The 72,089-nt window shown below is 37.0% G+C and overlaps 4 protein-coding genes across 8 annotated transcripts in view; 1 reads left to right on the forward strand and 3 right to left on the reverse strand.

Annotated features, from left to right (window-relative positions):
• Positions 1-5,119: 5,119 nt before the first annotated feature.
• LOC140339961 (scavenger receptor cysteine-rich domain-containing protein DMBT1-like) lies at positions 5,120-17,410 on the reverse strand. Its single transcript, XM_072424890.1, has 10 exons — positions 16,639-17,410; positions 16,208-16,243; positions 14,075-14,110; positions 12,901-12,927; positions 12,186-12,497; positions 11,304-11,321; positions 10,313-10,451; positions 9,234-9,448; positions 7,013-7,220; positions 5,120-5,522 (listed from the first exon to the last, which is right to left on the reverse strand). Exons 1-10 carry the CDS (start codon positions 16,730-16,732, stop codon positions 5,120-5,122), a joined length of 1,488 nt encoding a protein of 495 aa, XP_072280991.1. The 5' UTR covers positions 16,733-17,410.
• A 9,823-nt stretch (positions 17,411-27,233) lies between these two features.
• Positions 27,234-33,647, forward strand: SPADH (spermadhesin family member). Of its 2 annotated transcripts, none has more exons than XM_072424146.1 (4): positions 27,234-27,360; positions 31,454-31,471; positions 33,151-33,283; positions 33,359-33,647. In XM_072424146.1, exons 1-4 carry the CDS (start codon positions 27,336-27,338, stop codon positions 33,555-33,557), a joined length of 375 nt encoding a protein of 124 aa, XP_072280247.1. In that variant the 5' UTR covers positions 27,234-27,335; the 3' UTR covers positions 33,558-33,647. The 2 variants fall into 2 exon arrangements, with proteins under 2 accessions (XP_072280247.1, XP_072280246.1); XM_072424145.1 differs by lacking the exon at positions 27,234-27,360 and adding an exon at positions 30,717-31,013.
• Positions 33,648-36,271: 2,624 nt separating this feature from the next.
• HTRA1 (HtrA serine peptidase 1) lies at positions 36,272-57,442 on the reverse strand. Of its 2 annotated transcripts, none has more exons than XM_072424075.1 (10): positions 57,298-57,442; positions 56,521-56,997; positions 52,731-52,830; positions 51,860-52,067; positions 43,418-43,612; positions 43,296-43,328; positions 41,056-41,170; positions 39,032-39,089; positions 38,473-38,568; positions 36,272-36,699 (listed from the first exon to the last, which is right to left on the reverse strand). In XM_072424075.1, the coding sequence occupies exons 2-10, from the start codon at positions 56,966-56,968 to the stop codon at positions 36,531-36,533; spliced, it is 1,422 nt and encodes a 473-aa protein (XP_072280176.1). In that variant the 5' UTR covers positions 56,969-56,997; positions 57,298-57,442; the 3' UTR covers positions 36,272-36,530. The 2 variants fall into 2 exon arrangements, with proteins under 2 accessions (XP_072280176.1, XP_072280178.1); XM_072424077.1 differs by having other exon boundaries at positions 57,319-57,424.
• Positions 57,443-71,039: 13,597 nt separating this feature from the next.
• Positions 71,040-72,089, reverse strand: part of PLEKHA1 (pleckstrin homology domain containing A1) — a 35,115-nt gene continuing 34,065 nt past the window's right edge. For all 3 annotated transcript variants that reach the window (XM_072425097.1, XM_072425098.1, XM_072425096.1), the window contains one exon: positions 71,040-72,089. This exon is cut by the window's right edge and continues 1,207 nt beyond it. The gene's annotated coding sequence lies outside the window, so the exon portion shown is untranslated.

The raw sequence follows: 72,089 nt of genomic DNA on the forward strand, positions 1-72,089 counted from the left end.
ACTCTTTGGTGCTTTGTACCATTTTATCTTAAATATGAAAACTTTAGACAGTGACTTTCTTCTCATTGCGTATGTGATGCAACAGTGTGTTATACAAGATGCTTGTTCTTTACCTTGGAGTACAGTACGCATGACACCACAGGATGCTACTGCATATGATTCTTAATGTTTACTTAGTTACCGTAAGTTATTTTCAGATTCTGATATAAGGATCACCTTTGTGAAACCATGTGCACACCTATGCCTGTGTTCATTTTATAAGGTCGTATGATAAATTCTCATTCTCAGATTCCCATTTCTCCATTCATTTTTCATTTTTCTGTTCAGAGCATAGCCTGAGACAGCTGTCCTCAGCTGCCCCCTTGCACAATTGGTTGAACAAATCTAAGCAATGATGAGTTCAGTTTGGAAAACAGCATTTAGTTTGCAAAAGAAATCAAACAAAAAAAGATACTGAAACACGGTTTATTTTACTAACAATATTTTTTAAATAGACATCAGATGATGTCAAGACTGTGTTTCAGAGTCAGTCCAAAAAATTTTAATGTGACTAATATTGGACATTTTCTTTCATCTACCATTTTTATAAATGACATTGTTTTGTAATGATCTAAAAAATGCAGGAAATATGTTTAGGAATATTTATAATTAAGTCTTACCATAAATTGTATTTATTTGAACTTTTTAAAATTGAGGTCATTTTCCTTACTGTGGTGATCCTGCTTTTATATTATGTATACTGTATTTATATACTACATCACACTGATGATATTACATGGAAAATGAAAAGCTTATTGTATCTAACATGCCACATATTTAGGTTGCTAAAAAAAAGTCTCTTAGGTTTATGTTGTTTATACAGTACATTTTAGTGGCTTTTAGGAGGAAATTAAAGGATGTTATAATTTTAGCAAAATATACAATCTTTTGATTATAAATGATTGTAAATAAATTATTTAAATTTTGAGTATAACTATCTAATTTATTTCCATATGGAGTGATGAGTAATAATTGCTGATTGTATTGATAAACTCACCATTATCTTGAATTAGAGGCTCCTCTAGTGGCATAAGAAAATATAAAAGTTCAAACAAAGGAACTGCATTAAAAAATTAGCAGAGATTTAGGAAAAAAATATAACATTTAGATAAAAAGAAAACCCATTTAATATTAATGTAGGTTCTGTTCAAATAAATTATGATTTTATTCAATCAAAATTGACTTTATATAAACATAAAAAAACAAATTGCCTTAAAAGTCCATGAATGTGAAAAATATATTTATTAGTTTCCTGGCACAGTTGACTTTTTCTGATAGTTACATAATGTCATATCACGTTTTTGGACTCGAAAACATATTAGATGTGAACTCATTTGTAAATTGCGGGTATTCTCAATATATATATACTTAAATACTGAAGCAAATCAAAAGCATGACAACCAAGCAATCAGCATCTGCAGGAGGGATGGTCATCATTGGCGGTTTCTGTTCATGGCCATGTAAGTGAATATTGTTTAGAACTACTTGGGATAATTTACCAAAGGAATAAAGTATGCTTACTTTGCAAACTGACTGTTCACCTAGCTTAATAAATAAAATGAAGCTGTGTTCACATCAACCAGTCATGTAAGAGCAATAGTGGTCTTTTGGTATTTACCAAAAATACACATGATTTTGGTGTTGTATTCCAAGGAAAGACAGGTTTGCAACATTTACTACAATCTACTTTCAAAGTTAAAAGAATGTTTTCAAGTTAAACATTTACTCTGCTTTAGTAAACCAGACCCATTGTTCCATCACCAAAATTTTGACCTAAGATACGTTCAAATATTATTCAAAACAGAAATATATATATATATACATATATAATACAATATTTTCATATTTTAATATAATATAATATTTCTTGATTATGAATTTGTATCTATATATTTAGTATAAACCTAAATTTCATCCTTCAGTTATCTGTAGAACAAACTCAGCTGAATCTGAGGGCCAAATGAAAAAGAAAAGTTTAATTATTTTTCCCCCAGGAAGACCTCTTTGCCATATCTGAGCCCTGTGAGATCCCTTGTTAACAGAACATGTGACCTCTACTATGTATTGATGTTTGAGGGTCAATCACCAGGCCTGAATTAAATAACTACTTTCTATGTTTCGAAACAATGTAGCTATAAGCATAAATAAACTAAAAATGAAAAAATCACACTTACATTTAATCCCGCAGATCTGTCGATCCATCAGGAGTTTTTTTTTTCTGGTTTCCAGTGGTATCTCAGGGTGCGAGATTGGGTGATGTAGATGGGGAAAAAAGAGTGTCAGCATTTTGTTTTCTCCCTTTAAAGAAAAGGATCCTTCTACTCATGAGGTCCTCTTTAAACAGAAGGGGATTTTGCCAAGAGTAGGACATCAAGTGGGCATGACTAGGTATGTGTACATTAGTTGCGCTATCTACTAACACTGTCCTAGAATGAGCAAAATAATAATGTAATAATAATAATAATGTCTTTGTATCTTTAACAATCAACTTCTATTTGCTTCAATTAAGTCCATTTTTCCTCTGCAATCCAAGTCCAGTGGCACTGACTGGACAGCGGGTGCCACCATCTTCTTTTCACTACTTCTGGGTTCTTCTCCATGTCATCCAATCTCACACTGTGAAAGCAGGCACAAGACTGGGTGACCCTCCTGAAAATGTAAAAAATTGTGCCGATCTCACTGCGCATGTATAAGATCGGCACTTTTTTTTGCATTCCTGGAAAGCCCCTTATGATCTTGAGCATGGGCAAAAGAAGCAGCACACTGAGATTTGGGATGTATTTATCCCAGGAAGCTGTGGGCTACCCATACAGTCTTTACTGCCTTGGTTTTGAAGATGTAAGGAAAAAGGGTCCTCCCAGAAAATTAAAAAAAAAGTTTTTAGCCACCCTTTTATATAATGTAAAACATGTGGCGATAGGTCCATTTTAAGAATAATATTGATGCTACAAAAAAATCCAGTACTGCCCTGTGTTCTGTGCACTCTTTCAAACTCTTTTATCAGCTGTACCAAATTCTGCACTACCAAACACTTTACCCATAAAATATGGTGGTAAGGAAAGGTTTTCTGTCCTAAGAAACTTTCTATAGATACAGTATGGCAAGTGAGCCTAATTATAATAATAAAAAAATTAAATTACACAACTTTATTTTTATATGTTACCACTAAACTTTTCACAGTGCATTATTCATGTTAAAGTTTATTTTAAGTGAATATCCTGTAATGCAAAAGAAAAAGTATACAATGATAGAAATCTTTTTCTTATTGTGCATTTATTATTTGATTTATTAGATATGCGTGAAACAAACAAGAAACTACATCATTCTCTTTACCAGATTAAAACTAAAATAGATCAATTAAATGTAAATAAGTTAAGCTCTAAATTTTGCAGCTTTTCATTTTCAGGAACTAGCCATCTACTCATTTTTTTAGAAGAACAGGTCCAACAACGACATGTACCTTCTCGTGTTGGTGCTGGTGGTGGTGGTGGTGAGGTGCGGCAGCTCTCTTACGTCTTGGCACACAGTCCTGACTGCAATGTGAGCTTTGGCTGCCCCTGGGACACACAGTCAATGTACACTGAATGTAAATACTGGAATGTTTTTTTAGGAAGCTGAAGGCACTGAATCCAAAGCGGACCATGCTATTTATGGGGGCTGTATATATTCTATAATCAGGAACTCTGCTGCACCTGAAATGTAAAAGAAAAATAAATCAATATAAAAGAATATCAGAAAAATAAATGCAGTCTTTTACTGTCCTTTTGTTAAATATACTTGATAAAAAAACAATAAATCAAATTAAGATTGCATGGGACAATGTGCACCTAAAGACATATACAATACACTACAAGTCCAAATATTAAGTTTTTCCATTTGCTCCTCTTTCACTGGTTTCTTGTAACAGAGTTTTGTTATATCTGTTTGATAAATACAGAATTGCCTGTTAATTCTGCTATAAAATCATTGAGCTTGTTATGCACTCACTGATGCAAGTTCACCTTTGTAAACTACAAAACATCTCCCCTTTATGTAATGGAGCAGAGAAACGAGAGGTGTCCTAAAATTCATGAATAGAAGCCCAGGGTGACAATGCTGGTCCTAAATACAGTACAGTGTGTATAGAGTTGTTATAATTATACTGGTATTTCCCTGGGACAGGAAATGTGTTACTAGTAGGATCACCAGGTTAAAATAAATACCAAATGAAAAATAACACAGCCACCACATCTTAGCACTGGTAAGTGGCAATATATTACAATTATATTCTGGGGCTTTGTGCTTTAAGAGACCCTGGTGTGTAAACATATTAGTTCTATTCTGATCTCCTTGGAATACTACAATAAAATCTGATCATAATCATAATTTGTTTTTATTCTTTTATCATTAGTTTCAGGTATCCATATTGCACTCAGCAGCTGGCAGCTACACTGCACTTTTGTTATACTGCCTATTTTTCCACATGTGCCAAGGCCAGTGTCTGGGGTACCCAATTAATCTAACTGCATGTGTTTCTTAGGCCTTATGTCTGAACACCGCTTCATAGTGCAGATCTTTACCACTTATTTACAAAAGATGGTATTTTACCATTCTTATGAAGCAACATAAAAGGTGCTTCTTCTTGGCACAGCCATGTTTTAAATATTTTAGCTCTACTGTAGTGTAAAAAAACGAAGTCTATCTATAATAATCAACACAGCTCATAAGTATTCAATTATAATAGTTAGAAGGTTAGTGAAACCCAGATGTTATTTCAAGTACAGGTAGTCCCCGAATTAAGGACATCCAACATGCAGACGACTCCTAGATACGAATAGGGCTTCCCTGCCCGTTCGTGTGAAGGATGGAGGCTTGATGGGGGGAGGGGGGCGGTTTGCATGATTTGCAGAAGAAGTATTTTGCTTTTCTGCAACCTCTTACATACAAACTTACATACAAATTCAACTTAAGAACAGTCCCTATCTCGTATGTGACCTGGGGACTACCTATAATTACTATTAGGGAAGGAAGAAAAAATAAAACAGGTTTGGAAATAACTTCTTTGAAACATAAAGAATAAGAATAATTAGAATATGATAAATTACCCTTTGTACACAATATAGTAAACATTTCCAGTAAAGTTAAACTCAGGAGATGCAACACAAGTATCTACAAAAAGTTCCAATTCGGGATCATCAGTGATTATGGAAGCTTGCAGGAACAATTGCTGGTTGAGCTTCACATAGTATGGGTAGCTGATCACTGGTTCTCTAAAATTTGATGTCTGGAAGAACGTCAGGTTGGCAGAATACAGGCCATACTGCAGTACCGAGTTCCTAAGTGTATCATCAGCATAGTACATCCCTTCCACTACGGTGTCTTGATACAGCCGACATTTCACAGATAGATTTAATTTTTTCCTGTAAATCACTGTGAAGTCCTCTGTGTTGGTAGACAAGGTGTTGGAGTAACTGATCATCAACCGATCAACAGTCATTTTCAAACTAGAAAAATAAATATTGAAATGGTATATAATTATTATGGTCATAGATACACTCTCGCTCATGTTTTACCCCCCTAATGTACTCTAATTGTTGCATTACATTAAAAACATTAACTTAAAGCCCAAATTGTGATGCAATGATTACCAAGTCTTCTCTATTACTAGGGGGGGGGGGGGGGGGGGTTCTGGTGTATGGTTGACATGTCAAGGGGGCTATCATGATGATGCTACCAACTGGTGGTTCAGCAATACATAAACCCCGATTTCAGAATGTTGGTGAGTAATGTTAGCCAGACATCAGTGCTAGATCAACAATTTCCACTCCCCAAAGAGAAACATGCAATATCAGGCTTAGGTTATCAAAAAAGGGGTTAGATGAGGTTTTGACTCACTGGGCCTCATTTATTAAAGCTCTGCAAGACTGGAGAAGATACACTTTCATCAGTAAATCTGGGTGATCCAGCAAATATGGAATGCATTTATAAAATTAATTTGCTATTTGTTAGCCGCCTTGGAGAGCTTTATTAAATCAGACCCAATGTTCTAATGACAAGGGTCACCTAGATGAACAGACAGGTGGCAGCTAGGACTGCAGTGAAAACCTGGTGAAAGTTCTGAACCTTACATACATTATCCAAAACTTGGAAAAAAAAGATTTGAGTTTAGATACATTTTAACACAGCCCATATCTATCTTTTTATGATAGTGAATCTCATGATATAATTTTCAGGTATCAGAAAATCATTATTTAATACCTGTATCTACAGATCATGTAAACATGCCTGGATACAATTTGATGCTTATTGAAGTTCATTGACCCATTTAGTGAACCTTTAGAATGGTCTTCAATGGGAACCAGTTTCTAAGCTAAATATAAGGGTGTCGCAGTTGGGTGATGATGTTTAGGGGCAATACCACCTTTAAAAACTACCAGCCAATGTTTACACTGCCTGCTATATACAGTATATTATAATTCCCCCGTCCATTTGTAATGCACACAGAGTGAAGCATTGCCATTAGCTGGTAGTTGTTAAAGGTGGTATTGACAATTGCAAACAGTGGCAATCAGTACATTGATCAAAACACTGTAATTAACATAGTTCTGTTAAGGGCTGTTCTGAAACTCAACTTACTTATTATTATACCTTATCACTAATAGTGGGGTGCTTGACCCATTCTTTTCAATTTCTCCCACAATGCTCACTTTTGAAAAGTGATGACTGTGGCAAAAGTAGCAACCAGCAACAAACACCATTTATCTTCCTTGGGGCCCACAGTATTCATCACTATAAACGTAGTAACTGCTACCTGGCAATCTGTGGCTATTTTGCTGATCCCAACTTTAAAAATTCTGTGATAATAGTAAAACCACTGTTATATGGTGTTAGCTACTTGGCACTTTTCTGAACAGGGCAAGTCCAACAGAGTTGTCATTATTTCTTATACAAATCTTCCCATTAGATCTACTATATAAGGCCTCATCTTACATACAGGATGCAGATACAACATTTTAAACGTGCTACCTTTTTGACTGTTAAACATTGCTGATAAGGGATATGAAACTCCAGATAGCCCGATACAATGGTAGGACGGCATTGGGGATCCTTAAGAAAAATGTCCCTTTCAGAATATCCCAGAGAATTAAGATATCCAAGAGATACCCGTACATGCATGTAATTTGAATGACATGATACCGTTACTGTACAAAAGAGAAGAAAAGAATTTTAAAAAATCCCAATAAAAATAAATAAATAAAAAGAATAGGTATAGAAAAAATACAAGAACCTATGTTAATCTACAATTTAGTCTACAAATCTACATTCCCCTGTCCCTGTAGAATTCATTGAATCCTAATGCTTTTCCTCCATTTTTTCTCTAGAATTAAGCCACACACTATCCTACCCTTACATCCTGTGCAGGTTTCTTTCTACACACTTAAGTTCCTGGCATTTTAAAGTTTAATAGGTGGGCTTGCACTTACACTAAGGGGCAGTACTTCCAGTGGCCCCTCCACCCACTACTTACCATTCCAGGGATTCCCCCAATGCCCCTTTCTTTTTTTGGAGCCTATGAAACTACTTGATTTTGTAGTACATGTGACCTCTTCCATTACTCACAGAACACAGGACTCAAGCGATTAATCACCAGTCCCATGAAAAAATGGTCACAAGGACATATACAGAAGCTGAACCAAACTAGCAGGGACACAAACATTAAGCACCTGACACCTGGCTCTAATCATTCCCTACTCTATCCAAAAACTACATTTTTGTCTATATATACACACTCTGATTACAACAACTTTCTAATACATAGAAAGGTGTCTATACAGAAAGCAAACTTAGCAGGTACTGAGAAAAGAAAACTTTCTGGTATGGAGTATCCCTAGGCTTTTTAGTATTCATACATTTAAATAGCCCCACACTCTCCAGTCTATTTAACCCTATATTTCTTTTAAAACTTGCCAAAGGGATTTTGGGGGGCATTTTTGGAGGAAAACAAAGGAGGGAGAAGGAGTGGTAAAGTGCAAATTACACTACAGAGCCAGTGGTGAAGGAGCAACATTTTGGACGTCATGGACCACTAATTTCACAGACTCCAGACCGTGCATGCGTGGGGAGCCGTGAGTAACTTAAAGGGTAAGAAGCTTTCCCCAGAGTGGCGTCATGATGCCCACTCTCCCATCGTAGGTCTAACACACCCCGCCCACCGCACTGAGCCTGCGATCCATACGAGAAACATGGTCTGCAGCTCTTCCCGATGCACCCCCACAGTGGGGTCCCTCTCCTGACACCGGCCAGAGCCACGGCAACTGCTGGTGTAGATAACAGTACAAAGTCAGCTGTAAATGAGCCAAAGTGGAGGAATGGTACACTAAGGCCCTGATTTATTAAAGTTCACCAAGGCTGGAGAGAATACACTTTCATCAGTGAAGCTGGGTGATCCAGCAACCCTGGAGTGGATCTGGTCCAGGATTGAAAACATTTGCTATCAAATAGCTAATGGCTTTTAGGAAATCCATTCCAGGTTTGCTGGATCACCCACCTTCACTGATGAAAGTGTATCCTCTCCAGCCTTGGTGAACTTTAATAAATCAGGCCCTAAGGATCAAAGTACAGAGCCAAGGATGAAGGAATCACAAAGGAGGAATGGTGGAGTGCAGATAACAGGACAGAACCACAGAAGCCACACTGAAGGATTGATTCAGTATAGATGATAGTATAGAGCTAAGGATGAAGAAGCCACCATGATGGAGATGGACAGCATGAATACTAAAACAGAAGCAATGGGGGCATGTACCCCACTGGAGGAGTGATATAATGCAGGTGCAATTACATATTGATGGGGGATGGAGCAACACTAGAGGAGTGTACGGTTCAGATCACAGTACAGAAAAGGCATGAAGGTGTCATACTGAAGGAGTTTACAGAGCAAATGACAGTACAGATCTTTTAAAATATGTTAATTAGAAAACATTATTCTTAGGAGTCTGTTTATTAAACAGTTAATTTGACATTTACTAAAACATTCCCCGGACAATCAAATACCGACATTTAAACACATAGAACTGAAAGATTGTTCACCAGAGAATGTTTCAATGAATGTCAGATTCACTGATTTACAAATAACCCCTTGAACCATCATTTGACCATTTACAGATATGATTCACATTTTTTTTTACATGGCATTTAGGGTTTAACTTTTAAGGTACCATTATTCTTATTAGAGATGACGGAGTCATATGTGGCAAAGAATTCCAAATCTTGACCTGCAGTATTACTGGAATACACAATACTTATGCTGTTGGATGAGGAAATAAAACTCCGAGTGTTTGTTTCACACAGATTCCCAAGCAAGGCTGATCCACGTGGAGTGCCATCATAAACTGACACAGAGGACACTTGGCATGACTGTGAATTCCTCTTTCTAAACCATAAATGATGAGATAAATCATAACAAATGTATATAACATTAAACAAATATAATTGATGATCATAAACAACATCAATAGAAAAGCCCAACTTGGATTTGCTGGATCCCAAGCCCTCAGCAGTGCAAGGTTTTTCCTCTTCTATATGTGACTGGTGACATTGATACCTATTATTGGCTATACTGGGGCAAATTTGTTTGGGCTTTAAATAAAGTCTGTAATGAGGTACCAATCAGGGCTTTTCATCTTCTGTTCAATGATAAGCTTATATTTCTATCAGGACACATTTGCTTTACCAGCGTCGCAAAGTTAAACACTTTTATGAAAAAGTGGGATCATTGGAGAAATGAATAACGAGAAAATAATTCCTCCTGCTTGTAGGAGATGACATCATCTTGGCTAAGGCATAGACAATTGACTGTACCTAAGGACTGCTCTACTTTTTTGAAAAACTATTCTATGATTCCTTTATCCTTCAAACAACAGAAATGGCTTTTTATCCTTAAAATTCAAGGCAGCTTTGTGCTATGCATATTCAGTGAGTACATAAACACGACATATAAAACAAAAATAAAAAAAATAAAATGTTGCCTTGCTGTGCTCTAAAAAAAAAAGGCAAGTATGCAATTTGGTCCATGGCTACATGTTGACGGCCCAAACAAAAATAATGGGCCACACAGTGCAACTTAAGAAGGTGTCATTAAATAATCCTGATCTGCATTAAATGTCTCTGCCCCTGCCTAAACTTTGGCAAACAGGTGTTTACATGAAATGATCCATATTTAAGTTATGAGAACAATGTCATGGTATTTGGCATTACAGATACAGTATATGAGAATAATAATGTGTTTAATACTTACAAGAATTGGTTGAAAGACAGATGGATTATATTATTATTAGCAACACTAATATACCAAACACAGGAATCAGATGGAAAGGTGACCCCAAATTTCTTATGGATGTGACCTTGAGGATTGGTCAGAATTCCACCACACTTTACTGTAACATAATAATAATAGTAATCATTTATAACTGGTGATTATTTCATCTATATAATCAAACTTGTGATGTAACTACTAAAATGTCCACCTGCTATTTACAGAAGTGTGAGTCAAATGCAGTGGCAGTTAGTGCAAGAGTGTGCTTTGGAAGAACATGCAAGAGTTCCCGTTAGGTGCAGTAACAGCAACTGCAAGAGTATGGATCAGGTGCAGTGAGTAGTTTGCAGAAATGTTTATCCTATAATAATAACAATAATAATAATACACCAGGTGTATAGAAATAAAGAGGTGCACAGGTCTGGTAGCATTAATTGCAGAAACACTTAGATGCAATAGCCTTCAATGGGGAGTGGCATGAATACAGTAGCCTTTAGTAAAGTACACAATGTACACAGTCTACACTCAAGAGAAAATTGTAAATTCCCATTTAAGGTAAGGCATGCATACAAAATATATAAAAAAGATATGTACTTACAAAAAAGTGCTTTACTTTCCATTTAAAGCAGTCAATGAATTTAAAGACTTGTCAATGATTCTGGTCCAGCACAGGCATGGGCAAACTACAGCCTGGGGGGCATATACATCCCATTAGGCTTTTAAATCCGGCCAGTGAACTCTCTCAGCGGTCCGCAGCTCTGGCCAGTGCCAGCCCGAAAAGGACCCCACTGAGGGGTCCCTATACAAATCCCAGACTCGGGGAAATGGGCGGGGTTGTGTCTCTGGACACAACCTGCCCACTCTCCAAACGCACATCTGACCCTGCAGGGTTATGTCATCATGACGTGACACATTATGTTGTTCAGATCTTTAATTAAATGTTTTTAGTAGGCTGTATATAAACAGTACTTACCTATAGGATATGCTGAACCTGCAGAAATGTAACCAGAAAAAAAACATTAATATGAGATAAATTTTACATATTTAGTTACAGATTTTCTTGATGCTTTAGTACCATATAGTGTAAACAAATAATAAAAGAAAATCTTTAAAATCACCAAGGCATCTTTAATTATTAAAGTCCACCCAGGTACCCCACTGGTTGTTTTCCCTTTGTTCCCTGACTCCCTCTACTTCTTCGTCATATATATTGTATTTTGAATGGTGTTTATTTTCAAAATGCCAATGGAAACAAATTCACCCATAACTCTAAAAGTCCATCTTATGCATGTACAATGCATACCAACATAGACTGATATATAATCCAAGAACATTTTTTGCTACACTGTTCAGTAAACCCATAAGAGGAGGGAAAACATTTCCCGTTATGTAAAGGAAACATTTGCTAAAACAAATATGGCAGCCATTGTTACATTTTTTAGAAAGGAACAGCAGCACTTGTATGGCAATCTGACTGCATCTGTCTATCCTGCAGATCAATGTTCCCCTCTCAGAGGTCCAAAATCTTTTTGAACATATCCAAAACTAAACAGATAAGAAAAAATATATCCAGTGATTTTCTTCGGCCATTGGATGACATGCGTGGGAGTTGCATTGTCTCTAGTAGCATTTTTTTTTTTTCGAGATTTTACATCTTACATGGTAGGAAAAAATGAATGAATAATTTTTTAATTCAGTGCCCCAAAAACATATTCAACAGTTAAATTATTGAAGACAATTGAATTTTACAATTTTGCAGGCCTGTGTAATTTTATAGGTAACAAAATAATGTCTTTTATTACATATGCAGAATGAATTGGGTATACATATACATATATAAGCCAATAGAAAGTACCTGAACAGTTGACTCCAGCATCCTCATTATGGTTACAATTGTGCTGTTTCAGTCCTGAATGTTGGCATTTCCATAAGGCGGGTTCATTTCCTCTGCAATTCACATCATCCAAAATAATAGGGCCTGTTCCTTGGCCAAAGTAGGCACTTCCAAAAGATGAAATTGCATGACCACAACCTAACTGCCGGCATACAACCTGAGTATCTGTTATATCCCAACCATCATCACACACCGTCCCCCATTCTCCTTCATAGAAGATTTCCACACGACCAACACATCGGTTTTTGCCGTTAACCAGCCTTAGAGTAAATTCTAGGACAACGAAAACACGTAAGTGTGGCTAAAGGTAATGTAAATGGAATTGTAAATGCCTTTCTAAACAAAAATTTTGTACACCTAATAAATGATCATAATTCATAACGAGAGAAATTCAGCTTTTATTTGTTTTTCTCAAATTAGATTGGTATTATGTAGTCTTGACCTACATACCAAGTACAGGCTCAGCAAGTATGTTAAAAATAATATAAGCATAAACAGGATAGATAGATAGATAGATAAAAAGATAGATAGATAGATAGATAGATAGATAGATAGATAGATAGATAGATAGAAATTACATGATCTCTAATCATTAAACCTTTTACAGTAAAATGAATTCAGTGGGGGAGTACAACCAAAAGTCTAAATATTACTATTTTGTTTGGTATGTACTTACCAGGTACTTGTTTTCCCAAATCATCACCTGGATAGGTAAACATATTGGCCATTTTAGAAAAATGCTGTATATGGTAAAATAAATGCCTCCAACAATCCAAGGCTCAAATATTTTCAAAATATTTTACTTGTGTGTACTCCACTCCACTTTTCCTCAACATGTCAAGCCTGTAATTTTATCCATCTAGGGCAAAGTGGTAGTGTCTTCTTACAGCCCATTACTTCCCCAACATGATATGTTTGCCAGTCCCCACTTCCTTACCTCCTCCCTATCAGAGTCCCTAATGAGTATCCTGAGTTGTTGGAAGGTAAAACTAAAGTAGCTTGTGCTACAGGAATATGGTTCCCAGTTCTGCTTTCCGCATACCTATTGCTTTCTGCAAATATAAATTTTAGGTACCTGCTGAAGAATGCGAGAAGTGGATCCTAACATAATCCTTAACTGGCTGGGTGAAAAAATTAGATGCTGATAATTTTTGCCAGTTAAATAGCTACTGTGCCATTATGAAGAAAGACCTATGAGCAAGGTCAAAATCTGGGGTCTTAGCACATTCATGGCAAATTGTTACCTAGCACTATTATTCTTTAAGTGGGGTCAGACTATTTGCCTCTTTTACCTATCAAGGTTAAGGGGAATAGAGACCATATAGTCCATTTTTGGTTAAGAGGGTTGAAATAAAATACTAAATAAACAGAAGTTGAAGACATAAAAGAAATCAGGGCAGTGTACTTGTTAGTTCATGATAACATGTTTGTTTAAAGCAGGAAATAATATGTATATTACATTAAGTATGTTTGAATAGATTTGAAAACTGACACTATTTAGCTTAAAAGGAAAAAAACACTTTTTACATTTTTTATTATGCATTTAGCATCTTCTTCTCTCACCCCAATGTGGTGGTAATGCATGGAAATCAGCCTACATGCACCAGATATCTACATTTCTAAGCTGCATTCCAGCAGCTGGTCCCTGTGTAAACCACACAGATATGCTGAGCAGGGACTTGGTACAAGATCAAAGTACAAGAAATACAGACAAACCATGCATTAGTACAGGATCCTGTACCTCAGAGCTGAATTCCAAGAGCAAAAGGTGTGCATGCAACATGGAACGTGGAACTGGTAGAATTACCATGGAAAATATGAAAATTTAAATAAAAAGCCATCATACTTACCAGTGGTATATTCATTATTTACTATTGTAGTCTGTCCTGCAAGAGGAAAACATGACATATGTCTGTGAAATGTACATTTGTAATCTTGTAGTATAGGTTGACAATCGAAAATCCGGCTATCGATTATCTGGGTCCTTCAGTTTCCCGGCATGAATTTCAGATTGCATTTTCAATACAGGGACTGCATTACACTGTTTGGCCACTAATGTATTGATGGCGCTGTTCTGCAGAAACAACTGTTAGGTCTTGCTTGCTACACTGAATACACATTGATGTCCCTGCTGCCTGCTCCCTGGAACTTGGCAGATGTCCGCGGGTGCAGCGAGAGGAAGGCTGGCCTATGTGTGGAGGTAAGTATAACTTTTAGAAAATCTGGAATTATCGAAAATCTGGCACACCTCAGGTCCAGAGGTTGCCAGATTTTTGATTGTCAACCTTTGGTAATAAGATTAAGCCATGTTTAGTAGATTTGATTCATCCAAGTTCTTCAGTATCCTTTAGTTCTGAACTCTGGAATTGAAGAAGCAACTTGAAAACTAAGGCTAGCACACCATATCTCTAACACAGTGTTCCTACTTGATTAGCAATTTTTGGAGCTTTTAGAAACACAGTGCACAGCTATAGTGGATAAAGGCTGGTAACTATATCATGGATAATATGGGTAATATGGCAAAATCATTGTTTTATCTTTAACTTCTTAAAATGTTATACCTTATTTTAAAAGACTTATGATTGGACACCCTGGGCTTGATATATTACAGATTTCCTAGTCTAGTCCATCATGGGAGAACCTGAGTGACCCAAACAAGAATGGATCTGGTCCAGGATTGAAAACAATTGCCACCCAATAGCAAATCAATTTTAAGAATTCCATTGCAGGTTTGCTGGATCATCCAGGTTTTACCATGATAGTTTATTCTATCCAGTTCTGGAAAACTTTAACCTATTGTAAACCCATACCACATGTGCATGTACTACATTTAGAAAGCTATGCTGTAAATCAGCTTGGCACAGAGGAGGGAGCTGAGCACATTACTGTATTTCTGACTGGCACTTGAGTTGTGTGTAGAAATGTGGTACTTTTCCAAATTCTTTTGTACTTGTTTGTACTTTTATGTGATGTGTAATCAATCTATGAGCTTCATTATGGAGTGGTAATAAATCGAGGATTTCAATTATTCTGGCAGAAGATTTTAGTAATGGATAAATTGTTATATATACAGCTCTTTTCTACCATATCAGTTTCTGTATTGATACCCTTTGCATGTTTGTGACCTTTTAAAAAAATGTTTTACTTCAGTCAAACAGCTAAATACACAAATGAAATCCATGCAAGGGAGCCGCATGTACCAGCCGGAGAATTTGTATTTCTCTTATGGTCTTCTTGATCAATAAAATACAAGCATAAAACTTGATTAAATAAAAGCTATCACATTTCATGAACACAGTAAAAGCATCACATATTTCAACATATTAAAGCAGGAAATATAATATAAAGAATAATAATAGTATTTGACATTATTTAGCTAAATGCACCACAGCTAACTTTCAATATTCATAAAACAAAATTTGTTCAAATTTGCCTAAAAAAACGTACATTGTGTATTTGTATCTATATATATATATATATATATATATATTCCCATCAAAATAAAAAAAAATCCAAATAGAGAACAAAACATTTTGCTTCGCCAATAAAGCAATTCCCAGGCATGAAAAGTGGTCAACTGAGTCCTCACTATACACCCAACAGCACAAATCTTCATTAGGAAACTATTTTTTTTTTTTGACACAATGTAACAGTATACATCTCCCATTCATCTATTACTTTTATCAGTGTGTATACCAGGTATCTATCTACAATACTAAACTGTTTCTGTTGCATTTTAGCACCTTGACCCTTGTGTGAGCCACACAGCGATGCTGAGCAGGTACAAGGTTGGACTTGGTTTGACAAGATTGGAATACATGAAATAAAGGCAGACGATGCATTAGCGTTATATATTAGGGCTGAATCCCAAGGACACACACTGACCATGTCATCATAAATCTGCTTCTAAAAGGAAATCTAGGGGAACTGGCAGGATCACCAAAGAAGACATGAAAAATTAAATAAAAGGCAATCATACTTACTAGTGGTATATTTATTGTTTACTGTTGTAGTCTGAGCTGCAGAATGAAAATTTGAGTTAGTTAATGCTGTGAACTTTTTCGATTTAGACATTGGTATAGTTTGTGGTAGTTAGTAAAATTAAGCTAAATGTATTTAGTAGACTTAAAATGAATTCAAAGTGGCCATGAAACTAAGACTGTTGCATTTGTTTGCTGTCTTACCATTTATTCTTATTACTACCCCAAATGCACCCCACTACCCAACTGCAATGTAACACATGACAACATACAGTAATGCATTGCCATGCATTCCTGTGCACTGCTTTTTCGAAGCACAACATGCATGATTTTTCTGTGTCTTGAGGAATGTTGGGAACTGTTAAAATAGGAACTTTAGAACTTTAGTATAGAACTTTACATAGTTTAAAGGCAAATTCAATTTTTGTACATACCTGTTGTACTTTCCATTACATTTTTTGAGGAGGTTTTTACTAGAAAAAAACGAATATAAACAGTCTCACAATCTAATGTCCCTACCTCAATCATTTGTCATTAACACAGAGGTCAAATTTGGGGCAGGCCAATTAACTTACCTGCATGTTTTTGGAATGTGGGAGGAAACCCACACAAACACGTGGAGAACCTGCAAACTCCATGCAGATAGTGGCCCTGATTTATTAAGTTATATAAGTTCTCTAAGACTGGAGGGAATACACTTTTATCAGTGAAGCTGGGTGATCCAGCCAATCTGGAATGGATCTGGTCCGGGATTGAAAACATTTGCTAACAAATAGCAAATTACTTTTAGCAAATCCATTCCAGGTTTGCTGGATTACCCAGCTCCACTGATGAAAGTGTATTTACAGGTTACAGGAAAACAATGCATAATACTTATGATTTCATGGATACTATTGCAATATTGGCACACATGAAATAATTCTTCAGCTATCTGTGAGAAAAGCAGCTAGGTATAAAGTGGGCAAAACTTTATAGTTTGAACCAAATGTCAATAAATGATATTGTGTGCAAATTGAACATATTAGCAGTAGATTCTGTTGCATATGTTGCAATGTTACAATGATTATATATATATATATATATATATATATATTAATAATTTTTCAGCCAATATATAAAGCACAATCTCTACTTTTTCTTGTAATTATGAGAGGGTAAGTGAAGGAAAAGATAGGGTGTTTTTATCCTTATCTTGTCCTATGTAGAACTAAATCACAAAGGGTTTGCCTACACATACACTTTAAAGCAGAACTAAAGTTACACTTGATTGGCATCGTGGGCCTGCCAATCAAGATCGCCAAAGGGTAGAGAGGCAAGAAGATATTATACCCAAATGCCATTGTATTCCTATCTTAATGATCCATGTGCCATTGACTACCTTATTGAAGAACAGCCTGACCTTTGTAATATGCTATTTTAATTCAAACAGCCCAACAAATAAGTTAGTAATAAATACATTTCAGAATATAAGGTCATTTGAATTTACCATAGGAAGTATATCAAAAACACCAATATTAATTGAGGAAAGTAATGTAATATGAAAAAAAGCTGAGCTGTGCATTTTGTTTCCAGGATTCCTGGCAGTGCCAACTTCCCCTGCCCTTGCTGGGACTGAATTAATTACCACGCAGGCCCAATATCCTGGTTTGGCCAATCAAGATGGCCAAAGATTGCAAGGAGGAAACAAAGAAGGAAGAAGATAGAGGCGCCCTGCGAGGGAACAGAGAATATAGCAGGACCTGCTTAGTTTTCGGTTGGATAGAAAGTAGAGATGCTAGAAAAAAAATTACATCATATTGTTGCATTTGCATACTACAGTCAATCAATACAATAGTGTTGGGTTAAATGGTTGGTCAGTAGACTTCTGAGGATGAGAACTGCAAAAAGCAGTGGAGTTTGATGGCACAAGTAACAAGTTTACATTTACCAAGCTTTGGGTAATTATTTTCTATGAGAGGTAATCTATTGGTCTTCAAAGAACGTACTGTGTCATAAACATATCAGTGAACCTAGGAGATCCAGCAAATGTGAAATGGATCAGGTCCAGGATTGAAAAAAATTGCTAAAAAATTGCTAATTATTTTTAGGAAATCCATAAATCCAAATCCAAATCAGGCCCATTGTGTATATGCCCCTAACTGTCTATAAGAAGAAGAAGAAGGTGCTGGTCATGATCACCTGGCAGCTGCTTAGCCACAGCCTAGTTGGGTCTCTCTGTATAACAAAATACCTAACCGAGGGCTTCAAAAAATATTTCGGTATCCAACCTTATTACAAATTAAAACAGTGTTGGGTATAATAATATTTGACCAGTAGTTTCTGAACAACATAAGGTTCAAGATTGAATTGGTGAAATTATCTACATAAACTCAATAAAATCAAAATTTTGTCCCCTAGCTGATCTGAAGTTTAGCTCAAGCTCAAATTGCCTGGATTAGATAGGTCTGGCTATACTTTTGAACAACCAAATTTGTCTGGGTAGCTTAGCAAGATAGTAGAACCACACACACACATGCACATATTATTTCATGGCTAATATTGCAAAATTGGTACACATGACATAATTCATTGGCTTTCTTGGAGAACAGAACAGTTGGAGATATTTCATATATCATTGGCAATCAAACAATGTGTGCATATAATACATACCTGCTGTAGTTTCTATTGCATATGTTGTGGAGGCTTTTGGTAGAAAAATAATAAAATGAATATTATTATGCAAAAGAATAATTATTCAGCCATTTTACAAAACAATATTTCCACCTTTAGAATGTTTTTAAAGAAGCCCTGGACCTAAGTGGCCTGCAAATGATTTGGCTATACCCTTGTATGACCAAATTTGTTTTAGGATTTGCTAGCGCAGTCGATACCCCATGTATGCAAATGTGTGCAAATTGTACATACCAGTAGTAGATTCTGTTGCAAGTGTTGAAAAGGCTTTTTTGAAGAGAAAAAAATATAAACGAATATAAATAAACATATATAGTAATACATTTTAAGCCACCTATAAGTCACAATTTATACATTTACTTCATTTAAATGCAAACCTTTTTTAGTATTGGATACAGTAGGGCAGGGAGACCCTTAAGGTGTTTATTGCTGTCTGACCATGGTTTCCGATACCAAGAGTCAGTAAAATCAAATATTTTTTTAGAGTTGTCAGCAGGTGAGGGGAGTCTTCCAATGAGGACATCTTTAATGAGAACAACTGTGTAAGGAAGGAATTCCTTCCCTCGTTCTTACTTCTGTTGTAACTTTGAAACATGAAGTGAAAGGAAACTTTCCAAATGAGACACAAGCAGAAAAAATCAACAAGATAGGGTTTTTACTTGAATGCTGCTTAAAATGTGATGTCTCTGGGGCAGATTTAAATCTGTTATGAGGCTGCCAAAATATTGGACACTTTTGGATGACAGTGGCGCAATATGTCCTACAACATTTGGTGAATTGCCCACCTTTGTCTCCTGAGTGGGCAATCTTTCAAACATTAGATTTGCATGGGGTAAAGATTACAAGGGGCTTTAGAAAACTCGAATATATCTTATTGGTGGTGGCCAAGAAAGCTATACTACACAAATGGATAAGCCCCAACCTCCTACCTTTCCTTTTTTTTTTTTTTTGAGAAAACTGAGCCATATGTTTAAGATGGAGTGGATTGAGGCCACTTTGGAGAGGGTCTCAGGTCCATGTTTTTTTTTTGCTGGGAATCTTATGTGCATACCAGTTTACACAGTGCATTATCTAAACTTTCAAGCAGCCATGTATGGTATGTTTACTGTCTAATAATCCCCCAGTCTTGCTTCATGAATGGTAGGAATAACCTTTTCTATGTTCCTTTTTAATTAACACTCTCCGATGTTGGTTATTGGTTCTTTTCCTTGACTTTTTTTCCTCATTTTACTTTACTATATATGTGTATATGTGCCAAAAATAAATAGGAAAACAAATTATGCTTGTAAGTGAAATTGGGACAGTAAATTTGGAGAGGAGAGAATAGGGCTAGATTATCTGGTGGCTCTTTATGACACTAATGAATATGAACGCATGTCTTTTTAGAGAGAATATAAAGAAAGGAAAATTCCCCAATGGTACACAGACAACAAAAAGTAATCTGATTTGGGTTTAAACCCTCACCTATTTAATAACCGTATAAAAAATGGTTGTTCATTTTCTAATAATATGATCTATCTTATAATAAATAACATATAATGTATACATTCAAGAACGTTCATGCCTACAAAGTAACAGGAGAGAAAAGGGTAGGTTACCGTTAGACAATTAATGAATTTGATTCTTGTTTGGCCATTACTGCCTTATGACTGCATGGTGTCTAATCTAATACATTTACCTTAGATCTTTATTCATAAAAGGATACTTTTTGACTTCAACAGTGTATTTCACTAGAGTTATTTTTAAATTTAGCAGAATGCATTTACAGGTCTTTCCTGAGTTTAGGACATCCGGCATACAGACGACTCCTAGATACTAACGGGACTTCCCTGCTTTCCCCTGTGCAGGATGGAGGCTTGGAGGAGGGGCGGTTTGCATGACTTGCTGAAGAAATATTTTGCTAAACACAGCTGAGGTTGTGGGTGATCTTAAGAACTGAACTGATCTATATCTGTAACATCTTGTAACTTTTTATTGACCGAGACAAACTCTTCAGCTGTTTCTTTTTGCATATCAAATCACAGCTCGCTCCAGAAGCTAATGAATGTCTATGCTCCATAAAGTTGTTTTTAAGTTAAAGTTTTTAAGTTAAGGTTTTTTTGTTTTGCTTTGTTTGTGATTAACTCACAGTGAGACTGTTATACAGTAACTGACACCATGCTGCCTAATAATATGTTGAAACAAACATATTTCCTAATTGCAGCTATTAAAATAATGTACCTGTTCCGACTTGCATACAAATTCAACTTAGTAGCAAATCTACAGTCCCTATCTCATAAATAACCTGGGGACTACCTGTATAGAATATCCCTATACACAGCAAATTGTTTCAGGTAGGTAGTAGAGTGCAATGTACATCTCAGTCCTTTATAACAAAAACACAAAAATATTCTCTATACATATCAGCATAATTTGGAATAACAATAGACTTTCATAAAAGATAGAAAATACTAGTCTAAGTAAACTAAAATTGTGGAGTTGTTTGCATGCTATCCACATATCCAGCATCAGGTTATATGTCTGCACTATATAAATACATAATAAGAATAACATTTTTAATTATCCATAGAATAAAAAGTAGAATATTGCAGACCATTATTCTACATACACAGTGCCTATGATCTGAAACAAAATATTTATAATCAATTCCTGTTGTAACAAGCCGCACTAAGAACTAATAAGAAATTAATATAAGTGATCCATCTAGGCTCACCTGTCAGAGAAGGAATATCAGCAGTAAATAGCACAAGACAGAGTACCAGGACCGTCGTCTCCATGGTGGCTGGTGACCTTATGAGTATGTTAGATTACAATGATTCTATATATAAGATACTGAATCTTGGCAGCACTTTATAATCCCTACACAACAAGGAAATGAAGACATTGTGCAACATACAAATATCATGTTATCCCCCTAATAAAGAGATAGAAACTCAACTGTCACATACAGCTCTTTATTAGAAACTTCTCATTTATTTCAACAGTTAAAGACATTCTGGATAATGGCAAACAATACTTCCTTGACGTGTCCAAGCCAATTGCCATCACCCTGCCAAAAACGAACCCTTGGCCCTTGGGACACCCTCTAAAGATAGCGAATTGCAGTATCTCTATTGTATCTACAGGAACTACAAGGCACTTGTAGTATACCCCAAGAGTGAAATACTTTATAGTTTAGCAGTCTTTTGCTGAAGTAGCTGCATTATCTGTGACTTATATCCTTTTTTTATTTCCTGGTGTTTCTGCCGGTATCTCGCTTCCCAACCTCGAGTGATAACACTCATTATACTGTATCTATAGAAGAAGAAGCATTGTTGCCCTTTTCTTATCTTCATAACATGAGGGAGGTATGCTGTAGTCTACTATTCTGGGCTAATAACACCTCTTATAATTTATATTTTATATTTTAGTAGGATCTTTTTCTATTGAACAATTATACTAAAATGCCTTCAATCCAGACCAAAAAGAAACAAATGATAAAACATCATTGTTGGAGTTTACATTCATTTGTATTTAAGTTGTATTTATTTGTCTCTTCTTCTATATCAGCATAAAGTTCAGCTAAGGTATCACAATGAAGAGTTTGATCAATGGTTACCCGTGCTTGTCTAAAAAAAGCTGTCATAGAAAAAGCAATTATTCAAGAACTTTTAAAGACAACACTTTGTTTAAAATGGTCTTACATCATTTAAAATATGGTAAATATCAGGTTAGGACAGGATAATGAGTAAGTATTTTACATGGTGTTAGCATTGCTAATTCTTATGTTATCTCTGTGTAATCCTTTCGTCTAAAACTTGGAAATGTTCTCATGATGGACAGTTCTGTAAATAATAACCATGACAAAACTTTTAGAAGTATTAATGAAGGTCATATAAACAAGCCTGTACTACAATTGAATGCTAACTCCCTGACTGTAGATTGTTGTAGCCATATAATTTTTGTAGCAGATGCAAATGACTAAATTGTACATATGGCTGAACCAATGCTCATTATCATGTTCAGTCCTTGTCTGTATGGGGAATAGTAAACAATTGGACAATATTGTGCAATCATCACTAGAGCTCAGGTCGACCTAGGGCGGAATTCGTCAGTCCCAATCCCAACGATTCCAATTCAAGTGAACCATTTTGTACATGTGGTTACTGCAGATGCCGACAAGTTGTTTTTGGCCACACAGTTTCTTTTCCTTCTACAGAGAAGGAGCCACACTACAACCAAAGTACATCAACACACAGGTGTTTTTGTGCTCATGGTCCCCAATGCCTGTTGTAGCGTTAGGCTAGGCTGACCTGCTGCTGGTGTGTGATATTGTAGGGTTTACTGATGCTGACCCTGCCTGTTTCTGACCCTGTAAGTTTATGCTTACCTGACCTGGCCCTGTATTCTGGGCTTGTCTCTGCTGAAATCTTGGTACTACATTATCCGTGGGCCCCTGGTTCTCTGCCAGCCCTTCCCGAGACACCATCCCTTGCGCACTAAATCAGGAGGGTGACCGTGTGCTGGGAAACGCAACCTGTCTCCCGAGACTGAGTGAGGTCTTGCTTGAATGCTGTGTTAGATTGGGGGACTGGTTTCTGGTGAGTACAGGTGCTGGACCAGGGCTTTACACTAGAATCTCAAGAACATTGATTTAAACTTAGGTTGTTCAATGAAAATGCTTAATTAATAAAATGTGTGAATTTTGCACCGCTAATTTTATTTAGAGATAGGCAAATGTACGTAAATGTACTTTATCCCCCCAGCGGCATTTCCTAGTGTGACTCTGGGTTGATTTTACCTGCAAAAAGCGGTAAGGCCAGGTCACACCCGGGGTCACTGAAAAACAATAAAAAACCCACTTACCTTGTTCCTTTGGAGTCTCCTGGGGTCCTGCTCGTCTGTCCAGGTCCTGCGTCCTCCTTCTCCAATTTTCTCCCGGCGACTGCACTGATGTTCTCCGGGTTTCCCGGTGACGTTGGTGCATGCGTCGGTTCGTGCAGGAGGCATGGCAAGAAATTCAAATAATTTTGTATTGGATTCAATACAAAATAACTGTATTGAGTCTAATATAAAGAAATCTTTATATTATATACATATAATTATATATTTAATACATGATACTGTACAGTTATATCACAGGTTTCACTACTTTTTCTTTTCTTTTTTTGTGATTTTTGTGTTTTTTTTATTTAAAGTTTATTATTCAATTTATTAAATATTGGACATATTTTGGTGAGTTATGCCTTGAAATTATAGCCTTCAATGATAAATAAATTTCCATGCAAAACAATGTAATGCTTTTTGCGTGAAAATACAGACAGAATTGGAATGCTAGGGGGGTATTTCGGCATTACCTACTAGGGGTAAGCAAAGTGAGAAATGAACAACAAAGTGTTAGGTCTATGTATATTGATTTGTTGGTAATGTGTTTTGATTGGAATACTAATATTTGCTGTTTATGTGATTACATCACAGGAATAACAGTACCAGTGAAGTCATGATGTTTTCGTTATATGGGCCAGAGCGAGGTCAGTTGGCTTAGATTTGGCAATCTAAACCTTTTATAACCACAGTGTTCCTTCCACAGTGTACCTACCAATGTCAGGTATAGTGTACAGCAATAGCTGCAAGTTGGATTGTTTGTGCTGTCATCAGCTGGGGGCCAGATTAGTTAAACAATGACAGGAGCTCAGTTGGATGGAGCTCCTGTCAATGACCGCTGTCATAGTCCAATAGCCAGATCGGCTTTTTTTGTTGGTTTAACCAATCTGGCTGCCAGATGATGACATGATGACTATATGAGATCAGATGGCCTAGATTTCCAGTTCCAACCAAGTCCAAAACTACTATGATCAGAAGTATCTGCCACCGCTACCAGTCACTATGATTATTCAGTGGGTGCACTCCTATTGGCTATTAGTTGTAACAATTTTCTTATTATTGCAGGGGTTCCTGTGGCCATCCATAAGCTTAATTACACTTTACTAGCCACTAAGCTATCTTTCATAGCAATTTCTACCAACCAGTGTTGAAGCTTTTGGAATGCCACCAGAATTCAGCCACAGCAGCTGACAATTAAAGTTGTGTGCAGGCACCTCTAAGTTTTATAACTACTAAATGTTCTCTCCTTTAAATGATTTGTTCATGTCTAAAAAAGACACTGTCCAAAGACTAATAAGGCCAAAGACGCTCCTTCCAAAATATTTGGCAGGGCCACTACCTGTCCTACTACAATTTCAAATGTACTGTACCAAGCAACAGAAAAAAAAGCCAAAAATGTCATTTTAGGATTAGGTGGAATGGTAAAGGGCTAGAATTCCAGTTAAGACTTTTACAGTCATGAGAACCTCTATGGGGGAGGTGCACCTAAACCTGTCCTGCTAACAAAGGTTTCACCAGATAAGAAGTGAGGGAATAGCTGCAACAAAAGTACATCCAGAGTAAAGATCTGATAATGGTTTTACTTTCCCATACTCCACTAAAAAATGCATTTCTATTTTTGTAAGTGTTGGAGTAAAAAACTTTCTCTTCCTTTCTGTGAAAAAGTGTTAGCCACAAGAGAGGATAAATCCTTCTAACAGAGCTCCTCTAATCTAGAAACTAACAAAATGTTTTGGTTGGACATCCACTTGGCTGTCAAGAAACAAAGGCCTGTACTTGACAAATAGTTATCTAGTCCAGGGGCTGACTTAGCCAACAGTGGGCCATGTGCAAAACCGCCCCGCCAAATGTGTCAGATTTACTATATATTCTTTTCTTGCATCTATAGGTGATCCTAAATCCTTTTAAACACTTCTTCTCAATGAACAATAAGCTGAGGCCTTCCATGTCCTCTTAGTTTCATCACCCTTTTCTACATTTTCTCCAGTTTTGCAACATCTTTTTTGTTAACTGGTGCCCAAACTGGTGCATAGCACTGGCATAGCACTGACATATTATGCAGCAATGCACTTATTGTGCTGCATGTTGCTTTGCATGTTGGGATAGAAAGCTGTGAGGGGTGCTTTATATGACAGCATGCTTTAGGAGTGCATGTGAATTAGAGGTTTTATTACCCTGTAAGAGGAAGAAAGAGGAAATACATGGGTGCTGCGGACAGATAAGAGGAGGTAGATAGTGAAGGCAATCAAGAGCGGCTATAAAAACAAGGGAGTTTAGAAAAGCAATAGAGGGGGAAAATAGGAAGGATTCCAAAGTCTAAAAATTTCTAAAAAAAAAGAAGTATGTATGTATATATATGTGTATGTGTGTGTTTGGAAGCAGTAGAATATTAAATAATATAAATAAAAAACACAATGTGCTGATAAACCTTGGGAAAAATAGGTCCTGACTTCATGAAAGATTTTCAGCTTACAAATATTTGTATATGTTATGAGATAAAAATATAGAGGGTCTTTATATGGATTTTAAAATATACTTTGCTTATATGAAGAATAGTTACTGCTTTGATTGTTTTCAGAGACCAGCACCTGAAACTAGAAACAGTCTGTGGGATGACCCTGAATGCCCTTGAGTTTATAACCAGCTTGAACAAGAATCCAAGATGGTGCACAGTCATTTTATGCCAAAAATGCTAGACAAATGCTTTATCCACCCCATTACCTGTTTGACTAGTTTTCTTAGATGGACTACCGATTTTAAGTGTTTAAGAGGTAGCACTCTTGCCTTTGCAGCGCTAGATCCCAGGTTCAAATTTTGGCCAGTACATTATCTGCATGGAGTTTGCAAGTTCTCCCCGTGTTTGTGTGGGTAACCTCCAGGTACTCTGGTCTCCTCCCAAATCCCAAAAATATGCAGTAAGGTAAATTGGCGTCCCCCAAAAAAAGACCTTAGACTACATTAATGACATATGACTATGGTAGGGACATTAGATTTTGAGCTCCTTTAAGGGACAGCTAGTCTATGGACTTTGTACAACGCTGCGTAATATGATGGTGCAATATAAATACTGTAATACATAATAATAATAAGTTACTAGACAATCTTCTTAATGACAACTAGATAACAGCATAAGTCCTCCTAATCAGGAGGCACTCTGTATGCCTATAAAGGTTGATGTAGTTCATTGTTTTTGTTAGAGTCTCTGTGATTTAATTGCTAAGCATTTGATTTTCTCTGTTGCAACAATAAATCTTCTTAATTAGGATCTACTGTTTCATCTCCATGGTCACTCATAGCAGAGAGCCATCAATCACTTGCAATATAAAACTTTAAATACTTTTACTGTTTAGCTATTTTGCAACAAGGAAGTTTAAGGTAACAACCATTTACTTTACAGCTTTATTATTACATTACTCTCCAAAATGTCAGAGCTTTGATAATAATCTCATTGTTTCCCTGTACCAGGTTCCTATTTGTTTAAAGGTTTATAATACCAGCAAATATAATAACCTTTATAGAAAACATCTTATTCCTGTGTGTTCATACACTCCGCAGCCAGAATGGAGACAATGGCTCTTGCACATGTCTTGTGCTTGGTATGAAGAACCTAGCCCCTGTGACAGGTAAGAACCCGACCATCTTTCATTGTCACAATTGACAACTAAAATAATAATGTCATTATTATTATTATTATTATTATTATTATTATTATTAAACAGGATTTATATAGCGCCAACATATTACGCAGCACTGTACATTAAATAGGGTGGACTGGTAATGACATGGAACCGGTACCTAAGGATGGGTCATATCATTTGCAGCTATGGTTGATGGTGTATAGTGATTATCCTGTATAAATATGGAGTTTAGCTAGCAAAGCCTACAGATAACAGAAGAGCGTAGGTTCATAGCAATAGACAGAGTAAGATTCATGATTTGTAACTAGTCGCTCCTGGTCAGGATGGGTAACCAATATAGTAGTTTGCGAGAAAAGGGTATAGCAAAGCCCAAATTTAGTAATTCCGGATGAGGTAATGTGTGGTAAGAGGATAGAAAATGCAACCAAAAAGAATGTAAAATTAACTAAAGATGGAATACACTTGTGACAGAAACTGGGGCATATAAGTTGTTAACTTGGGTTAGTGTATAGAGCTGTTATTATGCCTTACTCAGAGATATACATTTGTGGGGAATGGAATGTGTACATGTGTGGATAATAAATTCTCTGATTGTATCTCGTGAACGCCTGCTTTCCTTAGACAGAGTAGGGAATGCACACAGACACCATGCTTCCCTTCCCTCAGGAAGTCTCTCACTGAGAAGAACAACCGATTAAACTTTATTATACACATTCTCAATAACAAACAGACAATGTTGTCACGTGACAAAGATCCAGTATGAGAGATAAAATAGTATAGGAGCATACACAATATTACATATCCTAACAGATTCAGAGTGCAGAAGAAGCCAGCCCATGTAGATGTTACTTACACGTATAACTATTTATGCCTCTAGAGATGAAATAAAATAGAGAATGGTGATGAAATTTGAAAAGTTCTCATGTTCAGCCAGGGACCTCAAAATCTGCCTGTTAAAGAGTCCTTGTAAAGTTCAGAGTTTCCTGAAATAAGGGCAACACCTGCCCCTCCTTCTAATCCTTCTGTAGCAGTTCAGTGAGCTTTAAAGTTACATATACGGACTGACTAGGAGTAGTGAGAAACAAGGCCCCGAACTCAGGACAAAAGGATTTGAGCAAGGGGCCTCATGACAGGGCGAGGGGGGTTGGGCTTCGTTACTCGAAAGAGCGGGAAAGGTAGAGAAGGAGATGGGGAGGGTCAGTAAGGTAGGTGGGTCAAAGGCCCAGAGTTAATATAGGGGATGCAGTAAGGGGTGTCAGGCAGATGACAGGGGATTTTTGTGGGGAATTCCCACCCACCCTCTCTTGGTGGTTAGTTTGGGTGGTATTCTGTCATGGCAGTTGGCGTAGTTGGTAGGTCCATGAGACTTTTTTAAAATGGGGGAAACTAGAAATTTAGAGGGGGGTTGGGAACACATCATGGTATGATGTTCCTGATAAGGGGGAGCCCCGCATGACACTGGGTTGTTGTGGGGGTAAGGAGAGAGATGGTGATACCTGCTAATTGTCCCCGAGTCGTGTGGTAGCAGCTGGGGGCCTTGGCTGGAAGTATCGGGTTTAAGGGTTAAGGTAGGGGGTAGTTTCATGGACCTAATGCTGGTATTTGTTATTATCCTGTTGATACTTGAATTGTTCAATGATGTGTTATTTGGTTGCACTGTTATTCAAAGGTTAAAGTTTTATGTGTTATTAAAGGGGCTCCTATGGCCAATTTATCCTACAAGATGGCATCATTTAAGGTATGTGGAAATGGGTGAGTGGGGGATGGTCTGGTGGTGGCAGGGTTAAAAGTCTTCATCAACTCTGCTCTGGTCATGCAGTACTGCATTCCTGCGTCCAGCATTTTCATTCCATGTGTCCAGCAGCCTCTCCCCACCAGAAACACAAAGCTTACTGGATGCCGAGGGAAATTATTTTCTAGATATTGCTATAACTACATGTGATTTGGTTATTAAATATCAAATATATCAGGTAGTTCAGGACACCTCAAGGAGAATGGATGAAATTTATAGAGTATAATGTAAATGTTACCATCCTACTGCTACAATTTTCTAAATATGATAGTTGTAATGCAGGCTGTGATGGGTACAAATGAAGTGAGTGTTATGTGCAGCTGGCTAGGATACTTAGCTGAGGGAGAAACTGTACATAGCTTGCCCTAATCGGAAGTGGACGCCATCTACAGCAGTCACAAATATACAAAATAATCATGGTGTAAATGATTGGAAAGAAAAAGGAAAGTGAGAAGAAAGATTACAGACGAAATACCCAGAGGCAAGGAGTTTGCAAAAAGGTGACATAATGTTGCCTAGAACTGAAGAACAAGAAGGTACATTATGAGGATATAGAAGCATACAAGTAAAAAGCAGAAAGTTGATTGCTGGAAATGGCAGTTGGTGGTAAAGAATGTGTTATCCTCACCCCTTCCAATATGTTGTTGATATTCTCATTCACCGATGGACAAGACACACTCAGAAGATTGTTGTTTCCCGAATTGCGGGAATTGCTCAAACAGCTGTACCAGCTATTGCCTGTAAGAGGACTTCTGAGGTTGAAGTTTCATTTCAGAAACTAAATGTCCCATCGCAATGACTGGTGTGTATGTGAAAAGTCACACTGGTATATGAGTAGTGACACAGAAGGGTTGATTCACCAGTTGTGGTATATGTAAGTGTTCCCTCAGATCCTGTTATCATGGGATCACCCACCCGTGTAGTTGAAGCAGCACTCTTACTGCAGAAGATTGCTTACTGAGATTGCAGTGTTTTTGCCTCCCATCACCCAGCAGTACCTGTTCTTATGCAGAAATGTATTATCATGCTTTAATATTGTATTATGTGCAGATCTGATGTGTACCTTCACTAATAAATGAACTTTTCAATGTCAATTTGCCAAGACCCATATTACTTTATATGTGGAAGTAAGGGCCTGAAACAGTTTTTGCTTGGATAGGATGTATTCTACAAATTTTTCTTTTTTTTTAATGCTTATCATTTTATTCATGCTTTTTAAAATGTGTTTTATTGCCATTTGAATTACAGTTTTAGAAATGTATACAGACCCTAATATGCCATGGATTATATGTTATTGGACAATCTCCTTAATGACAATTAGGTAACAGCATATACCCTTCTATACAGGAGTGACTCTGTATGCCTATAAAGATAGATGTATTTCTTTGTATTAGAGTTTTTGTTTTTTTTAACTGCTAAGCATTTGATTTTCTATGTTGCAACAATAAATCTGCTTATTTAGGATCAATGGATCATCTCTGATGGTCCATTTAGAGACCCCCTAAATGAACCGGACAGTTACTCATAGCAGGGGGCCATCAATCTCTTGCAATATAAAACTCTAACTACTTTTATTGTTTAGCTGTTTTGCAATAAGGAAGTTTATGATGACAGACGTTTACAGCTTTAGTATGAAATCACTCTCCAAAATGTCAGAACTTTTTTTTAATAATCTAATTGTTTGCCAGTTTCCTGGTTGTGTAAAGGTTTATATTACCAGCCAATATCGTACCCTTAATAGAAACAACCTATTCCTGTGTGTTCATACACTCAGCAAGAATGGAGACAATCCCGGCTCTTGCATTATGTCTTATGCTTGGTATGATGAGCCTAGCCCCTGTGACAGGTAAGAACCCGACCATCATTCCTTGTCAAAATTCGTAGCTGTAATGTGATGTAATTTAAGTTTATGTTTAAAACAGATTTCAGATACCAAAAGGAGTGATGGGGTTCCCAGGATTAAGCAGATGCATTTTTTAAAAAATATAAAGGAATATTGATTTTATTGCACTACCAGTAATCATATTGCTATTCCATTAATGTTAGGTGCTTTTTATATTTACACAATAATGAAAATATATATATGCTGAATAAGCCATACAGAGTACATAGCTAAGGATTATTTGTATTTGAACTAAATATATAACATATGTTTAAAGCTTTATCATTAGACTGGGTTTCAACAAGTCTTGTTGTTGTTGTAATTTAATATTATGTAATGTTGTAAATGATCAATGAATCTTTTTGGCTTCTTCTAAACTTTTAAATACATTTATATTTTTTCAGTTGCTGATACTTTTCCTGGTGAGTAGAACAAAAGTTAATGTTTTAATCTGAAACCTCCTTTTAGATATTTTAAAAGATTTTTACCATTTTATAAAGCATTAGCTTGCAAAAAGAACAATGTATGCATACATATTTCCTTTATCATTATCAGAGTTATTCATAGATTTAATTTTTGTTCTGTTGCATTTATGTTTTCAATACAATCTAATAGAAACAAATTAAGATGTTTTTAAGTTGTCACTTTTTTATGCAGGTAGCTATACATTTTAGGACATTATCATTTCTTCAACAAAGATACTTTTAATTATTATTTGGTCACACTGTAGCTTTGCCCGGAAATGAGTTTACTTATGAAAGGTCTATATTTGTCTCCTTCTTCATTTTATAATACTTTGCCTGAATATGATTTTGGCATTTGATAGAGGGAGGACTTTCAGTTGCTGATCCCATGCTGATAATATGTAACTAAATAACACATCCCTAAAGTTTTTTACTTTACCTACAAAGCTTTATCAGTTGATAGTGTTATGAATGCAAATTGGCTGGAAAATTAACTGTGCTAGTAGGATACGTTTAGACAGAAAATAGTACAGAACCTATTAGACCTCAGAGGACCTTTTAGTTGTGAGGGGTCCAATACAAAGCATACTTTGGTCTGCACATTTGTAATATCTAAGGTCCAAATAAAAGAAGGAAAGGATGAAGTACCTAGTCATTGTTAGACTTGTTAAGGATAGAAATCCAAAAGGTTGGTCAACAGGTCAACATCAGCAATGTAATTTAGGAACAAGATGCATCACAACTAAAAGGAATCACGTGCAGACACCAAAGACAAACCAGGTCTTAAATTATATATTTGCTTTGACTTAAAACCAATATACTGAATACATTTTAAACATAGCAGCCCCAAATAATTGTCAAATTAAGCACAATGCACCTAGCCAATCCAGAGAAAAAAGGTCTAAGGAGCAGGTGTTGGAATTTTTCACCAGTGGGCCGCCGAAAGCTGGCAGATTCTATTGGCCTATTATGATAATCCAGTAAATGTACTAGAAGTCAACGTTTTATTTCCAAAAAATAAACCAAATTGTTATATGGACACATGGTCATAGGCACTACTGCTTAGAGGCCCCAAAGGCGGTTACACCTTTGTGAAGAGCAGCTTTAAATTGACAGAAGTAATCACTTGATCCGAACATTTATTTTACATATAGTTTAATTTTGTGAATTGTATGTATTTTTATATTTTTTGCAGTGTAGGTATTACTTTATTGATGTAAGATGTTTTAAACTGACCATTATATTCTTATATTATATTTGCAGTTTTTAAAGCCAAACAATTACAATGGTAATAGAATTTGATTTGCCTATTTGATTTACTTGTGACCTTAGCATTCTTAAATCTGGAAACGTGAATATACATCAAGTGTGCCTTAACTTTGCTGTACTGAGATGAGCCTATTAAGGTTTTTGCACATATCTGCCCATGCAATGTTATATAACATTGCAATCCCGATTTTATTGTTCCCTTTTTTCTTTTGCTATGTTGTATGCTTTTTGTTGTCTCACGTATTTTTTGCATAGAGCAAATTTATGAATACCTCTACCTAGTTGGATAAGTAAAAGTCTGATTCAGACTGATAACAGGCTGATACTGTCCCTGACCCATACTTACCCAATACCTTTTATCCCTATAGATAAATGTGGGGAAGTATTGACTGACCATACAGGAGTCATATCTAATCTATTTTACCCACCTAACTTTTGGTGTGAATGGATAATCAAAGCAGAACCAGGAAAAGTTGTAGAGCTCAGTTTCACCTATATAAAGTAAGTACACTATAAACTGAAAAACTTATAAAACTTTACAAATATTAAATACATTTTACTATTTTATCTTAAAAGAATGATTCCTGAGTTGAATTGTCCTTGGGGTGCTGTGACAATATATGATGGATATCAGGGGGACAACAATAAACTTGCGAGGATCTGCAAAGACACCACCAAAAAATTCTATTCTACTTCTTCAGTAATGACAGTTTTGTTCGTGACTGATTCCGATATCTCTGGCGATAAATTTGAAGCTCGTTATACTATTCTTTAAAAAAAATGCAGGGTGATCAAGTTTGTGTTATGTATTACAAATACAATGATTACAATGTGTGTGTGAAGAATAAATGATGCATTTCTGATAGCATATGTTTTATATGTTCAATCATTTTGTGTCCATTTAGAGTTTACTAAGCAGTGTCTTTTTGATTAAAGTTATGTTAAATATATATGTTAAATATATATATATATATATATATATATATATATATATATATATATATTGCAAGTCCTGTGCTTATCTGTAGCACTCATTTATCATGAATTATTATTTAGTTTCAGAGTGTTGTGTTGTGCTTATTAAAACACAAATCATGGAAACATTGTGTAGTGATAATGGGATTCTGGATTGTTACTGGAGGCTAAATGACTAAGGCTATGTACACACATGCAATAATTATCAATAGAAAGGATCTTTCATGATCCTTTCCAAGGACTAACACCTGCACGATGCATGAATGAGTCCTGTACATACAGCACTGTTCTGCTCCATGGAGAGGGGAGGGGGAGAATGACGGAGGGGCACCCCGCTGCGCTCTCTTCCATTCATTTCCATTAGGATCGGTCATCGTCCATCACCTGTGGATCCACCAGGACGGTCGCTCGGATGATAGACGATGAGCTCTGTACACACTGCAGATTCCTGTTTGATATAGTTCCTGAGCCGATTATCGGACAAGACATTGCATGTGTGTACCTAGCCTAAGCCTTAAAAGTGCTTTTTTACTTCATTTAACCTCCCTGGCGGTACATTTGACATTTAAAACACTTCCTATTTCAAATTTCCTGACAGTCCCGCCCCCCAGTGCATGCCACCTGCATGCACACATGTCCCATGCTTGCCCGGCATCTGTATCCCCCGGCCTTGTATCTCCAACGCTAACACGTCGGGGATGCAGGGCCAGGGGACATAGATGCTAGGCATCACCAAGGGGGCGCAAAATAGACATGAAAAATGTGTTCCAGCAATTATTGGAGTCATTCAATAAAGACAGGACATGGCTGAGAGGAAGCTGCAGAAGATCAGTACAACTGAGAAGAAGAATGGTAGAAAAACTGTATTTTATTAAACAAAATGGCAGTTGTGTGTTTTTTATACACATAGCGCTTTAGCAAATTAAAAGTCTTTCAGTCAAGGCTTACATTTACTTTTATTTCTTAGATGCTAGGTTTATTGCTGTTAAGGCACTACATGGTCACATGACCCATATTTCTATTATAGGGGTCATCAGCATAATATCACACACATAGGCTGGCGATTTTCTGTTATTATAGATGGAAAGCTGTGTGGTTTTCTAAATTTCATTTAACCAAATATAAATTGTGTTTATTGTTCTTCTGCAACCATTTCAGATCACTAAACCGTGAAAGCCTACTGACTCAAGGTCTAATAGTGAAGCCAGTCCCAGGTGTCAGTTTGCACCTTAAAAACAAATAGGAAATCATCTTTCATATTTCTGTCCTTCACTTTAATAAAGGACAGGCTAACAGAGATCACAGCTGTAACATTTATTGGCATTGCATGCAAAGATAAAAGTCAGAGGTTGTTACTAATAGGTCTGATATTTATGGGTACCTAAAAACACACACTGCACATTTAATGGTTGTAGGTCTCTCCTATTCAGCAGTGAGGGTATCTATAACGTATTTCCCTATTTTCTGTATTTTCCATGACCAATGCATGATAAAAGGAAGCTCACTAAGTCAATACAACGATCAATTATTATACTCTAATTCATATTATACAATCAGATTACTACCAGCTGCATTTACTTTATTATAGGGGTTACAACATTGTATTGCTGTTTGTATTGGTTAGCTTGTTATCAGAGCAGTACAATAACATTGGTATTTTTATGAATCCTAGTTATACCCAGTGCTTTCTGTTACCTTAAAATCTAGCAAAAAATAGACAACTTATCTGTGCCTTATACAGCCAGGTCAATAAAAAAAACAAATACCATACACAGGCTTCATGAAAGCTAAAAGTGCACAGTAAAAGGCTGTAGTATATTGCTTATGACTGCTTCAAAATGCTAGATGAGACACATTCACCAAATAGTGACCTCAGCTCCAGGTGGTCAAACTTTCATTTTAAAGGACCCTTGTGGCTATAAAGGATATATTTTTTATCCAAATTGGCCATATCAAGTTTAACCAAATTCTTATCCATATTGGCCATAGAAAAATGTAGGCATTGCTTTCTTAGATGAAAATGGTTAGGGTCAGTGGCTTTATAACAGGGCTATGTCAGTGGTCACCAACCGGTGGTCCACAAGAAAATTTTGGTGGTCATGTCCCTTGTATGGATCACAGGATCAGGGTGGTGGGCAGGTTGGGTCTCTGGACACTACCAATCCCACTCTCCCATTGCAGGCTCAGACCCATGATGGGAGAGTGGGCTGGTTCTGGCACCATGACATCAATATGGGGGAAGTTTCTTCCCCTTTGAGTGACACACGGCTCCCCGCGTTGTTCAGAGTCTGAGCATTTAGTGGCCTGTAGGTCTGAAAAGGTTGGCGACCACTGCTCAGTGTGCTGTTAAGCCTCCTAATCTACAGGATCGTATATATCATTCGACAATCCCATAGCAAACTGGTGGCATACATCATTTTTGCATCATATGCAATTAAAATACAAAACAAACATGAACAACATTTTAGAGCAAAACTTAAGAAACAAGCTTTAAAAAATGCAATCCACATAATCCACGGGTTCTCCAAAATCACCATTTATTTTACCATTTCTTCTTTTTGTCCAGTTAAGACACAGCATCCAGAATGATAGTTTGGGATAGGACACATAGCGGGTGTTGGGAAGAGGTATGGGTGAGGGTTCAGAAATAAAAGGGGGTTCTCCTGGCTGAGGCACATTGATACTCAGTGCTTATATACAGTGTCCTCTGACAGGCAGTGTCTAGATGTATTTCTATTATTGGAAGACCTATGAAACCAGCTCACTGCTTCCATTATAAATTGATTTCTTTGGGTGTCACTGTGATGACCACATCCTCATTTCCTCTTCGTACTACCATACGCAGGGGCCCTTCTTGTTTAATGGCCTCACTGACATCGTTGCTGGAGGTCACTGCTTGATTGCCAATGCTAATAATTACATCGCTCTCCTTCAGGCCGGCCCTAGAAAACAGACAATGAAAGGCACAAAGACTTAATAAATGAGAATAAATTAAAGAAAGCATCAGTCAATATGTGCTCATCATAAATGCTCATTGGTATATAGCTGTAAGGCCTTGGTCCAGTGCTTACCAGATGACAATCCCCAATCTAAAGCTGGGTACACACGTGCAATGGTTCTCGTCCAATAATCAGCTCAATGCCAATATCGGATGAGAAACTGGCATGTGTACAGCGTTCGTCGTCCATCATCCGAACGACCATCCTGGCGGATCCACAGACGATGAAGGAATGATCGTAATGGAAGTGAAGAGGGGAAGAGCGCAGTGAGATGCCGCTCTTTAGTTCTCCCCCTCCCCTCTCTATAGAGCCGAACAGTGCTGTATGTACAGCACTCGTTCATGAATTGTGCAGTTGTTAGTAGTTGGGACGACAATTATTGCACGTGTGTACATAGCCTAATTCTGCACCCTTTACCTATAAGGTACACCATTCTCCAAGCATATGAGAGTTCTATATTAGAGAACAGTGGGACAGCAGTACACTTCTCCAGTCACTAGATGGCGACCACATCCTTTCCAACGTTTTAGTCAGAAAATTAGGCAAACTTCCAGCCAATTGGAAATCACTTAAAATAAAAGTTTCGATTGAGTTATTAAGTGTTTGAATCCTGAGTAAAAGTTGATTCACTCATTTTTTAAAAGAACCAAATGTGAAAAAATGCATATGTGCCCTACATCATTTGTTTCCACAGTCATAACCCCTTTTAATATGTTGCTTTATATACAATCAGGAAATCTATATGTGCTTATGTCTAGTCATTTTAACCATAACCTAATACAATCCAAAAATATAAATCTATATGTCAATATAAGTTTAAGCAAAGCAAAAGCAATAAATTGTCAAGCTACAATAATTTATATCATCAGCAGATGGCATATATGTACCTTGCAATCTGCATTATTCATACTATGCTGGGTTATCCTAGAACAGTAACAGTATTAAAGAGAACCTGTCACAACCATGGGCAATTTAAACTGAGGATATGATGACAAATGCATAAGTTAATTAAGAAAACCTGCATGTGAAAATGATCTTTGGTTTGCTAAGGTATAGAGTTTACTGCCTCAATGCTGCAGGCAATACTTGGGATAATTTAATGTTTACTTATATTTATATAGTGCTGACATAATATGCAATGCTTTACAAAGTCCATAGTCATATCACAGTCTCTCAAAGAGGCTTAAAATCTAATGTTCCTAACTGTATGTTTTTTGGGATGTGGGAGGAAACTCATGCAAACACAGGAAGAACATACAAACTCTTTGCAGAAAGTGTCCTGGTCGAAATTTGAACCTGGGACCTAGCACTGTAAGGCCAGTGTGCCAACCACCGAGCCAACCAAGTTGTCCCATGGCACGATGCCAGATGTATAGCTGGGCTCAGGGCACTTTTAAGGCTCAGAGTTTGGGGCTAATAGGGAGATAGGGCCACAGACGACTTTGCAGTTTGCACAGAGTTCAGGTTCATATATTTAATTATTATTGTGACTTGTTTTTCACAAAAAGTAACCTCATGATTTTTTTTTCAACTTTTGCTTTGTTTAAATAACCCATGTCTTCTTTAGGAGATGCAGTTAGGAAGAATCACTTTTTCATGTTAATCAGGAACAAGATCAAAATTACCCACAAAAGCCTATCTACAGTTATTCTGAACCTTTTTTGTTGTATTTTCTGGAAAAGAACAAAAACAAAGCCCATTATGAGCTCCACTTACTCTTCTGCTGGAGTATCTGGAATCACTTCTACAATATAAGCTCCGGAGGTCACATTAGGGAAATCTTTCAGCTGCTCCCTTAGCTCCTTTACTTTTCTGTAATGAGAATAGTGTTACACATCAAACTACTATCAGATCATACATCAATGACGGCTTTGCCTTAGATGTCAGCTATCTGGCAGGTAGGAGACTCATGCATTCCTTTTATTCTAAAACTGGGACAATCAGTAATAAAATCATGACAGCTCTGCGGGCCAGAGATGTAACATACCTACTCTATATCAAACAATAATTGGTAGTCATGAATAATTCAAATGATATACTTGACTAGATAACAAAAAAAATAATTTTGTATGAAATATTTGTAAAATCTGGTTTGCAATTAGTTAACAAACCTTAATGTCCTAACTCATAATTGCTTACTCTATAGGATTTGTAACTTGGAGCATACACAGGGCTATGGGGCTTACAGCCCTATTCTAAATTCTAAAGTAGTGTACAATTCACAGAATAAAATCTATACAAAATGCCCCTTTTATTTTGTCATTGTAAATCTTACCCAGAAGTCACTGACAGCATCCTTATGCCCAGGTACTTTTTCCTCTTAGCTGCTTGACCTGCAAAATAGATTCCAGTTAGAGAATATACTATTTCTCTTTATACATACATGTGTGTATCAAAATAAACGAATGATGTAAAATTTTAAGTGAATATAGTAAAATATATTATATCTGAAATGTAGAGTCACCTGAGTAGCTGATCACCATATTACTGTTTATGAATCTTAAAGAAACTCCCAGTGTCTAGGGTTCCAGTTATACATTTTCTGCCTGTTAATTCAGCCTTTTTTGCTTTTCATTTGGATACATTCAATTTCCAGGGCAGAGAGTTCTTCAATGCTCACTATAACTAAGGCTCATTCTTCTACCTAGTGACCAATATCCAGAAAGCACAGCAAGCATTATTTTGATATTCTTAAAAAAAGTTTGATATGCATTGTATCCAGAGCAGTCTTTCCCACTACCCACCAACGGACGAACTTCCACATTCAAACTATACTGCTTAAGATAGATTTTTTTTTCTTTCTCAATAATTGCCCTGTGAGTTTAAAGGCTCTGGATACCAATACATATCAAACGTATATATAAAAATGTCAACATATCTGGGAAGGTCCACATACATAAGTGGAGATCTCTACCGTACCTCCAAATATTTAATATTTAAGAAGCAAGTGTTACCATTGCAATCCATGCAATAGATTTCCACTGATCTATTGTAACACCTGTATAATCCCAGCCAACCTTCAACTTTGGTCTCCAAATCTCCTGAGGAAGCCACTTAAGTGAAATGCGTCCGGCACCGAGACAAACATTTACAAAAAATAACCATGACCCTGTGTGCCATGTTTAACACGGGCTCACTGGTTACTGATCAGCATAGGAGGACAATGTCTAGTTGAGGAAATAACTTAGTAGGACCATCTCTAAATAACTTTAACAAAAAAGTCTGTCTTTTCTTTTCTCTTCTCTTTTTTTTTGACATAGTAAATTTACACAAGCGAGATATCTGTATCCTATTTCTTTGAGAGTTTAGAGTCTCCTTTGGGTCAACTGTTGGATAATCAATGTTCAGTACAGTACAGGAAAGAACATGATAAAGTTTGTTCATTTCCTGTCCAAACACAACCTGAGGGGGTCCTTTCTTGACCAATCACAAACTGAGGAGCTGTACTGAAAAATTGCAGTAGTGGTGATCAACATGGTCATGCTGCCTGCCAGATTTGTGTACCAGTATATCTCAGGAGTGGGTGGCCAAAATTAAAAATTATTTGCCAGGTAAGTAGCTCCCATATATTCATTGTAAATGTGTAATTTAATGTCCCACTGGACAGCACTTGTTGTCAGCATAGATTCAGGCAGCTGGTACAGAGGATCTTACCTCTCTCTTAACTCCAAGTGTCATCAACAGACTAACCAATTAAATTAGAAATGTTGTAAAATTACCTTTATATATGCCATACCCTAGCCTTTTGGACCATGTGCTATATATGCTTTCTTTTTTGTAAGTGTTTCCTTTTAAAATTAATTTACCAAATAGCAGTAGCCAGAGAAGGGCCACGCAGTTGCCTATTAATGGATTGGGCAGGGCATGGTATTGCCCATTTGGGAACTTGGGTCAATTTGTAAATGTACCATCTGAATATGTGTTGAGATTAAAGCAGTTAAATTTAATTGCTACATGTGGGGTTCATCATTCAAATCTGACATATAGTCACTGATTCCACCTTTTAATGTGTTTGTTGATGTGGTGTCCAAAAACATGAGTTGGTATAATTTGTGGGCAAAGTGCTGATCTGACATCATTGCTGGTGCCAGTGGGGTAGATTACAACGTGTGTGGGACTGTTATTGCTTTGCAGTGAGTTAATAACCACCCTTTAATAAACCTGCCTGTCCGTTTATTTACATTCAAGCCACAAGCCAGCAAATGGGCAGACTGGCATATTCCGATGTATTCAGGGATAATAAAAAGACGACTATTCACTGAAAGCACACATAGGGAAAGATAGCGGCTTCACATTCACCTGCGGATTGCCTGCTGTGTGACTCGGCAAGAAATTTGCGGATTTTATCAGATGGGATAGCAAAGGAGATGCCAGCAGTGACTTTAAGCGTGTTTATTCCGATCACTTCACCGTCCTGTGGTGAAAAGAGGAAAAGTCCGGTTAATGAAATGTCCTTGGCAAGTAGATATGAAACACTATCCTGCCTGATGGAAATAACATTTTTAGATGACAGCTTGCAAGTTATAAACTTCCAGAGAGCACGCCTTAATAATAGCAATGTCCAACAATGTCCATGAGCATGCTTTTAGAAAGAATTAAACTGATGATTTAAACATTGTGTCAAGTGATAAAATGTTCCTTTGTGTTCCATATCTCACACCTTCCCTATGAGCCTTTGAGTTTCCGACTAAACACAAGCAGAAGACTTTTAATTGTGTTCCAGGCGTAACATCTAAAACATCCATTCACTGCATAAACATCTGAAAATCCTCCAGCAATCCACCACGATATGATCACAAATCTGATAAATGCCAAGCCAGAAATGAACTTAGGAAGTGAGTGAATGATGATTTATAGGGCAGGGAAGATTCTGTATTACCAGCTGGCAATGAAAGACTTTGAAGTCAAGGACAAACAAGAGAAAAATATTAGCAAAAAAAAAAATTATGTAAATTAATATTAAGAGATACTTAATATTCATAACTATATATTCAAAACACATACTCTGGATACCATATTACATAGGGACACCTAGGGCATTCTATAGCCACCATATTTAAAAATGGAAAAACAATAACTCTGATGATAAAATATGTAAAAAAAAATACTACAGAAAAGTATGCATGGGAAAACTAGTGACTACTTATAGGATTGCCTCCATGTCTCCCAATTCTTGGACAATGGTATTGTTTAGTTGAACCATATTCAAAAAATAGATTCTTTTAAAGACCCCTGGACTTGCTTTTTTTAGCTACTGACCCCTACCCAAAAAAAGGGCTGAGTTGATCTATACATGTCTTTGTTAGCAAGAAGTAAAATAATGCATAACCGATTATAAGACTGACCACCGTGCTTATCAAATCTGACTGAGGCACTGATGTGACGGGAAATGCTGGAAGATAAATCAAATCAATGAATTCCATACCAGATGTCATGTATTTCTAATCAAATCCCTCTCTAAAGTGAACTTATATGTTATAGTGCCCCTTGTTTGCATGGATTTCCTCTGGCCACATCCCAAAAACATGCAGTTAGAATAATTGACCCCCCCCACACCAAAAAAAAAGACCTGAGACTGTTAATTATGTATGGCTGTGGTCTGGGATTAAATTGGATTGCATTATTAGTTCTTTTTTATTTGGTGGCTCTTTTGTAGGTGTTGTTGTGCAGCATTCGGGTTTCAAGCACAAAACGTTCCTTTCTTACTCAGATCTAATCAGTATATATCATGAAACAAACTGCCATCTATTCCATTTTCCCTGGGATATCAGAAAAGCAACAGAAGCTGCAGAAAGAACATATGCGGGAGTATTGATTTGTAAAAGAGTTTAAATAACTGTACTCTTTAGCAGTCTCTTCTAACATGACCGTATTGTATTCTTAGATTGTAAGCTCTTCTGGGCAGGGTCCTCTCCTCCTCCTGTGTCACTGTCTGTATCTGTCTGTCATTTGCAACCCCTATTTATTGTACATCACTGTATAATATCTTGGTGCTATAGAAATATAGTTTATCAATAATAATAATAATAATTGCACGACTGTCATCTGCAGCAAGTCTTTATTCATGCCTGTATCATGTCTGCAGCCAATGACCATGTGCTGTACTATGTCTGCCCACTGACATATATGTATCATTACATACATTGTGTACTATAAATATTTCTTTTTGGTAATGTATTGTTTTAGGCTTGTCAAGCTCTCAATCACTTACTAATTTATCGTTATTTTTGCAACACTTCTGACACATGACGATTTACTGCCCAGATTTCTAAAATTATACATGTCAGTAGAAAGTTTAATTTCCCTAATGACTAAACAACCACAAAGTTTAGATCTATTGAGCACTTACATGTGTGGAGGGTTAGTCAGTCAGTAACACCACCACCCTCTGAGAGTCCTGACAACCACACAATTGTGAGTCACGCAGTATTGAAATGCCGGGACGGCTAACCTCTTGCCAGCTCCATAAGTTAACATGTTCTGACAGCACATCATTTATCTACACATACAAGCAGTACCTGCAGGCAGAGAGCTCTTACCAAGTTCACAAGAGGACCTCCTGAGTTACCATACTGCAAGACAAACAAATACATTCTGTTAGACTCATAATTAGCATGTTACGGCAAATACTAAGAAGGTGCAACAAGTACAAAGCACTCACATTAATGATAGCGTCGGTCTGGATGTAGTCCATATCAGAGTTCCTCAGGCCCAGTTCTTTGCCTCCACGTTGTGCTGTGCTTACAATACCTGTGGTCACCGTATTCTGCAAAGAGAACGGACTTCCAATAGCCACAACAAACTCACCAGGGCGAAGATCTTCCGATCGACCTAAGAGCAACACAGGAAGCTTCCCCTGTGGAAAATATAAAGGCTTACTGGATTATATTTTTTATATATATTATCATATAATAAAATTATCATTAAAAGATATCCAAGGTCAGCTAAAGAATATGCACATGGAATGCATGACCTAACTGTGTGAAACAAGGTGGTACAACATAACAACACTTGCACTCAAAGGCTCAAAAAATTATAATACAGGTAGTCCCCGAGTTAAGGACATCTAACATAAGGACAACTCCTAGATAGGAACAGGTTTCCCTGCTCATTCGTGTGCAGGACAGAGGCTTGATAGGGGGGTGGGGGGCCGGTTCGCATGACTTGCAGAAATCTTTTGCTAAACACAGCTGAGACTGAGCTCTTCTGCATCAGCCTGTAACTCTTTATTGATGAAGACAAACTCTGCAGTTGTTTCTTTTTGAATATCAAAGCACAGTTTGCTCTAGGATCCATCATTTTTTGTTTTGTTTTTTTTGCTTTGTTTTATGCTTTGTTTGTGATTAACTCACAGTGAGGATTGTATACAGTAACTGACACCACACTACCTAATAATATTTTGAGACAAACATCTGTCCTTATTGCATTTATTAAAATAATGTACCTGTTCCAACTTGCATACAAATTCAACTTAAGAACAAACCAACAGTCCCTATCCCATGTATTACCTGTACAACAAAAAAACAACTATCACACACAGTGTGACAACAAACACATATCAAATTAGTAAGGATTTCTACAGTATTCCATTTAATATGATTTTCATTTAGTATGAACCCTACCTGGTAACACTTAACAAATGTAAAGGTATTGGAGGGAAAATGTTACATTGCAGAAATTATAACAAAAAGACCATGAGAATATGTTGGGAATTCTGAAGCTCATTGCTGACTTGAGGTCAACCACAGCATTGTGTCACATTCTAAACTGTGCTCCCAACCACTCCCATTCAATTGTATAGGAGCAGTTGGAAACTTTGTACATTTTTGGATACGTTTGCACATGGTTGTGGTACGGTTGCATTTAATTTACAGGGCAGTTCCTGAGCGGTTGCTTTTGCTCCTCTCGAAGAAGAACTGCACCAGATAAGCAAAGAGCAACATGTGCATACCTGTGGTGTGATTTGCATAGCCCCTCGCAGTGCGGATATGTGAAAATCTGAAAAAGGACCCCCTTGGCATAAGAGCCTTGTCATATAGCATACTAATTTAAATTTCCTTTTACATGCTTGCATTAAACCCAATAGCAAAAATGTTATCAAAATTAGAAAATCAATATCAACTTAAAAAGATGGGTAGTGCAAAAGTGTGTACTATTTTTACTACAACAAACAAAAAACTTCAAGAGTTTGTAAAGCCTTTGTTTCAGAACACATGTGGCAACCATATCTTGAAAATAGCAACATTGCATCAGCTTTGCAATGATTTTATATTGTTAGGTAACAACATAATAAGTCAATTTGAGCTCTGAGGTGGCTACATAGCAAAGTCGAATTATATCAGAGATTCCCAGCCAGGGTTCCTCAAAAAATTGCTAGAGGTTCCTTGATTTGTGGCCGATTGACCTCCTACTTGATGATACCTGCATGGTTTTGGGGCCAACACCACTTGGTGCTGACAGATGCATGATTCTAATGATGTTGATTTTTCACTGGCCAATAATGTAAGAGACTTTTCCCACTGAACCCCAATAAATTGATTTTAGAAGGGGTACCCTGAGAATATATTTTCAAGGGTTCCTCAGAGGTAAAAAGTTTAAAAAAGAATGGTTTAAGTTGCTGAAGAGTCTCTTTTAGAAGATGACAAGCAGATTTGTATGACATATAACAGGGCTGTGTTACAGATGTCTCTTACCATATGTTGATAATTGTAAGTGCACAGTCCAGAGATGCCGAAAACCTGGCGAAGAACCTAAGTGTATGTAGTATGCTCCAAATTCAACCCTAGCATTTAAGCCAATTTTTTAAAAAATAATCAGATAATTCTAGGAGAATCTGAGCATATAATATAGTCTTAGTATTCTAAAAAGTTTTTTAAAAGTAATGAATAATTAGAAAAAGGTGTTGTTCTTCCACATGTCATTGTTGCACAGCAACACAAATTTCATTAAAATACACATATTGTTCTCATAACTCCGCTTGCTTCATTGTATTGCCTAAATCACAAGCAAAAGTGCACAGCGCAAGGACACACCATCAGGACACACAGTCAATCTTCATACTTAAATACCTGTCATTGCTTTCAGCCCAAAACAACTGGCTGTGAGTAATAAGAGCTACCAAACATCTAAATAAAGGAGACATTTACTAGAAACACTAAGCATATTATCTCTTAAGATTTGCTGACACTTGGGAAGGAGTAAATGGGTGTCATTTCATACATTAAAAAGTACAATTTCAACCCTGATTTATGGCCATGCCATAACAATATAAAGGGAGGTTCCTTGGTGGATGTGTCACTCTTGCTTTTATTAGGAGGAGCATCGACCACATATTGCGTTCTTGGCCTAGTCATGCCTCTGGTTTGAATTGTTTTTATTTACAAGCAAAAGCTTAAAATCTTTTTGCTGAAATGATAGGGACTAAGAGTGATGAGTCAAAGTGAATCATTCACAGCTGTGTCCTTACATGTTGAAATAAATCTGTCTACTTATTTGTACACTAAAACTGAGTCTGGCACTGGGAAGAAATAATCCATGTGTTCATTAGGAATTTTAATGACGAAAATGTAAGGAAATGTTGGCAATCGTTACATGGAAATGTGTTCTCATAGGTCTGTTTATCACTATGGCTACGTACACACGTGCAATAATTGTCGAACGATTAGGGACCGATCAACAATTATTTTGAACGATCCAATTGTGCACAATTCTGTACATGCTGTAACAATACAATTGTTCAAATCCACCAATAATGTACACACACTAGATAGGATCGTTTGAATGATGCAGGAAGTGACATGTACAGGAGAAAGTGTATCATAGAACAATCCACGATCGCTGAACGACCGTACACACAATAGATAGTGAACGATCGGCGCCCAATCAGATCCGCCAAGGCGGTTGTTCGTTTCCAGCAACATTCCTCGTTCATTGGCGTCGTTGGCCAGTCGTTGTGCACTTTTTTTGTTAACAATTATCGGACGACCGGTCGTTTGTCGTTCGTTTACAACGATAAATATTGCACAGTTAATGTCACAATTATTCCAAATAATACCAACAGTTCTGCACATGTGACAATACTATAATTAATATTTTGTTTCCGCTTGAATAGTTGTCATGCTATTCCTTTTTTTTTATGTTTGTTTTGATGTCATATTTTGTATTTTGGACTATGGGTGCTCTTTTTTACTCTCATAAACAACTGTTTATATGTCATTCCAGTTTCATTGAGATTTTGTTATTTTAAAATATATCTGACTGAAGAGAATGTATTTGTATTTGTTGTTACCGTATACAAGAAGTTTTATTTTGTAAACGTGTGGAATATTTTGTTTTGTTATATCGTTACATATGTGTTTTTGTTTATAACAACTACTGTAACTTACTCCTGAAAATTTTTCAATAAAATCTTTGAATTACAAATAATAATTTTTGCAACAAAAAACCTTTTTTGGATAGAAGGGGAAAGATATGAATTTGCAGCAGGTTATATGGGTGTCTATGTTACCACTTAGGATATTATACCTTACTTTCTGTCCCAAAGAGGGAGAGACATTGCAAACAAGGCACAGGAAGAACCTAGCAGAGGTTGAGCTTTGCCTAACCATTCATTTATACAATAATTGTCCCTTAATAATACACAGTATTTATATAGCACCATCATATTACACAGTGCTGTATAAAGTCAACAATTGAGTCACTAACTGTCCCTCAAAGGAGCTCACAATCTAATGTCCTAACCACAGTCATATGTCAATTTTGAGGGGAAGCCAATCAACCTAACTGCATGTTTTTGGTATGTAAACCACACAGACAAACTCCATGTCTGTGTGGACATGGAGACTATCTGCAAACTCCATGCAGATAGTGTCCTGGCCAAGATTGGAACCTGGGACCCAGCGCTGCAAAGGCAGGAGTGCTAACCCCTGAGCCACTGTGCTGCCCTTAAGAATATGTTGCATTGATTAAAAATCTACCCTGCATAGACAACCAAAATCCCAGGGAAATTGCTCAATGCCACACCACCTTGGATGTGATAACAGCAGCTCCAGCAAATTCAGAGCTGCCACTGACAATGACAATTTATACAAATTAAATATGGAGCCTCTTGTGTGGCCTTTGACATCACCAAGGGATATTTCCCTTAAAAAATCTTGTGTCAGCATGATTTAATATAAAGAATCAAAAGAAAAAAGAAATGAGGAACACATAAAATATTAACATGTAAGAAAAAGATTAACTACCAGAAGTCTAAAGAACTTTTTTCTTTCACTGCTCTAAGTAAGCACTATAAATCGGACTAAATGAACATTCTTTATAAAATTTCATTACTCTTGTTAACTCCTAAATTAAAAAAGAGATGTAAGCACTGACGACACGTTTCATTTCTATAGATTTTACAGTACACAGTGTTACATTACATGTAAAGTTCACCTTAAAAGGAAACCAGACAAACCTATTAAACAGAAATGCTTGGAAACATGGATAACATTATATAGGTAAAGCAACACATTGTAATTTTTTGATGTGAGCTATGGAATTTATTAGCATTTTAGCTGGACATGGCGATATGCTATGGCAGTGATCTGACATGTACATATACAATAAAGGAAGGTGATTAAAGAAAGGATTTAGAAACATGGAATTGACCCTGTAACTATCTCAATGTACAGATCTGAAATCAATGAAAATCTCGGGCTATGCGGACACAGCACTCCTTGCTGCTCCCGACAGGACACAACCTTGCATTGTATTCTTCTTCTTCTACATACCGTAGTACTGATGCCTTTGGATCTAACACCAATTTGATATCTGTCAGTGCTACTCCAAGCAACCCACTCGAAACCGACAAATATCCTGGATCAAGCACAAGTCTGGCAAACTATGTTGTAGAAACATCCTATGAGCATACATTTCGTACAGCACGCTCTACGTATCCCCTGAGGAAGCCTAAGCGGTGAAACGCATCGGGTGTGAGACGCTGTTATTGATCTGGCACTTATACCATTTTGAGTTTACTATGTCCAAATGATTATACAGTGTATGTACTTTGAACTTTGAAAAATGTTCTTTTCATTTTGTTGTATTATTAATACAAACATTTTGTGCTGCAAAAAAAAACTTATGTATATTGGGGGGGCGGCCCCATTGAAGGTCTAGAACCATTGTATTGTCTTCTATCATTTGCAACCCTATTTAATGTGCTGCATAATGTGTATTGTACAACTCTGCCTAATATGTTGATGCTATATAAATAATGTTTATTATTAATAATAATATAATAATATTAATAATATAAATTTAGTTAACATTAGAGGGTTATCTTGTCCCCATCAAAGCCAGAATTTGACTTGTTCAATTAAGGCTTTAGTAGGCTTAAAGGAATTTTCATTTTCGAAACATTTCAATCCTTGTTACCGCATATTTGGTAAGCAGAAAGCCACGACTATTTGGAGACCAGGCTTAAGAGCTTGCAGGTAATTTGTGATGGCCACAATGCCAATTAGATATCTCATCCATTTGGATCCCAATGTGCACATCTACAGATAGCTTCCAAAAAAACAGAAAGGGCTGGGCATTCCATGGCTTTGAAAACTCAACAGCAATAAGAACTGCTTTCTGACAAATGTGGCTGGAGTGGAAAAATGTTCAACGATTTCAAAGAGTTTAATACTTTTTTACAAGTATGGTATAGCTAGTAGTAGTTAATCATATTATACTAGTCTTGTTCGGAAGATCTTTTCCACTTACCCAAGGTGCTTCCTAAATTACACAGGTAACTAACTCCAATCACCATGGTTCATGACTTGTGGTGAAGACAAATGGTGATTATCAAGATATGAGTTGAGGTGTGCAAGGTTTGAGACCCTATAGTCATGTCTTTATGTTCTATCAACATCTGCTCTTACACATTTCATATGAAGACCATAATGCTGTAGAAGAATGTATATGAAACCAGTGCTGAAATATTAAAACTGATCATAATGCTGATCAAATTCAGATTTATTCTACACTTATGGAGACACTGGTCCAGAGTAAGAATGTAAAAATGGAATTTTTAACATTAGTCTGACATTTTTGAAATCATGGGATTGGCACAACAGCCAAGAAAGGCAGAAAATAACCTTATATTTCTCAAATTAGGTTTCCCTTAATTTTATTATATTATAGTATTATCCCCATGCACCCATAGACAGTTTACTTGCAGAATATGTTGTGTAAAATGTACCAACATGATACAAGAAGTATGCGATACAAGTCCCAAATGCACATTTATTTTGGAACCAAGTATTGCGGTCTGATGAAATAAATATTTTAATTGCCAAGGGTGTAGAAAAAGTAAAAAGCTTTAAAGGAAAGAACACCTTGCCAACAGTTAAGCCCTTAGGGCAATGTATCATTCACTCAAGGTGTGTGGCTGCCAATAGCAGAATTAATGTTTTGTAGGCAGAAGGAAGAATTAATTATAGGCATTAATAAATCCAGAAGGCTTATATCCCACAATCAGTGGTGGAAGTGAATCCTAAAAAAAACAGATACTTCTAGGAGATATGGATCCAAAATACAATTCAAAATCAACCATAAATTACATGTTGTGAAAGATTAAAATTTTTGGATCAGCTTGCCTAAATTCTAATAATAATCTGCAGATAGATCTCAAATATTTATTATATTCAAAAAAATCAAATTAACCAACAACTGTCTGAAATTGGTTGTAGGGTCGTAAATTACAAACTTTTGATAAATCAGGAGGAGCTTGTACAGAAATAGTACAAATAGATTCTGGAAGATAAAAATATACTGGTCATTTAATTGGCCTCCCCACCAATTGGTCCAAAACTATAGTGATGACTTGGACTGTGAGCTCCTCTGGGAGACAGTAACACAACCATGATGTCCACACTATATAAATATATAAATTAACATATAAACTTCATATGCACAATACTAACGTAACCCATTCTGCCCTTCAGCATTGACTCTTAGCCATAAGCCTGGGTGACTCCATAGTTGTCCTCTCATCTCTCTCTGATTAGAAAACACAGTACTGTTGGGGTACTTGCAGAAGCTGACATTATTACTGGCTCGCAGGTAAATATCAGTGCAGTCAAATGACTGCATGGTCATTCAGTTCCAGAGAACTCCATTGTCTCCCCGCCTGTTACAGAATTCTCCGGTCCAGCATTTATTCAGCTCATGATGTGTTGCTGGAGTGTTTTATAATGCATTTGCTTTAGCTCAACTATTGCTTCCTATTATAGTGTATTTCTCTTACAATGTGCACTGAGCGGGAAACAGTACAAAAAAAGCTTAGCATATTGTAATATGTTTTTAGGCATCCCATCAGCTTTCAGAGAGGACATTGGTTTGCAGAAATTGTAAAAGGGACCATCTAAATTGGAACAACCATCTCTGAACAGGGAAGGGCGATATGGTAAAATTCACACATTCATCCATATAATGGGAAGTTTTGACACCTTTGGAGACTTTCTGATACCATGAATGGGAATATGTTAATAAAACAGGGTGGTCTAACAAATTTCACACTACCTGGTCATGGACAATTAACATCTGCAGTATCTATCACATTCCATGGTGTTTGTGCTGTGTATATATAAAGGCTGGGGTATTACACCGAAGAATGGAAAGCTGTGAAAGGTTTTCATTACAAGAACAAGTCGAGTTGTATGTGACTACTACTATATATAAAGAATCCAAAATGGCAAAATTTGTAGCTGGTCGGGTTCTGAGAGTATCTGTGGCATCATATGGCAATGGTGGATTTCACTACTTGTTTCAATAGATCTCTTATAATTCAATATATTCACCAGTACATTTGCCAATAGAATTAGCTATTAATTAGGAATAAGAACAATGCAGACTTTAAGTGTAGTTATTAAATATTTTTTATATTGACCAAAGACTTATCTAGTAGTGATTCAGTTCTATAGATTGCAAATATACTTTTCCTTGCATATTTACAAAACTGTCATAGAAGTAGATTTTCCTAATGTACAAGTTCTTAATGTTCACTCATTTTATGGTAGTTGTTAAAGGTCGTTTCAGTGTTAAAAGTGTAAAAAGTATGAAAGATGAGAAATACCTTTGGCTTGATTTTGATGAGTGCAATATCAGCTTTTTCATCCACATCTATTATTTTGGCATCATATGTGGATCCATCACTCCTCTCTACTTTCAGCCTTTGCTTGTTTGTCACCACATGGGCGTTAGTAAGAATCAACCCATCTTCTGAAACTATAAAACCAGATCCGCTGGCTGATGGGACTTCACGCTTTCCAAAAAAAGAGAACCTAGACACAATGATTGTTTGTAAGAAGATAGAATTCCCTATGACACAAGAAACACATTATTATATAGCTGATAGAGTTGAGCAAGTAAATAAATATTCTGTTATGCTGGTATTTTGCCCAATCTACTCACATGATCCTATTTATTTGCCAGGATTTTTTTACATTTGTTTGCAAGCCCATCAAAAATACTGATCAGTTATTTCAGCCAGCCAGCGGCACATTGCCTAATTTGCATCAAACTTTGAAATTGGTAAATCAAGTCTGCAGCTGATTTATAAAAATGGAGAAAACTAGAGGTGCTAGAAAAAGTTTAATAACGAATAATGAAATTGTATTATCTTATGCAACTCCAGGTAAGTGGAGCAATCAACCAGAGTTAAAATAAATACGATAGCCAGAACATGAATATATATATGATAGATAGATAGAGATAGATAGATAGATAGATAGATAGATAGATAGATAGATAGATAGAAATATTGCATAATGAACTGATGTGTGTACTGTAGATGTCAGGCTCTTTTTACACACAACATATAAATTGTTAGCCCCAAGGTCAACCTATTCCATATGGTTACTAAACCAATACATCATGCACAACACTTGTGGTTAGTACAACCTCAATTGAACCAAATTGCACAACACAAAGCGGCTGATATTTACAGGCGAAACAGCTCGATATGCACGACAGCTGGAGCGATCTTCTCCACCACATCAGCGATGAAGTTATATTTATAGCGAGGGCTGTCTGGGTCATTCTGACCTGTAACAAAACCAAAGGTGAACAAATGTTATGAGTACTTTACATCTAAAAAATACAACAGGGTATATTTACTGACAGTAAGAGAAAAAAAAAGATTTCAATTTGCATGTTTAAAAAAATGCCAGATATATTTTCCCAGGCTGCGCTGTTGGCTGCCACTTTTTTATGTGTGTTTGTTTTAATGCTGTCATATTGCTCTTATCTTTAAATAGGAATTTTACCCAAGTGATTATTTGGATTGGACCTGAAGCAAGAGATATTCATGGTTGTAGATTAAATAGAATAGTGTTGCATGTCAGTGCTTAAAGGGCAATTTCTTATACTATAATGCAAAAAGTAACAGCATAATCAACTTAACAAACAATGCATAATACTTCTATATTTTAAAAGTTAATTCTCCCAAAGGAATATTTCTGCTTTTGGTAAATGTTAGGGAGTGATTTCCCATTTCCAAAGATTGATAAAATATCTGAGCTTGGGTTCCCAGGTCCGCACACCTTATACAGCATGAGGGGTTCCAACTTACCCAGTTAGATCGCAAATTTGTTTTATATACCAGAGCTAAGAGCGCTGATCACAACAAGAGGGACAGGAACACCTAAACTTTGCTGGAGGTCTGGAATTAGGAGATGTCTATCTAAGACATATACAGTGCCCACTGAGCTCTACCTATTCCTAAAACATCACTTTTGAGTGTTCGGAATCTTTAAAGACTTCATCCATTCTGCTCATTGGGGTAAGGTCAGGTTTTGCATTTTGTTTTATAGACTCGTGGAATGTTGTGTGAACTTTCTGAAGATAGAATAAAGGTAACTGAAAACAGCTGTAGACAGATTGTCCAAGAAAACATACAAATGTGAACATTTTACTGTGGGAAAAAACGGCTCATAAAGTATAACTCAAAAAATGTGACATCCAACAGAACTCAATTTTTATGGGGAGGTAACAGTGGGAATTTCTTTATATCACTGTGGAGGTTTCCTTTTATTTCCTGTTCTAGTGAGACCAGGAGGAGAAATAATAGGATGTGGGTGTCACTGGAAAGAAAATAATTCAAAACAAGTGGCAGAGTGTCTAACCCTATACCATTTTACTAAAAAATATGTTTGCAATATACTTCACCTTTAGGTAAAGTTTTTTTTATATCACTTTTAAAGAGGTAAAACTTCTGAGAGTTGATATGAATTGCAGATATATAGTAAATGTTATTTTTTTTTGCCCATATATACATTTGATATTTTTCACTTCTCTGATTAATTTTACTGTGTAAGTAATGGCAGTAAAATGGCAAAAAGTATAAATTGTCACCCCTGTTCTCCTGCTGCTGTAAAGTGTTCAGACTGTATTCATTGGCTTGGTTTTCTGTCTGCGGCTGTCCATAATTTTGTGTGGAAACAGCACATGGACCCAGCTTTCCATGGTTCCAACATGGCAACCAGAATGCCGGCTACAACATACTAATGCAATGAATCATAAACACTATTTACAAGGTTTACCATTAGCCAAAAAAGTGAAAAAAAGTTAAACTGTAATTTAACCAATAGATGTCTTGTTTTGTAGGTAAATATTTATTCTATATTAAATACAAGTTTTTATTAAAAAGGATCTCCTAATAAAATACCAAAGAGCAACTGTAAAAAAGTAAAGGAAGGCTCTACATAATGGGTAGCTTTATCTTGGCCACAGTGGTCATGGCTAACACTGATGGTTTAGTTAATGTGTACTTGTAATGTTATGAAACGCCTTTAGCTGTTACCCATTTGTAAAAATACACACTCATTGCTGCCTGTCCTCTCAACCAGTGGTCGCCAACCAGTGGTCCGCAAGAAAATTTTGGGGGTCCGCGGCTCTGGTTGGTGCACCCCCGAGCAGGGTCAGAAGAAGGACCCAGCTGGGAGGTTGCACCGGCCAGAGCCATGCACCATGTTCCCTGTGCAATTTCTGGGCTCGGGGAAGTGAGCGGGCTGTGTCCCTGGACATAACCCGTCCACTCCCCCATTGCAGGATCAGATCCGCGTAAAGAGAGTGAGCGGGGTTATGTAATCATGACATCACTATGGGGGAGGTTTCTCCCCCTTTGAGTGACTCCTGGCTCCCCGCGCATACGCGGTCAGGAGCCAGTAGTTTTAGTAGACTGCCAGACCGAAAAGGTTGGTGACCGCTGCTCTAAACCAATACAGATAATAAAAATTATAGCACCACCCCCAAAAGTTATTGATGCAAAGAAATACAAAGAACAATAAATGTAAAGTGCTGAGTGTACATATTGAGTGTACTTATATTGTGTGTCCAAGAGTATGTGCCTGAATTTATTAAAGTTTTCCAAGACTTGTAAAGATAGACTATTGTGGGACAACCTGGGTGACCCAGCAAACCTGGGATGGATCTGCTCTGGGACTGTAAATATTTGCCAACTAATTGCTCAAGAGATTTATGATATCCATTCAGGTTTTAATAAGTCCTGCTTTACGTCTGGTAAAATAAGGTCTCTCATTGACCATCCTATTCTCCAAACAACTTGTAAAGTCTCTGGGGTACATTCCTAGAGCTATGCCTGACCTTGTTCCCTTCTGCAATTTCTACTGGCCAGGTATAGATGCTCAATGGATGGACCACGGAGATGCAAAGCAACGTCTTGATGACCATATAGACTCTTACCAAGCACCCCCAGGTTTATTGGGTGTCATTATGCCATAGAGGATAACTGGAATTGTTTGTAGACATCTGTGGGTGCCTGCTGCTACATCTGGGTAATAGCCCAATTTTATAATAATTCTTTATTCTAATGCAGGTAAAGTTGATACAAATGGCCGGATGCTCATTTAATGACTGCACTACGTAAAGTTAAATGAATGGGCCAAAAAACTTTGTCTGAAAATGATGTCTGAACAAGCATATCAGACACTCCCAGGTTTACAGAATGTCATAATGGTTTAGTGGACAACTGGCATTGCACATAGACCCCAGAAGGTACCTACTGCTATATGACCGAATAACCTTTATTTCTATACAGGTGAAGTTGAACTTTGGTTAAGGAACTCGTAGTTTAACAATGAGCCAGTATGAAAAACTGCACGACACAGCATAGACCTGGAGCCATGTGCACTGCTAATCTCCTAAACTGGCTGCTCAACAGTTGGCAAACCATCTCAATAGCTTTTCCACTCTTTTTGGCCAAGACGAAGTTCATACAACTGTTTCTAAAGAAGAAATACCATCTATGTGTGTGATAGGCACCACTAATATACCCAATTTAGAAACCTGACATACTGCATGAGCAGAATACAGATCACAGTAATAAGATGACATACATTTTCCTTTCAGAAGGAATAATTTTGACTTGTTGTATCATTGCGGTAACTTTTTTAATGAAATGGAAGCGATGTCAGCAGAAAAACTGTTAGATGACTTCTAAAGCAGAATGGAAATTCTAACTAGATAAATCAGTGAATGGAATGAGATTGGTTCTAAAAGTTATATTACTTTGAAGTTTTTTACAGCTTTTTCTAGTCTTTAATGCAGAACACCTACACCAGGTTTGGTACTACATACTCAGACTACACCATGTGTTGTTCATGTTAGATAACAGTACAATGTTCTACAAAGATCCAGGAAATAAATGGCAGTATATCAGAATGCATGACAAGATATATTCAGTACCTGTCTGTTTCTATCTGCTCTTGTTCTTACCTTGCTGGCAATCTCCTCTCTGAATAGGGATGATGGCTGCAGATCCATAATTCTGTACAGCTTTGCTCTCTGCCTGCAACTTGCATATGTTGCTGTAAGTTTTTCCATCACTCCCACATACAGGCTGGGGAGATGGACATTGGCAAGTCCTGGGACCCCCTGCAAGCCCACTTCTCACACAGCGCAATGCGGAGGCACATATGGGATCTGCTGGACCTTCTCCGCATCTTTCTCCTTCATCAGCAGCACATACAGTACAGCAGCCACAGCGCAGCGCTGTCTCTCCAGATGGGCAGTTTGTGGGTGCTGGTGGGCAGGAGGATGGATCACAGCGAGCGGGACATCGGTACCCAGGTGATGGGATCAGAGCAGCAGGAACCCCCCAGGACAGGACCACCAAGACCCAAAGCATTGTAATACGGATGCTGGGCACTAGAGGGTGAGACATTTGCAGATACCCCAGAGAATAATTTACACCTGGGAAAATATGAACATTCGATGTTAGCATCAATCATATAGTTCTAGTTCTAATTGCCAATACTCCAACTTAATGCAAGGAAATTAGCAGTTCTAAAAGTTATTGGGAACTAAGCTTCAGCAAACTACTATTTCAATTCCCTGGAATCAAAGCACTGAAAGATTTTACAGACTAGAACACTTTGCTTTTTGCAAAATTTAAAAAAGTAACTGTCAGCAATACAATACTGCTACAAGAATACAGGACATGGGCTCTGTTTCTGAAATAATACACAAAATGCTAAAGCAGAGTTAAGTTACCAGCAGTTTGTCAGTGTGTACCAGGCACAGAGGATGGATCCCAGCAGAGGTCTATTATGTCCAGCACAGAGGTCCTTCTCCCTATCCAGGAGACCAGCAATCTTCTGTCCAGCCTCCCCTCTCTGTGCTCACAGCCCAGCACTGATTCAGCTTCTTTTATCTGGAAAAGCCCCAAAACAGCAATACTCCACCCCCTGAGAGATCAGGGCAGACAGCCAGGGATAATGAACACAGCAATACACAGGCAGTGCAGAGAATAGTACATTGCCTGCAACAGCAACACAAAAAGTAGCAAAGACCCAGAGTCAGCCCAGGACAGAGCTGAGGACAAGAGCAGGAACAGAGGGAGAAAAGTATACAGACAGACCAGGGCTGAGCTGAGGACAAGAGCAAGATAATAGAGAACAATGTGCAGGGACAGGCAAGGAACAAGACCAAGGACAAGAGCAAGAACATAAAGAGTATAGAGAAAGACCAGGACTGAGCTGAGGACAAGAGCAAGAACATAGAGAACAATGTATACAGACCAGGACCAAGCTAAGGACAAGAGCAAGGACATAAAGAGTATAGAGAAAGACCAGGACTGAGTTGAGGACAAGAGCAAGAACATAAAGAGTAAAAAGACAGGTCAAGACTGAGCTGAGGACAAGAGCAAGATAATAGATACCAATGTACAGAGACAGACCAGGACCAAGCTGAGGAATAGAGCAAAAACATAGAGAGCAATGTATACAGAAAGACCAGGGCTGAGCTGAGGACAAGAGTAAGAATATAGAGAGCAATTTACAGAGACAGACTAGGACCAAACTCAGGACAAGGACAGGAACATAGATTACAATGTATAGAGATTGACCAGGACTGGGCTGAGTTCAGGAGCAAGAACATGAAGAGTATAGAGGAAGAAAATAGCAAGAATATAGAGAACAATGAATAGAGACAAACTAGGACTAAAAACAGAGCTAAAAACTTCACATAGGCCAGGAGTGTCAAACTCAAATACACAGAGTGCAGAAATTAAAAACTTAGACCAAGTTGGGGGCCAAACTTGAAATTTATTGCAAAAATTGAGGAAGTTTACTACTTCATCCATAACTAACAAAAGCAAACCCCTCTACACACACTTTAGGGTTGAAAAGACTAATTTCTATCTATCTATGCAGACTGTGTCTTGTTCATCCTCCCACATCACAAGTTTGTCCGACACTAAAAGTTACACTATGCAGTCTCTAATGGATTGAAACAAACACAATGCCCCAGGTAGTCAGGCACCATGTGATCATGATTAGGCTTTGTGTCACATGATGGGTGTACAGGAAAAAAGTCTATGTATTGCATGTATTGAAAATGATGATGTGATGTGGTAACACGGGCAGGCAGGCCAGATGTAGTTAATTTTCAGAATTTTTTGGGGGGGCCAAAAAAAAGTACCTTGAGGGCCAGATTTGGCCCACGGACCAGTTTGACACCCCTGATATAGGGCAAGGCACAGAGATATCACAGGACAGCATAGAGATGAATATTTAGAGACAGCCCAGGACAGAGCTGAGGACAGCATAGAGGGGGAAAAAAAAAAAGCTGATGGCTTGCCACTAAAAAAAAGAACTAAACTATTTCTTCTTTTGTGTAGAACAGAACACTTGTAGGGAATACAGAATAAAGTACAGAACAATATAAATCAGTATAGAAAACTGTATATGGTACAAGTGTTTGCAGCAATTTTATGTATATGTTACCCTTCAGTTAAGCCAAACTGAAACATCTAAAACTTTCATAAGTTGTGCAATCATTCAAAATTTGGCATTTATTTATAATGCTTAATATTGACACCTAAACGCCTGGATAAAGGTCTCGGAAAGTCTAAGAGGGTCATGAATGCAATAAAGTTTAATACTAAAGTGCATTTAGAATAATTCCTATTTGATGAAATAATATCCATTGGTTGAGGAATCTTGCCCCATAATGCACCAGCATTGATTACATTGACCTCCATTGATAACAGTCTCTAACATCTGTTATTTTATATGAGCAAGAGAGAAAACCATTGGAGACCTGACCTCTGTTCATGCAACTATGTGCAGTTAGGGGAAGCAATCGCAACTGCCTTTTATCTGCTTCCAAGCACTATATAGGCTGCAGTAAGGTAATTGCATTTAATTCAATAAAAGCAGCTGGTTGCTCAGCAATCCACCGTAACTGCACTGCAACCTACAATTTGCACAAAGTGGTTCCCAACTGCTCCCATTTGGTTGAATTGTGTGTTTGGCATAGCCTGCAGTAGACCACTGTAGTCAACCATAGATAGGAAATTAGCCTAAATGTTATCCATATCTGAAACCAGGTTTATATCTGATTTAAAATCTGCCAAACTAAACTGCTAAATTCAAATGAAAGTCTTAAAGTTAAATGTTATAAGAGCTCAGAACATGTTTCCTGAGCTACCCAAGGCATCTCTAGATTATGTTGGTATGTAGGCCAAATGCTAATAATTTAAACCCAGAAGTAAAACTCCTGAATAGAACTTTTGTATCCTGAAAACATTTTCTAACATCAGCAGTGCCTAATGACTTTGCCTTAGATTATGATGATATTATTATTATTATTAGGCAATGTCCTTGGGCTCCTTGATTTTGGCTGATAGCATTATCAACTATTAATGTAATCAAAACAAATCACTTCAGATGGCTACAAATGTATGATCTGAAAATACTGTGAAATGAGTTATTAACACGCAATGATCATGGATTTAATAAATTAATATTATGATTTTCACTATACATACTGCAGGATACAGAATCTGCTATGGGTCTGAACTGATCTAAATTATGGAACCGAGAAGCTTTGGAGATAGACAAAAAAACAAAAATGGTAAGTAACTCTTTATCTTCCCGTCCAGCGGTTCTGCGTGGGAGTGGGCATGTTGAGGTGGCTATTCTGGGGCTTCATGGAGCACCATCCAGTCACTGTAGCCCCTCAACTGTAGTCAAGTCACTGAAGTCAGCAAAAGTCCATTTGGCATGGACCACCGGTAATCTAACTATGAGAATGAACCCTATAACACTTAAAGTGACCCTGTCACCTGGAAAACAATTTCTAAAGAAAGCACACCTCCAAAAGAAGGCTGATCATATTTTCTTAACTATTCTACATTTGGTATTCTGGGTATGTCCGATGCCTGAGTATGCTTTGCGGTTTCCCATGATGGCCACTATGACACTAAAAAACATTTTAGTGGTCTGGGGCAGCGTTTCTTGACCTTTTTAACATGGGAATGCATGAAATAACTTGCAATTCTTAAGAAACCCCTGCTCTAATTTCCATATCCACAGCTCACAGTACATTAGTGTGGTGGTCAGCAGGAAGAATACCTCTTACAAATAGCCAAAAATACCCTTGGAAGTCACTTAAACCTACCTGAGAGGCACAAAATTGCTCATTGATCGGATCCCTGGTTGTGAAAAACTGGTCTAGGGGCTGGCGGATGGACTCAGCACACAGTGGGGCACACTTGAATCAAACTTGGATGTGAATATTATGCCAGTGGTTTGGGCAAAGTGCGATCACAGTATTATGCACAGTATTAGTTTTTATTCATTTTTTTTGGGGTACATGTTTGTATTGATTGGGGGTAAGTATTGCATAACAAGCACTTTAGGTCTAGAAATACAGTGACATACTTCACCAATACACCAATAGCCTCTTGACTGGATAATGAAGGAGCAGCAGCAATCTGATGAGCTCACCCTTTAGTCTTTTTGCATGTCCCAAGTCAGCATACACAGCACATTTACTGTAATGCTAGTGCATAGGAAATTGCAGGAGATCAATACCAAATCAGGTAGTTTCTTCACATCATTTGATATTTGTTAGCAAATGTTTTGAGTCCTGGACCAGATCCATTTCAGGTTTACTGGATCACCCAGCGTCACTGATAAAAAAAGTCTTGGAGAGCTTTAATATATCAGGGCCGTTGTATCAAACAAAAACATCAACATTATTTTATTGGCATAATAAAAAAACCAAGAGCCAACAAATAAAATAAATTAACAGTCAGTCAGCTACATGGTAATGTCTATATCTGATACAAATTAGAAGCTCACATACTCAAAGTTCTGCACTTAATTATATGTTTATTATTATTATTCAGCTTTTATGCAAAGAAAGTTTGGCTAGAGACAAGGTGTATAGCCAGAAACCTTCACTGCTCTAGATACATGAATAAAATAATAATTATCCGTTGTGTTTCATCACAAATCCTGCAAATTAGGATTCTATGATGATCATCATTGTTCAGTAGAGTTTTTTTGTATTTCAGACAAGAATCAAGAGTTACAAGAATGCAATATTTAGGTTACACGTTAGAAAAAAGGTTCAAGTTTTTTGGAGATTTTACTTTATATTGTAATTCATATGATGAAGAATGTGAATAAGCAAATCCTTTGATCTTTCAATGGAAAATAAATCTTCACTGGGTGGAGCTGGGAACAAATTAAAATTTAAATTGGACTCTGATTTTCCAGTACACCGGATTCCTGGCACAGAGATGGCTTTGGTCATGAGTTGGCTTGGTGTAGAAGAGTTTTTCCTGAATATTAAGATAAAAGCCCTGAAGTAGATTGGACCAAGTCTGTTACAGCTGTTTCATTATTTTGCCTAGAGTGTTCTTTTAGGAGAAATTCTTACGTAAGCTGCAATGGTTTTATAACATCGTAGTGTAGTAGTTGAAAACTAAAAACAGACCTGGTAAATATGCCTAGACTGGAGCGCCCTGCAGCTTTACGCAATGCAGACATCATTGTATAACTTTACTGTCCCAAAAAGCTCTTGAAAGTAAAACTACTCTTATTGATTTTCCTACTGGCTTGGCAGGCTGTGAGCAGGTTGATGCATATGCCAGGCCTAAGGCGGCAGTACAGGCTGGAACAAGCTGCACCGGGCAACACCAATGAGCTGCCGAATAGTTACTGATGCTGGAACAGTTACATGAATAGATTTTGTCCTATGAGAAGTTTAAATATAAATCATATTGATCTGGAGGATACATGGTAAACAAAGGTGTATTAAACAAACATTTTAAGCTATCCAGAATGAGACACACAGAATGTTAGTGTTAGTTAATGATAGTGCTGGGTGTGTATGGCAGTAGGTAGCAGTATATATAACAATAGAATGAGCACTGAGATTAAAGGAAGGCACAACCAGGCCAACTACATATTTAAAACTACTGTTTGATAGCCACCTCATATCGTAGAGTCTGTACATTCATTTATGCTCATTAGGTAGGTATAAATTCAGAACCAACATTGATATTTTCATTATTAGTGGATGATCAGAAGCATTGTGGATGGTTACCTCCTAAAAGAGGCCGTCCCTATGTCCCCTTTTTATCTCAAACTGAGAATTAGTGCATCAGAAAATCTACATGCGATCAACTTGCAAATTCTGCTATCCCCCTTTTATCTTGCCAAAATGGCAGTTTAACAGAAAACCAGTGATACTTATACACAACACCATTTTTCAGTTGGCTTCATTCCTAAACTTCTTAGCTGAAAAGATTGACTGAAGCTTAGTAATTATTGTACTTTTTTAAAAATGGGGATTGCCAGAAAGTGATTGCCACCTGGAAAGTGGTGAATGCCATTGCTCACAATGGAGATCAGTGGTGTTTGTTTCAAACCCAAGTTTTGCCATGACTCCCAAATTGACTATCATGGCCGTAATGTAAGTCTTTAGCCAATTGCCAATCATGGATCATTGATGGAGAAATAACAATTACTTACCACATTGAAGTAAATAAAATGTTTGATTGCCAAATTCGGTAATATAGATTGTCTTTAAAAAATCTGGTGTCATAAAAAAAAAACTCAAAGGCTGTGATGATCTATCTAACCATCACTTTATAAATGAGTCCCATAGCTTAGGTATTCAAATAATAATTATTAATTTATTTGGAGTTTCTGTGTAAAGGCAGAAGAAAAATGCCCCTTTGTAACATGAATGCTTTATTGACCCATTGCTTTGGGCTGCATACAGGGTCATACCTCTAATCCCCTACAACCCCAGAAAGAAAAAGGGATAGAGGGATCCTTTGTTGCCTCTTTTAACAGAGTTCTTGGTGCCTGTGCCTCTCCTTCATCGTTGTTTTGTTTGCCAGCATGGCACAGGTGAGAAAGGAAGCTTGTGACTGGCTGTGTTGGAAGTCAAATTAGTTTAATGTGCCTGTGCCCCATGACTCAAAGGAGGTAAGCTGCCTAAGGGGTAAGGGTTTTGGATAAAAATCAGGTAGGTCTGTATTTAGTGTACTGTATTTGTGTTAGTGTTCATCTTGTGTGTTTGCAGTTGTGTAATCTTCACTGGAGTAGGGAAAACCAAGGGATGAAGTGGAGGGGGGGGGGGGGGGGGTTAATTGGGGTCCATATTTAATATTTTGCAGAGTTGCAGAAAATGAAGGGTGCAAGCATTGCAGATCCCTATATATTAACATACTATCATTATATAAAAACAGATGTACACTTGGCTTTAATAGGACAAGATGCCTTTTAAAAGAAATGAAAAAGCAAGAAAAAAAATGTACACACTGCACCTTTTAATTAAATGTACAATTACAAGAGTGACAAAGTTTGGGATACATTAAAAATACACGCATATACAGAAGCTACCAGAGTGGCATTGAGGATTTACCTGTACCACATGTCATCTGGAAGCCTGTAGTGTTTAATTCTGCAGAGAAACATTAAAATGTGAGCACCTTCTATGTTTTTAAGGGGTATCCAGACAATATGAAAACAGGAATATCCTCCCAGGATGGAAAACAGATCCGTCATCCAATTCTGACTCTCTATATAGAGAAGACCAAAGTAAATATTGACGTCTAAACGCTTGCTAAAACCATTTAACCTGTTATTGCTGCGGCAGGTAAAAAATGAATTATGAAATCATATGATGAAATACACTTTTTAATCTCTTTAAAAATGACTAAGCAGCACCAAACATCTTGTTACTACTCATTCACACATGTCCACACACTTTACTGGTCTGCCAAGCAGGATGAATCGTGCAGGAGAATGAGGGATTCACTGCAGCTCATGTTTTATTGCATAAAGGAAAGTGAAGACCTTATTTTAGGGGTCTTGCTTGAATAAATATCCTGCTAAGGGATGGCTCAAGAAGTGGTATGAAAAACTTAAAATACCCAGCACCGAGCCACCCTACCGCAGAGGAGCAAGAAGCTGCAAGGGAGCGCAGCTACGGTCAGTGTGACGGGGTAGAGGATGCCTTTCTAAAGATACATATATTTAAGTTTAATTGAGCTTTAATGTACAAACCTACTAAGTAGATATTACTATTATGTTGTTTGGTTCAGATCTGAAGAAAAAAACACTAGCCCTGCCTAAACAGTTAAAGTAGACCTTCAATATGGGTCAAGTCTACTTTGATGCCTTTAAGGTAACCCCCACGATCATTATTATTGGACAATGCTCAAAAGATCTATTGCAAACATTTTCGTAACTTGGTTATTGCTAAATATTTCACAGAATTAAAACACATAAACATATTATTGCATGCATGTTTTTCACATCTTCTTATCACCACATCTAGCCAACCACAATTGCAAGGTCCTAAGCCTCAATCCCACCATCAAAAGCCTGTGAAAATGAGCACCTTTTCCAAAGGATACAACCACAAGGCCAGGAAGCCTTTCGTTGGTCATGTCTGATATATACAGTTGCACATCTTGCAATGTTAATTTGATTTAACATTTAGATTGGTAACAAGGAATGTTTTTAAACCCAGCATGCAATCAGACGATGACATGGTTTTGTCCTTGCTGTATATATTTCAGCAAGAACATTTTAAATAGTTTTGGATGAGTGCCATGAGAAGGGAAGGGGCACGGAAAGCTGTAGGTCATATAAGGCTGTATAGAGAGATGTATATTTTTGCTATGAAATTAAGTAAAACATTACAACAGCAAATTGGCTCTGAATTTACTGGCTGGGATATAAAACTTCACTATGCACAATTTACATCTAAATTGGCCATATGATACGACCATAGAAAAACCTACACTTTATTTAAGGGATAGAAACAGAGGCCCTCTTGTATAAAAGGCGTTTTTAATAAAAGTTAGTTACCCATAGTAATAAGACAGCTTCCGGGTGTCATTTTTACTATCAAGCCTTGAATATAAAAGACAAATACTGATTGGTTTATATGAGGTGCAAAAATCTAAATACAGAAGAAGTGTATGGGCACTGGGGTTCAGATCAAAGTTTTATATTAAAGGGTCAGTTCCTTGAAATCGGGTATTTCTATTTGAAGTGGTTTCAGAAAACTAAAAAATAGCTTTATTTATATTCTAGAGCGTCTCAGGTAAGTTTTCAAGGTAGGACAATTGGAAGGGGCAGGCTTAATGTAAAGTATTTAGCAGATATCCCATACAGATCAAAGCAACGAGAATGTTTTGCTGGATCCAGGAACATAAATAACTTTTCAGTTCTGGAGATCCTGTGGCCACCAAAGACTCATTTTTTGTTGTTGTTTGCTTACAAACTTCCTTCTTCATGTTGTTGTAAAGTTAGGCTTTTTCAGCAGTTGTAGACTTAAGCTTGACCATTTTCCTCTCTGGTCTCTCCCTACAACAAGGTTAAATATACCCACAGAACTACAGCTGAGTGGATATTTTTTTTGTTTGTTTTTCTAACCTTTGCTAGCTAACAGACTAGTGAAAGAAATTCTCCGAAGTCAGCAGTTTCTGCGATTCCATAGCCACTACATAGGACACTAATAATCATGCACACAGTGAGTTGCCTGTATCTCTGACCTTCCCAATACTAAAATACTGACCCTCTTCTCTGTTTTATATATTTATGTATTGAGTATTAACATTAACAAGCAAGCTATTAGAGCATACAGACACATTTAAACACTATCTAGAGTCCACGGTCAGCTACCCATCAATTTCTCCATAACCATCTGACACTGGTTCAAGTCCCTGATCTCAAACTTAACAAAAACATTTCATGTTTATTTAAACATTTCACATAAGGTATTTTACTGTCTCATTTTAAGTTTCTAATCGACAAACAACTTTAAAACAGGTTTATTGGGAAACATATAGCTGATTTTTACATGGCCTGCCATAGTAAGGGCAGAAAAATCAGCAATGAGAAGTTGTGTATGGTTACAAGTCAGCTGCATTCTACCACCTGTAAACATGGTAATCTGATGTCACTCCTATGCATGTCCAAGTTGGAAAGAAATGTGTTTTCTTTATGTGTAAGCCAAGAAACAAGCAGTGTATATTCAGAGTTCTTTGCCTTAAAGGCGTTTTCCACCATTACATTTGTTATACATACATAGAGTGGGGACATAAATCCATCTATATCAAAAGAGAAGGAACGAAACAGAGAGAAATTAAAAAAATCAAACATATGGAGACATTTTATTTTTCTCTATTTAGATTTTGTTTTCAATCTGCTAGTATGTTTGGGTTTTTCATTTCTGTCTAAAACAGAATGCTCCATTAGCTTCTTTAAACAGAACCAGTCCTAAACAAGCAACATGTTGTCTGTTGCGTTAATGGAGCCTTTCTTGACCTTTTTAACGTGGGGGAACCCTTGAAGAAACTTTCAAGTCTTAGGGAACGTCTTCTATAATTTTTATATTCACAGCTCACAGAACATTAGCATGGTGGTCAGTAGGAAGAATGTCACCTGTACAGATAGCCAAAAAGGTCATCAATGTAAAAAGGTACAAATTGTTCATTGCTCAAGGAACCCCTGGCAACTTCTGAAGGAACCCTGTTTGAGAAACACTGCCCTATTGGCAGGAGCATGGACAACCATACAGACCTATAACATCATGCCTTAAACAGTGGTTACCAACCATGTCTTGAGAAATCCAAAACTGTTCATCCATTAAAGTGTGTGCAATCAAGTACCTGCCAAGTTCACTGGTATCTCATCAGGTGCGTTACAACAAGTTAAACCTATATAAGTGAACAAGTAATATTTTACCATAGTATAGCAGATGATACTGTCTAGAAGAATTACAAAATGAATCAGGCATTCTTACCCTAAATGTGTTGCCAATGGGTGCGGGCTGCATTGTAAACAATAGATATACCCATGTCCAAGCATTTTGAATACTTAAGTTATGCATGTCTGAAAAAGCATGCTAGACCACTTTTTAGGCAATGAACGTCAATGCAAATAGACATTACTCCTAAGTGAGCTGAAAACTTAGTAAAACCACCCCAAAATTCTCTGCTTTCCTATTTACACGTACTTTTGGATTTAGAATATCATCAGCAAAATTCTTGATCAAATATGTCCGTTTTGTTTTTATCTTCTCATTTGCATAAAAACCAAAGCCTTCAAATCCCTTTATCACTTTTGCTTGACCACATTAAATGGAAATAGATAAAAAGATATTTGATTACTTTTTAGGATGAGCATGTGAAAGGCAGAATCTTATTAGAGTTCCGTATTGCCTAATCAGTACTTTATTTTTGTATGCTGAGCGTTATGAATGTTCCCTGAAAGGTTGTAAACAAACTAAAGCTCCAGTTTTGCTTGGTTTTTAGTAAGTGCAGGTCATAATCCACAAGATCTTGTTTATAAACCCAGGTAGGATTTGTACACTATTTAAAGAGCAAAAAAAAAAAAGTATTTTTATATTAAAAAGGCATTTATTGTGCTACAACTGTTTTGACATGTGACATGACATGTGGTAGTGATTTTGTAACAATTATTACTCAAGAGAGGCTTGTTGATGGTTGTGGCAACTTTAGGCTATGTTCACATTGGCCATGAGGTTGCTGTGTGTTTAGCACTTCTCCCGTTTGCCAGCTCCAAGTTACTAGTGAGGTACGAGTAGTACCAATCACTACTGACAGCTGTCAAATCTGCAGACGCAGGTTCTTTATGAACCAGTGGTGTGGTGCAAATCATTGAATAGTTTGCAATGGAGTCAATGACACTTCCTATCTGGTATATGCATTTCTTAGATATACTTACCACTCTTAGTTGTTTCTTCTGGTCTACAATACTGCGCTCTACTTTAGTGATTAGCCAGGAATGCTTCAAAGCTCAATAGTAGACCCAGCTCACACGGATTTGGGTCCAGAGAAGGCAACACTGAAGAATTATCCTTTTACAAGTCTACTGGCCAAGTTGGATTTTCCTGGGTTTCCCTATCAAAATCAAAGGTCGGAATCTCAGAATCTCAAAGGGCCCACCCAAAGTGTTCATCCACTGTTCAGTTCACATCATATACTTGTCATGATAGAGCACAAAATGTATCAAAAATAAAGCTAACTAGGACACAATTTTCCCAATGTGGTCTTTCCAGCACTATAACCAGACATCATCAGAACTGAGCCAGTTACTCTTCAGTAACAATAGCCTTATCCTAATGTAAGGTCAGAAAACTGATAAAGCACGCATGAGCTGAGAAACATTTAGGGCTGTCCTTGATGACCTCTTTCTAAACCTACATGTTCCTGGCAGTCTCACATAGCAAAGAATGGTGAGAGCTATCCAGGGTCTTAGAGGAAAAAAAAAAAAAAAAGACCAGCACACAGTTTCAAGAATGTTATTTCACAATGGCTACTTGACATTCTTTAGGTCATTTCCTGTGGAAAAGCAAAGTTTAGTTCAAAGTCTGCACGTTACTTATGTGTTATTATAAAAGAAGATATGTTGATGCTTCCCAACGCATAGTGTAAATGTAAACTGTAACCGAATGACATTAAGTTTGTTAAAGCAAAGTAAATAAAAGAATCTCCTTTGTTTTTACTTTTTTTCCTCCCTTTGGCTCCTTTTGTCTATATGTACTCCAGAGACAGCTGCATGCCATTTCTAAGGGTGGATTTCCTGACTGTAAAAGACAAAACATGTCTGCATAATACGTGGTGATGTATTGTCCATCAAAGGCCTATGTGGTAAGGTGATAAAGCAAATGCATCATTGGGATACTGAAAAAGCTGTTTAAGTGTATAAGCTGTAAGTGAAAAACACACATTTAAAATTATGTTAGAATTTACATGAACAAGTTAAGAATTATATGAAATTTCAGTGGTTGGGTTTGTTTTATTACATTGTAAGTGCAAGGTGCCATAATGACATACACTTATAAGGTGAGTCTATGACACCCTGCACTCACAGTATTTTCCTCAAAATTCTGTATTTAATACATTGGGTATCAATGAACCCAGAAGACTAGAAGACAGAGTAGCAAAAAAACAAATTGTGAAAAACAGGGTGCAGCATTCAGGGTACCCATTATACCAGGACTTTTTACAGTCCATGTGTACTAATCTGCATGGCTCAGCACAATATTCAAAACACTGATTTTGGTCAGTGGGCATCAGAAGAAGGTGCCATGCAACCATTTAAATGAATGCTAAACTTTAAGATAGGACTCAAACATGCCAGTAATACACCATTCATTCCTCCAACTGCAAAACAAGCCTATTTGACATCACAAACAGCAAAGTGCTACATAACCTATAAGTAACTCCTAAATAACCATAGGAACTTTAATCTCCTAATTTAGTTTTTGACATAATAAGCTTCTATTGTTTACTACAAATTGTACTGCTTTAAATCTAAATCCTACAATGAGAAAAACTTTGAAGCTGTCGTATTGTTGATTCACACTAGCCCACCTTTATTTATGCTTTGAATCAGGATAAAAGGAGGTCTAAATATACTCCAATTTTGACTGGTCTGAATACGTTTTCTGAATTTATTAAAACCAGAAAATGCATTTACATGCCAGTGAATTAGTATTTTCAGTAGGTTTGCTGTTTGTGAGCCATGACACAAGTGATGCATCTTGTGGATTGTTGACACCTGTTGTCTCTGTGCATGCAGAGCAGCCAGCATGTATATTTATATATGGTAAACAAAGGGTGCTATTGTACATACAGTAAGTTGAGAACATTCCTGCATAGTGTAATGCATGCTCCCACATAATTCTGGCAATAACACTCACATCATATAATTAAACTTGAACTGAAAGATCTATGCAGGCTATCATGTATGATCTTTCAGAAATGCTTGTTGTTTGGCTGCCCATCCAATGGCCTAATTGGATGTCACCGAGTTACTCACAGAACACTATCCTATGCACTATATATTGAAGGAGATATATATATATATATATATATACACACACACACACACAGTCTTATTACTGGACTGATGTTTGGCAAACTAGGAAAACAACTTTATCTGGGTATGTATTATCATAGGAATAGGTAGAATAAAATGGATCTTGCAAGAAAGAGTAAGATTCGTTCATTACTTCAGGGCCCCCTAATTAATTTAGAAATTACAGTACTAACACACTTACCCTACCCAAACCTGTACAAGATACCCAAACCTGTACATGTGCAGGAGCATTTTCTCTGGTATCCTTATCATTGCAAGAATCTGAAATGAAAAATCATGACCTTACCCTCCCCTAAGCATAGTGGTTGGAAGCCAAGTGTAAGGTAATTAATATTAAATTTTTTTTGCCTCACAGGTAAACTTTTGCATATATGTCTTATGGTGACTTACTAAGATAGCCCTGATTTATTGAACTGACCTTGCTTTATAGTATAAGGTCAAGGTAGCAAAGGGTTAACTCCAAAAGCTGAAAAAGTAAAAACAGAAGGACAGAATGTGGGGAATTTCTCTAATGAAGAATTGATAAAGAAAAATATTTACACACAAGCATAAGAAACCAATATATTAACATGATAAACTTTTAATGAAAACAAGATTTATTTCAAGTGATATATAGGGGCTTTTTTTCCAAATAGGTGCACTTTATACATACAGAGAAGTTTCTCTTTATAAATTAGAACCCATCACCCACAAATATATAAAAAAAATATACAAAGAAGGAAAAACGCTTTGGATTTTGTTGTCTTAAGAACAGTAATAAATGGAAGCACACGTTTACAGCAGACCTGTTAAAATCAGCAGTTCACAAGACAACAACAGTCTTACGGCACAGGAGGTCCAATGCGCGTGTCAGCAGGCACTTGAGACAAAACACTGCAAAGACAAGTTGCTTTTTCTGGGAATATTACTGGTGAACCAAGCGCTTAAGGGGGGGCACAGTGAAAGCAAGGTTCCATACACAATAGCTGCAGGGAGTGTAATTGCTGATCACAGACCGTTGCACTAAGAAAACCACAAAACATCATCATGGATGCTGTTTAACTTCCCGAAACTAAAGCTGCAGAGTACTTTATAGGTTTCAACAAATCTGATTCACGTTAACTGGAACAGTGAAAATGCTTTGTAAAAGCTTGCAGTACACACAGCTTTTATAGAAGTCCATATGTACAAGGTTGTTACTGTTCATTATTACAACAATCGACAAAGATTTGGTGACAAAAGTGTTGCAGTCTTTATAAAAATATGTGCCTAGGGCAGTGCAAATGCTTTCTCTATGACCACAGATATCAGTATATGTTTACTCCATCTGTTAGGGATAACAAAAGCAAAATATGGCATCATGGAAAAGGTACCTAAAGGAAGAAAGGTTTATAGGCAATACAGTACAATATAAGGAAAAATGTTAACTGTGGGAAACAAAAATACACTTTATATTACTTTTCATTTATGAGGTCTACAGTTTCCAAGACTTTTTCTAAAAAGAAATGCAGGAGCTGCTTTGCTGGCCCCATTTACTAAAAAACATGTTGCCTTGCAGTTTACGACTTCAGTGCGTTCTGACTTACTGACCTGGAACCAGCATGGCAATTAGAAAACCAGCATGTAAATAGGAAC

Source organism: Pyxicephalus adspersus, chromosome 10 (genome assembly GCF_032062135.1).
Source record: "Pyxicephalus adspersus chromosome 10, UCB_Pads_2.0, whole genome shotgun sequence".
In the NCBI taxonomy this organism is placed as follows: domain Eukaryota; kingdom Metazoa; phylum Chordata; class Amphibia; order Anura; family Pyxicephalidae; genus Pyxicephalus; species Pyxicephalus adspersus.

What these genes read in the sequence shown, in the direction of transcription:
- LOC140339961 (XM_072424890.1), bottom strand. Translation starts at nt 16,732, where the DNA reads ATGATTGAGGTAGGGACATTAGATTGTGAGACTGTTTATATTCGTTTT. An exon ending in AAACAATAAATATACCACTA is followed by an intron (nt 14,111 to 16,207) that starts GTAAGTATGATT and finishes TTCCTCTTGCAG; the next exon opens with GACAGACTACAATAGTAAAT. An exon ending in CATCTCTAATAAGAATAATG is followed by an intron (nt 7,221 to 9,233) that starts GTACCTTAAAAG and finishes TCTTTTGTACAG; the next exon opens with TAACGGTATCATGTCATTCA.
- SPADH (XM_072424145.1), top strand. Translation starts at nt 30,947, where the DNA reads ATGGAGACAATCCCGGCTCTTGCATTATGTCTTATGCTTGGTATGATG. An exon ending in CTCAGTTTCACCTATATAAA is followed by an intron (nt 33,284 to 33,358) that starts GTAAGTACACTA and finishes TTATCTTAAAAG; the next exon opens with AATGATTCCTGAGTTGAATT.
- HTRA1 (XM_072424075.1), bottom strand. Translation starts at nt 56,968, where the DNA reads ATGTCTCACCCTCTAGTGCCCAGCATCCGTATTACAATGCTTTGGGTC. An exon ending in ATGCTGTCAGTGACTTCTGG is followed by an intron (nt 38,569 to 39,031) that starts GTAAGATTTACA and finishes TTCTCATTACAG; the next exon opens with AAAAGTAAAGGAGCTAAGGG. An exon ending in CCAGATACTCCAGCAGAAGA is followed by an intron (nt 36,700 to 38,472) that starts GTAAGTGGAGCT and finishes TCTGTTTTCTAG; the next exon opens with GGCCGGCCTGAAGGAGAGCG.